The sequence below is a fragment of the Pinus tabuliformis genome, chromosome J, assembly GCF_031772625.1.
Source record: "Pinus tabuliformis cultivar Carrire ecotype Pingquan chromosome J, CPIR1, whole genome shotgun sequence".
Classification (NCBI taxonomy): Eukaryota; Viridiplantae; Streptophyta; class Pinopsida; order Pinales; family Pinaceae; genus Pinus; species Pinus tabuliformis.
This window is the reverse complement of record NC_142295.1, coordinates 869944901-870016989: the sequence shown is the minus strand read 5'-3', so window position 1 is coordinate 870016989 and position 72089 is coordinate 869944901.

The window sequence follows — 72089 nt, the reverse complement described above, 5'->3', positions numbered from 1 at the left end:
TAAGCTTTAGTTTCAGTGGTTATTTTGAGTTGCCTACAGGTTCATCGTTTCGCCTGCTCGAGATAAGCGAGAGCAGAAATTTGGTATGTAGCCATCTGCTGGATTGGTTAGATTGGAAAGCTCATTATACATGATTGTACATATTTCATTAGTATGCAGGTGGTTGTCATCATGATTCCAAATCTTGATGGATTGCTGCCGTTTTTCCAAAAGCTTTGTAAAGTTTTGTTTTAAGTCGGTCATGAGTCATTTGTGTTTGGTCTGTTGAGTGAGTTTTTTCAAGTTATTTCAGTTTGCCATCGAGTCGGTTTGAGTCAAGTTTCAGTCAGTTTTCAGTCAAGTTTTCATTCAATAAATGAGTCAAAGTCTTGTGTCGTTTGCCGAAATAATGACTCCATTGCCCAATGACTGAAAGGCACTGGTCTGCTCTCCCAGAGGTCTAAGGTTCTTGGCACCTCCAAGGAGCTACCATCCCCATTGGAGCCAATGTTAGTATCGGTCATGATGCCCTCCATCGGTGATCAAAAGCTCTTTGCATTATGCATAGGTAGGTGTCTCATCAATGTCAGTTTTGCATTTCGTTAGGCATGCCATAAAACTGATGGAGGAGCTGGTCCTTGTTCCCTTCTTGGCTTTGCTGGATCAGGTCATATCAGTTAATGAGCTTGTGTCACATTTGTTTTGCTTTGTCTTGAAGTCCAAAGTCTTAGGTCTAGGGTTTCGGTCAAAAGTCTTTGCAATGTCATGAGTCAAAAGTCCATGAGTCCCCAGCAAGCCAGAAGGAGGTATGTAAATATGTTTCATTGATATTTTCATCAGGTACAGCTCATTTATACCTTGGATTTAAAAACCATGTTTTTAAAGCCAAGGTCATGTCAATTTTGTAAAAAATAAGGAAATTTCAAAAGTTCTTCACAATGCCGGCAATAACCCTGGTCTCCTCGCCAGAGTCCATCAGATGGTCTACCTGCAAAAAGAACGGAGTTAAAGCACTCAAAAAGTCAAATTCAGGACAAAAGTAAACTCAAAACAGTGTTAAAAGAAAGTGCCAAAACAAAACATTAGAAAGTGGGTTTGGTAAGTAAATTTTTTCAAATTGGGCTTATAAAGAGTCAAATTCCCTCTAAAACACCCTCATTGTGCATCTAAGAGCTTGCAAAGAAGAGTGAGAGGGCGAAGAAGGCGAAAGGGGGCAAAGGGCAGCAAATTTGAACCATTTTCAGGTGCGCGACCTGTCAGAGGGCGTGCGCGACCTGTTGGGCAGTGCGCGACCTATCAGGCGCCCCTCCACAGTGAAAAAACTCAACGGGCGCGACCAGTCAGGCTGTGCGCGACCTGTCAAAGCCTGTGCGCGACCAGTCAGCCTGTCACTCACAGAACCACTTCAAATTTTCTCAAATCGCCCTCTTGCTTGCTAAATTGATCGAGGTAGGGTCTATTAACCTGTTGGATGCTTGAAATATGAATGATGGGCTTGTGTTCATATATATTGGCTACCAAGGATGTAAAGAGAAATGGATTTTAGTTATTGCTTGTCAATGTAGGCATAGTGCTAGGGTTGGTGTTTTTTCAAGGTTTTAAACTCCCATTTATTCCCTCCATTGTTTCCCATTAAATTCACAATTGTTATGATATGTCTCTATCTTATCTCATTTGCAAAGAGTATTAAATTTCCTATCTCCCAATTTCTAACCCTATCCCCCTCTCAAATACATTCCCAAAACCCTAATGCCCTCCACACAGCAAGAACAAAAAAATAAACACAGCAAGGATTAAAAAATGTTGTGTAAAAAGAAAAGAGCAATATAATGGTAAAATAATAAAACAAAAAAAAAACAGGGCAAAGATTGTTGTGCATGTTCCTTACAAAAACAGAGGTAATATGGCTGTGTATAGCTATTACAAAACAGAGAAAAGATGGCTGTGTATATTCAAAACAAAAACAAAGAAATGCAGCTGTATATATTTATAAAAAGACATACTGCTCTGAATATTGTTTACAAAGGAATGTTGTTGTGTCTCCCAAAAGACAAAGTCCTGTTTTCCCTTTTATCCCTAATATCCTGTTTAAATAAAATTCCTTTTCCCTTATGACCAAATGTAAAAGAAGCCTTTTTCCTCTATGACTAAATGTACATGAATCCCTTTGAAAACAAAGTTTACCTTATGATGTACATTAGAAGACAAAAAATCAAATGAACAATGCTGTCCCATACCCCTGTTGAAATGCATGTCCTTTCCCTTTGTTATTCTCATACATGTTTTCCCTAATAAAAATATTTCTTTGCAAATGATTTCCCGATGATGTAGATGAGATTATATGCTTAACATTTTGTGAATTGTCCCTTGAAAATTCCCTGTTTTTACATATTTTCCATTCCCTATTTAAAAAAAAAAAAGTCCCTCCCCTAACATTTCCTTCATGATTTTTCCCCCTTGAAAACAGCATACTTCTCAGCATTTGTGCAGACAGGGCAGCAGTTAACTTTGTCTATTTTCTCCACTTTGATCAAAAGCACCATGTCAACCACTGAAACCTATGAGCAAGGTGATGACCGATCTTCTTCCACAGAGGTTGAGGTACAACAGAGGCCTCGTAGGGGTGGCAAAGGTGGTCATCATAAGAGAGAAGAGCCCACATCTTTAGCAGAATTACAGGCCTGCCCTTTGGCAGTGAATTGTTTCCGATACATGTCATGTTTGTAGTTTTGTGAGAGGCTTGCTCAGATCCAGCATCACAGGGAGTTGGCCCGCTTATTTGTTTTGCACCTTCATGATGGGCAGGTCACTCTTGCAGGGGTGAATTTTGTGCTATCTCCGGAGGTGATTTCAGAGGCTACCGGGATACCAGATGTGGGTGAAGTGTGGCCCAAGCGCAAAATGCTGGATTATGTTTATTTTGAGCCATATGTCAGGCCAGCCTTCATGAGCCACTTGTCGGGGGTCTTTCCTTTCAGATTCCTCCGGGGGGAGTATGCTCCGATCATGCGGCTTATCATGCATTACTTCACATGTGAGGGGAGATTTTCACAGGTCTTCTCTTATCACATTCGCCTGTTGATGCACTTTACCCGAGTGAGGATGATGAACATCCCAGTTTTCTTCTTCCAGGACATTCAGAGGATGGTGTCCGTGTTTCAGAGGCGGTCCCCGGCTCAGCAGTATAGGAGTTTGTGCCATCATGGTCTCATCCAGCTCATTGTTTCCCATCAGTTGAGTCAGCAGGGCATTCCATGGGCAGACTTCATTTCTCATGAGTTCTTTACAGTGCCACCACAGCCACACCCAGAGCCAGAGGTCATTTATGAGGAGGGAGGTCCATCTCACCAGCCCGAGATCATTGTTCCGAGACAGGTTGCTTCCTCACCTCAGGTCACCTACCAGAGAGGTCACAGGACCTTGTTTGCAGCAGCTCGACGAGTACTTTCTCCACAGCAGGTGGAAGGGGTCTCGCCATCATCATCTACAGGTCAGCGAGTGTTATCTCCACACCAGGTGGAAGGGGCCTCGCGTTCTCCATCAGCAGTACGGGAGGGCAAACAGCCCATGACAGAGGAGGAGAGAGCCGGTGACACACAGGTTGACATCATTGATCTTGATGCTCGCTCCCCCACTTCAGATTTGCATGAGATCATCCGACAGAGAGAGGCGGAAAACCGCTTGTTACAGCAGAAGCTCGACATGGCCCAATGGACAATAAACTATCTTGAGCAGCGCAACAAGCAACTTGAGGATGAGAAAGAGTTGGATGAGCTGTGGAGGATTCGAAGTGACCGAGTCATCAACCGTAGGAGGCCCGGTGACTTGCTGCCCAAGGAGAGGGAATCCATGCTTATCCGTGTGAATGCACACTTGCAGAGGCTGTTAGAGAAGGCAAACGAGGACAAGAGGTTGCTACGGAACATGAAGAATCACTATTGGGCGAGGATGCATGTTTGCAAGGCGAAAATGAAGATGTTCCAAAGGAGGTTGTCCGAGGCCCGTAAGAGGAAGAAGAAGACCAACCCACTCCGTATCTTGGCTGAGGCCTCTCTCACTCACCATGATACTCATTAGCATCCTCCTAGCAGCAAACTCAAGAAATTTTGAGAGTTTTGAAGCATTTTTGGCATTTTTGGGAATTTTACAGGTTTTGGCCATTTGACTGGTCTCACCCCGCGCGCGACCATACATGGGGGCAACTCAGAACGGGGAAAACTTTGCATTTTTGGAATTTTCATGCAAAAATACACTTGCCTATGGATGGGTTTCAGATTTTATGGAGATTTGGGCTTCCAAAAGCTCAAAATACATGCAATTTTTGACTTTCTGCCCCTATTTTGAGTTGCAGAAAGATGTCTTGTGAGAAATGACTTTTGAGGGGTCAAATCAACTCCAAATTCAGAAATTCTAGTGGGGTTGGAAAGTAGACTCGTAGACCTTTCCAACGAGCTATCTTGCACCTAATTTGGACACCGGGAAGGCCCTCAAACAGAGATGTGAATGTGCGCGACCAGTCAGAGTGATGTGTGCGACCTGTCACGGAAATTTGCCTGTTTTGACCAGTTCGGCCAGCAAAACACTGTTTTCATCTTGGTTGACTTTTGAGGCATGTAAATGATGGATTTTTGTGTAATTTTCATGGAACTTAGATACTTTTACTCTCCTTGAACACTTCTAGAAGATTCTTTGATGTAAATGGTAAATATTTATTGCATGGATAGGTTTCCTAAGTTTTAGAGGCAAGTTGTTTTGACTGCCTATTATCTAGTGCTCAGTTTAGAATTAGTTGAAACAGCTCCTAGGAAGCTGAGCTCGACCCCTAGAGGTGGGGAAAGGAGTTAGATCATCTATATTATGCCTTCTCTTGCTCATTTTCATGGTTGGACTCTTGAGGGAGAAGCTCCTATTGTATATTTTACTTGTATCTCTGCAATTTGAGGAAAAGGAAGACCAGGGTTTTGCAGACATCATTGGGATTCTTGTGGATTCTTGTGTTTATGGTGTGTTTCTCTTATTCTAATTGTAAGTGTGTTTATGTGTTCCATCTCTTTCTTTACTGCAGCTTATTAAACAAATGAAGTGATAAAGTTTGAATTCATGCTTGCCATGCTCAGCTTTCAAATTTGTTTAATGTTTATGTTTTCCATTGTCTAGAGAGGATTCAAAGTCATTGTTTGCCCTCTTAGCTTCTCTTTTTCTTCCTTGATCATCCATCTCAGCTAAAGGCATCAGCACAAACTCCTACCTTGCCCCAAAGACCCACCTGCAGAAACTGTGTCAAATCCCCGCACCCTAAAATTGCAGATCCTCAATTTGCCACCAAAAAACCCCAAAAACCCCCAAATCAACCTTTTAATCAGTTTACTAGCCTAATATCAGTGTTACCTTTGATTGGTCATCTCACCCCATTGAAAAATTGCCGAGATAGACCGGAGAGAGCCTTCTCATACCCCGTAGGGATAGCTACGAGGTGAAATGGTTTGATGTTGCCTTGAAGGTTTACCTTCCTCAGCCTAGGGTGAAATCTCAAGCGCTAACAACTAACAAGCTTCTTTTCAAGACAAAATGAAGACAATGACGACACTTTGCGATTTGGAATTAAAAACTTGCTTTTGACACTTGAAAAACTACTAATTCAAATCAAATACAAGAGTAACAGTGTAATCGACTATCAAGAACAATCGGATTCTCTTCTATGACTGAAAACGACACTTGTGACACTTCTAAATAAAGCAACGACAATTCAATTACGCTACTTCTTTGTAAAAGAGAACTGAAAATGGCTCACAATACATAAAAACATTTACAGTTCTTTGCGTAATGGAGGCGGAATAATGGCAAGGAAGGGGGTTTCCAACAGAGGTATATTGACTACAAACAGCAAAACTCCTGAACAGAGCTGAAAAGAGTGAAGAAAAATCAAAGTCTGGAGGCAAAATTAGCCTTTTCTGATCAGCGCACCTAATACACAGGGATTCCAGTATGCATCCCACCTACAGCACATGGGAAGTGTGATGCATACTGATATCCTTGAAGAGAGGGTGCGATGGTACAGTGCGAGACTTTTGATCCATTTCTTGATCACAGTTTGCAGCACAGTTCAGGGATTTAGGCCAAGCAAGTGATAATCAGTAAATAAATCACAGGGGTAGATCTAAGGAGGTTACTAGAGCCACCACAAGGGCAATTAGAGAGTTTGTAAATCACTTGTTCATTTCATAAACAAAACCCGGAGATAGACTGAAGCAACATTGATCTACTTTGCACTTGCATAGCAAATGCAGTTCGAAGGCTAGCTGGCTTGACTTCAGGCTCCATCTGTAAGTTTATAAAGCAAACAAATATAGACCAACAAACAATCTATTCGCTCCCCAGTGGAGTCGCCATTTTGTTATCAGAAATCTAGTGTCTATGCAGTGCTGCTAGTCCCAGTAAGACTGGTAGCTATCTTAGAAACAAACAAACTAAAACTACTTTCGTTTTCCTTTATGAGAAGTCGATAAGAGGGGAACAAAGGAGACCAACCTCTATCTTGCGCTTGGTTCCTTGCTTGATTCCTCTCCCTTTTGATAGATATTTGCTACTCGCTTCCTCATCTACTCAGCTTCAAAGAGCACCTATGGAATCAAAGCACCATAACACTATCCAAGAACATAGATCTACTAACATAAACAATATAGGACCAGATATATATTGACCACACAAATGCATATATCATCAATCATACAGGAATGTGGAGGAAAACTTGAATAGCTTTATTAATATCAAGAATAGCAAAGAAGATTACAACCAATTGTTCTGACCCAGCATCATCCTCTCAACAAGAAAGCCCTTCTTCACCTCATTAAAAGCTTAGATCACCCAACACTATGATGTTACACCAAGAAACCAACAGCACTTCCTTACAAGATACAAAATTCCAGCCTCTGGATCTCTGGGATGAGGGATCCATATATAGATGTTTGCAAGGGGGGTGAGTCAGCTTCTGAGATTTGATTAGTGTCCTCTCTCTGATAGTTCTTGATTCCACTTGGAGATTGATGATCTCTTACTCATCCCTGGGCGAATGCAGAGAGGCAAGTGTCACAGGAGAAGTTTCTGGAAGATTCCATGATCCTCCACCTCGCAAATTGACTCTGCCATTTGTCCACTCTCGCCCATCGCACCCCATAGAAGGGATTTTCAGTATGCATCGCACCTCCTGTGTGCATTTAGGTGGGATGCAGCGCACTTTGACCATGGAGCAGGTGAGATGGTCCAATTTTGACCAGTTCTGAGTAGTTTTTCATGGAGAACTTTTGGGAGATGATGTAATCAGATGACCTTGTTCTTTTAGGGGATGGAACAAGACTTTTAGGGACTTAGGAGCCCTTGGTTTATGGACATATTTGATTGGGGTTGCAGTGCCCAAAAATGTCTATAACAATAAGGGATGCTTTAACATTGGAATCTAGAGTTGAAGGACTCTATAGAGTCAATGGAATACCTATGCAAGCATTGGTTCATGATAGTGATCATCAAAGTGAGCTATGGCACCAAATACTGGTACGCCTACATTATGAAGCCCTTCCTAAGGGTAGAAGATTGGTTTTTGGGATTCCTAATGTTCAATCTAGTCATGATCATGTATGTACGAGATGTGCTAGTGAAAACAAGACAAGGGGACCATTCCCCTCTAGCAAAAAAAATACTAATGAGTTTCTACAATGCATCCATTTTGACCTATGTGGATCCACACTTGTGCACTCCCTTGGTGGCTACCTCTATTACATACTCCTTTTTGATGATTTATCTAGGAAAACATGGATATTTAATTTGAAGCATAAGGGTGGGGCATTTTACATGTTGAAGGACTTCAAGGCATTAATTGAAAATAAAACACGGAAGATAATCAAAGTTTTCAAGTTTGAAAATGGCAAATAATATACCTCAAATGAGTTCGTTGACTTTTGCAAGGAGGTTGGAATCAACAAAGATACTATTGTACCATATAATCTTGAGTATAATGGAGTGGCTGAAAGAAAGAATAGGTATTCATGGAAGTTGTTAATTTTTAGTAGCTCGATGACAAATTCCAACCATGGGATGAGATTCCTCTTTTTGAGAGGACCAATTTTGACTATTGAAGCGCTCAATTTGGACAAGGGAAAGTGTACTTATAAAGAAAAGCTCACATATTCACATTTGGACAGGTCGTCCCTAACAGGAAATTGGTCACCCTTGGAAGCCTATAAATTCAAGTGATCTCAAGCTCATTTGGATGTCATCAAGCATCATCTTCTTTTCTTCTTCATTTATTCATTCAAATAGGTCTGAGGCTAGGTTGAGGAAAGTGGTTCATATAGGTCCAAAAATATAGGGTTTGAAGCTCACACATGTTCTAGGGTTTTTGTGTCACAACTCCAGGCTCATTAAACAACAATTTTAAGCTATAACCACATGATTGTGGGTTCAAGGGTGCGGTTGGAAGCTATTATTCAAGCACATCCTTCTTCCTCCATGCGGTTTGGATCTAGGGCTAAAATTTGACATTTAACTGCAGTTCACTGCAAACAAGAAAAGTTGTCTCGAATCTATATTGATGGTGGGAACATATTTCTGAATATTGTTGGGATAATTTTGTTAGATGATTTTGTATTGGGCTTATTGTACTCTCTGCTAAACATTTTATGAAAATCTATTAGAATACGAATTTTCAAGGGGTTTTCCTCGTTGTGGGGGTTTTCCCTAGTCTTTGACCAAATCTGGTGTCTCCTCTTGATGTTTTGATTGTCTCCTTTGTCATTGCATTTACTATTCTATATTCAATTACTTTTGATGATTGGAAATATTAATTTTTATTGAAAATATTTCTAATTGAAGAATTGAATTGGGCTAAATTAATTGAAACAACATAAAGCAGTCTGGAAATTAACATGGTATCAGAGCTAAGCTAAAGACAAACCCATAAGGAGACAAGAGTTGAAGCAATCATCTTTGTAAAGTTGAAGGAGCCTATCTAATCAAGTCAAGATATCTTCCTCTTTCGTCAAGGAACATGAGAAGTTGGGTGACTCATATAACTTTGCTGCATGGAAGATCAAGTTGGAAATCATAGCTAATAACAATAATGTTTTGGAATTCATTGAAGGAAAAGTACCTGAGCCTATGGAGAATTCTTTTGTTGTTTCCAAGAACAATCACAAGAAAGGTGAGTTAAAAGAAAAACAAATTATTGCTAATGTTTTACAAGATCATTTACTTGATTATGTTGGGAATTTGAATAAGTCTAAGGATATGTATGATAAGTTGGTCGGCATGTATGAAGTTAACAATTTGAATGAAATCATTGTTGGGAATACTAAGAGGGGGGTGGGGGGGCGAGGGGGTGAATCAATATTTATTATCAATTAGCACTTTTTAATCATTTTCATAACATTAGTTAATCTTTAGTTATAATTATAGTTCTTCTTCAGATAATCATAAACAATAATCAACAGTAGACAACACCATACAACAATGCAGAAAGATAAAATAGAGGACACAAATATTTTTAGGTAGAAAACCCCCTCCAATTCAAAAACCATTGAACATTTCTTAGTAATTGTGTTCTCCTCATTAGATCAAGATTTTAGCTACAACTAAGGGAGACGTCAACCCCCTAATTTACAGGCTACAACCTGTAGGACACTAGCAAACCCTAATACCTTGTTGAAACTAGAAGGACGCTCCAACGCCCTCTAGGTCAGGCCACAACCTGACGAGTGCCCCAACACTCTATTTACCATATCTTGTCAGAAGGATGCTTCATCACCCTGTAGTTTATCAACCCCAACGTAAAGGACTCCACAACACCCTGTACGGGCTACAACCTGCCCTAGCACCACCCTGTTGCATTGAAGTGTTCTCAAGCCACAACCTGAAGGTGACTCCAATCACCTCCCTTGCACCACCCTGCTACTCTGAAGAGTCAACGATCCATGTTTCACAATTTTCATAATGGATCCCCCTGTGCCCTGAATTAATATATGATGATAGTTAATTAGATAATGTTTCTCTGCTCAAAATGAATATCCTGTCAAGTCCTGCAACTGCACTGTTGATCACACTGTATAATCATGTTCAACCTGCATAACCATGCTCAATTTGACCACTACACAATCAAACTAATCAATTCATAACGTTGCTCATCAAAACTCATTTCTCACTTGTACATCGTTGTCACTTCTCAACTGCACATCTGTCAATTGCACATCACTAAGAACTTTACATCATTGTTGTTTCTCAAAGTGATGTTGTCACTACACTACTCATGAATGAGTAATCATCATAGGCTCATAAGTAGACTGCCACATCACTAAACAAATCAGACTGTACTATTTCAAGTTTCGAATGCAAATGTCTGAGAATGGCACAATCCCATATGCCACAGGTCATCCCTATGACCTGCTACCACTTCTCCCAAGATTTTCCCACAGAGTTCATGGGTTTTGGGCAGAGTTCATGGGTTTTACCTATTACTCACCTCCTATTGCCCGTGGCCCAACTGAAAAAACTTATTTGGAGAAGTATATAAAAACCTCCATGGGAAGGCCTTAAGGGAGAAGATATGAGATATTGATACTATAGTGAGATTATCCCTGATCGAGTCTGACGAAATCCATATGCCTCTTGCACTCCCCAAATTTTCATGAAACCCTTGTTTCCTTGTTGGAGATATCCTTCATCTTTCTTGAGATATCCTTGTATTGGGGATGGAGGAAGATTGTTGAGGCCAGGAAAGGACGAATCTGGAGGACGGTTCCGCTTAGAGCCAGAGAAAGACTCAGGTCGTATTTCTCCACCTTACTTGTAGCTTACTTCAATAAAGAAATGTTTTTCAGTTCCCGATATTAAACATGTTTATGCATTGATTTATGTTGTAATTCGTTTATGAATCTTATACTGATGTGTAATTATTCATTCATTTATATGATCTAAAGTTAATATCATGAACATGCTTTATGTTTCTACTATTGTATATGTTTCATTAGAATAATTTTCAGGTTTCAAAGACATCAATAGAAGCTGAGGATTTGCACCCTGTGGGATCTACTCAAACGTACCACCTCCGAGTAAGGACACTCTTGCACAGTTCAGTGGAATAAGCATTTAGGTTGATTGCTTGAACATTTCTTGTTGTTGTTTTCCATCCGCTCTGTTGGGGTTTCAACCCAAGACCCTAGGGTGATCTCACCCAAAACAGAATTTGTGACTCCGCTGGGGATAACATTCTTGTTATTCCTAGTTTGGGTTGTTTATTCTCAATTAGGGTTCATTTTCTTCATTGCTTTCTTTTACAGTGTTGTTTGATTCAATAGTGTCTTAGCCATCAAGTTTGATCCTTTTGATCAGACCTTGATTTTTGTTTTTCCTAATTGAGCTTTGTATACACTGTTTTCTTGGATTACAGTCATGTATATATGTAGGTTTCCTCAAGCAGACTCATGTATACGCGAGTTTCTTGTATTAGAAATGTGTGTGCACGCTTCTGTGTCTGTACACAGTCGCGTATACAATTTTTTGAATTATTTTTTCAAATCTTTTTTTCTAGTTAGGTCTATTGCCTAGTGATTTATGTTGTTGTATGGTCATCTACTGTCTGGAGAACTCAGTTTTCTTGCAAGTTTTCGTTTTCAAAATCTCCTTCTCACTGAAAAGCCTAGTTGGCCTAGGATTGCTTCTTAAGAAAGTTTGTGATTTTTGTCTTGGGTTCAAGACTTCGATTTGAAGTTCTTGGATGTTCTTGTTTTCCATAACAAGGAATTGGTTTCGATTTCATTTGTAGCCCAGATTTCAAGTTGCCTTGTTTTTCTTTTCCTTGTTTGATTGGCCTAGTTTCTTTTTGTGCTTTTTGAGATTCATTTTTGGAAATTTTGAAAGTTTTTCTTTCTAGATATTTTATTGGTTTGCCGAAGTCTTTTTCTACTGTTCAGGATCAGTTTGTGCAAGTTTGTAGTCTCTATTGTTTCAAGTTTCATTTATTAATGATTTTTATAACTTGCAAGATTTAGAGACTCCTTGTGCTTATTTCTTGATCTTTCGAATTTTAGTAGTGCTTTTGAGACCTCAAAAAGTTGTTTTTGTTTCCTTACAAAAAAATCACAAAAGTATTGCTTTTGTTTTTGTTTTTCCAAGCTTTTGGTTTACGGTTTCTTTTGTTTTGTTGTTTTGAAGCAATTGGTTTCTTTTGCAATTTGTTCTGCTTGCTTTGGATAGAGATTTGTTTCTAATTTTTTTCCCTCTTCATTACCAAGTTCGACTTAATTGACTCTATAAAGAACCACATTTTCTTACAAGTGTTGTTTAGGATCTTGTATCGTCATTTTAACGTGCATTAGGTTAGTTTTCATCTTAAGCATTCTTAGTATTTTTAGATTTTGGGTGTGTGTGGATTATTTTAGAAAAGAAAATAAAAATATTTTGCTTACATATAGGTTTTCGTAGAACCCAAGTAGAAATCACTCTTCATCGAAGAAAATAACTGCATGCATATAGTTAGTTTTCTATTGGTTTCTTTTGCATCATAAAACATCATCAGTTTCACTCTCGTAATTCCACCTAACTTAAAGAACAACTATATAAAATCAAGAAATCTAATTAAAGTAACTAGAAATTTTATTGTTGTCATTATCAAACACCAACAAGTTTAGGTTCATTAGGGCCTTGGAATAGGTGAGTGGAGAGTTAACTCTCCAGGACCTTATAAAACTTAGAAGTTGAATAAAGAGAAAAATCCAATATTGTTAGAAAGACTGGGAAAGCTCCATGACTGGGAGTTAAGCACGAGGGAGAGTGAAGACAAGGAAGAGAGATACCCCCTCTCCTACTTGTTGGATCCCACCTCACAACTGTTCTGCCCGACTTTTGATATGAGTTGGTATCCATAGTTTCCTTTCCTAGGGATCGCATAGGTGGCTGCGGAGGGGAATCCCATGGCACCTGAGGCTGACGTTGCATCACGTTCAACAGTACTTCTAGAGGGTACCCTTGCGAAGCTTGGGTGCTTGCACTGGCAAAGGCTATTGTCTAGAGGTCAGCGTAACTACTTCTGATACCTTCGCTAGTAGGCCTGGGGCATAATTACCCCAGACTATTTTCGGAAGGCCCTTGATTTTGGCTTTCTTGTATTTTGGTGTCTGGTCCTAATCACCCGGAGTGGAAATACTTGAAAGTAGTTTGAGTTTCTGTATCTTTAGGGACTTTTAGAGAGTGCTCTTTGCTCCTAGTTAGCCTAGCTTTACAATTTTTTTGAGTCTTTAAGTAGATTTCTTAAAAATAATTCAAAGTGGCTGATTGACCGGCTCATCGGTCTAGGAGACTCTATGGGCTTTCACCTACGAGTCCTGAGCCTTCTCCTCGAAAGCATAGGAGCAATTCTGCCAGTGGTTTTCAATCAATGGAAACACGTGCATCGAAGATTAATCCTTCAGCTGGAGTTATTAATTCATAGGATAGTCTTGGTACAAGTAGAGAGTTGGAGAGAAACACTCCTGTTCTTTCTCGAGTCCTCTTCCAGTCTGAAGACGTTATTGAAGTCGAGGAGCTCCATGAGTCTATTTTGACTCATAATTCTCATCTTCCTCTCAATCATCTAGATGTTTTATTATACGTCGAGACTTCAACCAACAGGCCTTCGAGCCTAGGTTTATATCGATATTTTCCTTCGATGACCACTGCTGGAAGCATGGCATCCACAACAAGTGTTATGAGTATGCAAACTCCGGTATCCATACAAGGAGGACGAACAATTTCTATACCTTCCATTACTCTTAGCACTGCTATATTTGGTTCTACTTCCATTCCATCTTCGAGTGTAAGTTCTCAAGTTGTTACCTCTACCATTGGCTTTTTCCCTTTTGGAATGCCGATCAACGCGATTCCTTCAGTTCTGTTAAGTATTCCATCAGTTGCCTCCACATCCATGGAAAGTGGATCAACTTATTTTCAGGGTTTCCCATTCAGGGGTGGTCATATACCACATTCCAACCCATCTTTGGGATCAATACATTTTTCCGCTTTAGGTCAAAGTTATAATCTGTTTCAAGGTTGGACAAACCCTGCGGTTAGCAGGTTAGGAGCCGAGAATCAATCTTATTTCAGCCAACAAGGGAATATGCCATATTATTCTTTCAGTTCTTTCCAGAACTTTTCTCCCTATGTTAATGCATGGAACCCTTACCAAGGGCACTCTACTTCATTTAACACTTCTCTAGGGGGAAACTTTACTAGTTATGGAAGTTTTTCAGCAGGAGTTGGTCAAACTCCAATTTTTTTATGGACCACAAGGAAAACCTTATGGTTTAGTTGGGTCTATGAGTTACTATAGGCAACCCATTGCCTTTACAAATCCAGGCCATTATTTTCAGAATGTTGGGAGTTTCGCCCACACCGGGTGGAATCCTCAGGGTCCTCCGCGACTACATGTTCTGGCAATGTTAAACTTGCTAGATCATTCTAAATTGACTAATGATCTGATTAGGTATAACCGGCTTGGCCTCCGGTCCCAACCAAACTTCCCTCAAATATACCTAAATTTGAAGGGAAAACTAGTGAAGATCCAGGTGACCACGTAACCACTTTCTATTTATGGTTTTCTTCAAACTCCCTGATAGACGATTCAATCAGGTTGAGATTATTTCAACGTACCCTAATTGGGAATGCGGCTAAGTGGTACATAGAACTTTTGGGGGCACCTTCACTTCTTTCAGTGATTTGGCTACTATTTTTTTGAACCAATTTCAATTTCCTGTCTGATATGATGCTGGAACTGAGCTTCTGGCTAATTTCCAATAGGATCAAGCAACTCACATTTCAGATCATATCCAGGAATGGAGGAGAAGGAAGAGGCTCACTAAAGCCAATATTTTGCAAGAATTCCTTCTTGAATGGTTTCTTAAATTGTTACAGCCTGAGATCTCTAAGGACGTGTCTCTCTCCAGTGTTTTCACCGAAGAGCAAGCTATTTTCAGAGCCCAACAGTTGGAACTGATATATTATCAATCTGGGGTTCTTCAAAAAATTCTACTTGACGCTCCTAGATCCAAGGTGGATATAGCCAAGCCAAACCCAGGTCCCCATGCCGATGGGTTATTTGTGTCAATTGATGTCAACACGGCTAATCTGTTGAATCAATTGCAGTAGTTGTCTTTACAAACTGCTTCTTCTATGCAGGCATCATCGTCTGTATCTACACCTTCCCAACTGACATCTATAAACGTCGTCCAAACTTCTAACTCCAAAGGAAACCAATAATACGATGGGAAGAAGAAAGGACGAGGTAGGAAAAAGAGCCAGGATGGGAAGGGAAATGCAAATAAACCTGGCAATGATGCCGGAAGGGGTAGGAAAGAGTCCAAGAAAAAAGTAAAATTTCCATGCAAGTTATGCAATGGAGATCATTTGACTCACCTCTGCCCTAATATCCAAGACGTTTAATGCTTATTAGTGCAGCAGGGGTCCTCTAGCTCCCAGGTTGTCCTCACTAATCCTTTTCCCAAAGGGCAGCAATTACTTGCTAGCGCGAACTCTAATACTGGTAACCCCGCAGGGGGAAACTAGGAAGGGGATCATTCGTCAAATTTATACATGATGAGTTCACATATCGATGTCTCTACGCGATTGCTTGATTACGGTGAATCAGAATCATCTAAGGCTAAGTCTGCTTCTGATGCTTTAGAATCGCTCCATATTGAGAGGCCCTCTATTGAGTCTATACCTCGGATGCCGAAATGCTCTGCAAAGTGCTCGACCATTAGCTCTAATGCTAGGGTAGCCCAGAACTACTCCATTATAGAAGAGCTGGCTCAGATTCCTTATGTTATGTTAGTGTTAGAGGTACTCCAGTCTGCCCTACTCAGAGGAGTGCATTACTCTCGGCAATCAGAGCAGTAGATCCAAAAAATTCTCTTGTGCTTGCTTTTGATATGGCAAACATCAAAAAGAGACTCCCGCATCATATGGCTTTCCAGATAAAGTCCACATATCGAAAGACCAACATATTTTGAATTGTTATAGATGAGGGATCTTCCACATGTGTGATGTCCATGTCAATGATGTTGGAAGGCCATTGGATTGCCTCAAGTTGTTCCTTCACGTACTCTATTAACAAAATTTGATGGACATTCTCATAGGCCCCACGGGACTATTCCAACCTTTCCCATCCATGTTGGAGGAAAGGGGTTAAATATTGAGGTAGAAATAGTCGATGTGAATCTGGATTACAACCTCCTTTTAGGAAGGAATTGGATTTATGAGATGGATGCCATAGTATCATCATTATTTCTCATCCTTTGATTTCCTCATGAAGGGAGGATCATAAAAGTTGAGTAGATGGATTATTCTCCGGGTGACTCCCATGCATCTTCTAAGTCTACTGTTCCATTAGTGGACAATCTCAGGCAACCTAGTGATAATTTAGGAGTTGGAATGTACTCTTCCTTAATGGGTACTTTTGATATTCTTGCTCCTACAGCTAGAATCAATGCTATTTCATCCTCCAAGGGACCTTCTCGAAGAGAGTTCTTTCGAACTCATTATTTTTCAGACCCTTGGCCTTTACTCTCATCTACCACCACATTAGATGGAGGGCGGGTAGGTGGAATGGCATGTCCTATGTCTGCAGCAGAAATTTCTTATCAGTCTATTGTTAACTCTACAAACTCCCATCCTACTCCTTTCTCACTAGAAGAGTTAGATGGAGATGTGGCTCCGGCCTGGACCCTCGATTCAACTTCGACTCAGGATTTCTTAGATATTGTCTTACCATCTGAGGAAGCAATTCTAGAAGCAACGATGGGTGTTGATAGACCATGGGATAACCTACATCATGATTCGTATTTCCTCCCTCATTTGCAAGAAATTGAGTGGAGTTTGTCCAGTCCTTCTACTAGTGATGTTCATATAGTTTTAAATCCTTTGGCCCCAACACAGTTTTCCGCCGAAGGTAACATGTATTTTATCTCACAAACTGTACCAGCGAACATCTCTAGGAATCTTAACATAATTGAAAATGTCTTCATTGGAGCTGATTGTTCCCTTGAATAAATTAAAACTTATACCAATCTCTTCAAAGAGGTTCATGATGTGTTCACCTGGTCTTATGAGGAAATCCCTGGAATAGATCCATCTATAGTCCAGCATGAGATCAAGACATTCGAAAATGCTAAACCGATTCGTCAAAAACTTCAATCGGTTAATCCTAGAAAAGCAGCAGCTATCAAAGCTGAAGTCAAGAGGCTGCTAAAGGCGGGTTTCATATACCCCATTCCTTTAACTAAGTGGGTCTCTAACCCAGTCCCCATCGACAAAAAGCAAGGAACGATTCGAGTATGCATTGAATTTAGGGACCTAAATAAGGCTTGTCCGAAAGACAATTACCCCACGCCTTTTATTGATCAAATTATTGATGAATGTGCGAGTAATGCAATTTTTTCGTTCATGGACGGCTTCTTTGGTTATAATCAAATTACTATCCATCCAGAAGATCAGCACAAGACGACCTTTATTTGTCCCTGGGGTACGTTTGGATACAAAAAGATGCCTTTTAGCCTAAAAAATGATGGAGCCACTTTTTAGTGGGCCATGTCTTATGCTTTTCATGACATCAAGCACATTATCGAAGCATATCTGGATGATTTAGCTACTCGTTCTTGAAAGAGAATTGATCATCCTAAGCATCTTCAGTTGATCTTTGAGCGGTGTCGTTTTTATAAAATCTGGTTGAATCTGAATAAGTGCATTTTCGCAATCACATCCAGTCGGTTGTTAGGATTCATTGTGTCAATGGAGGGGATTCGTGTAGATCCCTTAAAGGTTGAGAATATACTTCAGTTGCCTCCCCCATCTTCCATACGTCAACTTCAAAGTCTCCAAGGAAAAGAAAATTTCTTGAGGAGATTTATAGCCAATTATGCTGAGATCACAAAAGGATTTATGTGTTTGCTTAAGAAAGGGGTCCCATTTGTATGGGATGATTTCGCACAATGATATTTTGATGCTTTGAAAAAAGCATTAACCTCTGCCCCATTGTTGAGTCCACCTAATTATAGTAGAGATTTCCTCTTGTATCTCGCTACAACAAAATCAACCATAGGTATGGTTCTGGTTTAGGAAGATGATGCCTTATGTGAGCATGTAATCTACTATCTAAGCCAAGGCTTGGTAGCTCATGAACTGCGCTATTCTCCCATCGATAAATTAGCTTTGGTAGCCATCCATGCTATTTAGCAGCGTTGACATTACATTCTGGTTCGAAAAATGTTCATCTTAGCAGCCGTCAATCCATTTCAGTTTGTTCTCAGTAGACAAGTGATTGGGGGAAAATATAATAGATGGATTGTCACTTTGCAAAAATTCAATCTTGAATTCATGTTGACCAAATCTAAGAAATCTTTAGTGTTTGCAGAGTTGATATTAGAGCTGCCTTGTGGGGAAGAAATTATACATGAGGAAAGTTTTCCTAATGAACATTTATTTCTTATTTCCTCACAAGATCCTTGGTATGGGGATATCATTATATATCTCAAAAATTTGAAGTTTTCAACCGCTTTTTCCAAGGATGAGCATAGAAAGTTGTGTCACCTCACTAAGAATTATGTTATTATAGGTGACACATTGTATCGTCACGGGATTGATTCAATCCTTAGGCATTGTTTAACCTTGGAAGAAGCTGATTCAGTTCTTAATGATTTCCATAGTGGAGCTTGTGGTGGTCATCTATCTGGGCTTGAAACAACCCAAAAAATTTTGCGAGTAGGCTACTTTTGGCCTTCGATCTTCAAAGATTGTATTGAGTTGGTCAAAATATGCCACCCTTGTCAGTTCTATACTCAGAAAATACGCGCACATTTAGCACCACTTTTCCCTGTTATCACCGTCGATCCTTTCACGAAGTGGGGCATTGATTTTACTACTTGTAATCTGCCTTCAGCAGGAAATCACAAGTATATCATTGTGGTTGTAGACTACTTTACGAAGTGGGCTGAGGCCATGCCTACTTTTAAGAATGACATTAAAACATCGGCCTTGTTTCTCTTCAATCAAGTTATTTCCCTGTTTGGTATCCCTAAAGAGATTGTCACTGATCATGGCAGTAATTTCCAAAATCAACTGATGTCTGAATTGGCTCTCAAGTTGGGTTTCTGGCAGGAGCATTCATCTCCGTATTATCCTCAGGCCAATGGGTAGGTTGAAGTCATGAAAAAATCCCTTAAAATCATCCTGCAAAGGAAAATTAACAAAGTTAGATCCAATTGGCACATCATGTTGTATCCGGAACTTTGGACATATCAGACGTCAGTTAAGACTACCACTGGCTTTACTCCTTTTCAACTGGTTTACGGGTTGGAATCTATCTTTCTTGTTGAATGTGAAATTCCTTCTCTTAAACTAGTTGTTGAACTTCTTCCAGAGACTTCTAGTCTCGAAGAGCGCCTCGTTCATTTGGAGCATCTTGATGAGCAACGTCGAGATGCTACCACAATAAACGAAGCCCATAAAAAGAGGGTAAAAACTCAATACGATAAAGTTGTCCATCCTAGAAATTTTTCTGAAGGTGACCTTGTCCTAGTCTACGATCAAGACAAAGATGCCTTGGGGGCAGGCAAGTTTAAGTCTATGTGGTATGGTCCCTTTATTGTCAAGCGAGTTTTAAAAAGGGGAGCATATGAATTGATTGACTTTGAAGGAAACAAGTTGGTGGAGCCCAGAAATGGGCTCTACCTTAAGAAGTACTTTTCTTAGGTTTCATCCGAGCAGTTACTTGTTTGTATATACTATATGTTTGTACATATATATCTATCGATTTTAGTGATGTCGATGTTTTTGATCTACTTTGGCAGGTATTGATGGATGATTTAATATATTTATGGTTTGACGATGGTGCGAGTAGGCATACTCGGAACCTTGCTTCCGCGGCATGGGTGATTTATTATCCATCAGGCCTGTTGATGGTTTCGAGAGGAGTACGTATCGGTCCTGCTTCTAATAATATTGTCGAATATACTGTTGTTATTAATTTTATATCCGAAGCAATATCTCTTGATATTGATTCATTAATGGTTTATTTAGATTCACAATTGGTGGTATCTCAGCTGAATAACATCTATCGGATACGAGATCCCTATTTGTATTGCCAATTTTTGAGAGTACGATTGTTGCAATGATCATTTGGTTATATCACATTTGTTCACATTCCACGATCAGAAAATTCCTTAGCAAATTCTATTGCTAATCAAGCATTGGATTGGCATATAAATCATTCATCAAATTAAAAAACATAAAAATAATCGAATTATCATCTGTATATATGATCATCAAGAAATCGTCTATATATAGATAGAGTGTTTGTGTCCAAAATAACATACAAAAATTTAGGACAAAATGCCCTACAAAATTTGGGATTATGCCCATCATCATGTCTAATCATGAAAAGATTTGATCATCTATCTATCTGGCTCAGGATGAGCAGCTAGAAAATAAACAACGACATTGACCACATGCCGAAATAGTTGCACCCAGTCCCGTGGTACTCCTACCATGCGAAGCTGCATCTCCTATGGTAATTCCTCTATAGCTATCATGCGTACTTAGTGCATCAATCTAACCAAGTTCCTCTGAACTGTATGGATGTCTCATCTACAGCCCCTTCGGCATCTCTTCACGATGCCTATGTCAGGGAAATTCGTCATGTCTCAATGGTCCCACATCTGAAACATGATCAATATATTTTGTAAGTGTCTTATCTCATAAAAAAGATTTTTAATTCATTTATATTGAAAATCCATAAAATCTCAAAAAATAAAAAATAAAAAATTCATTTATACATATGGCACCCCATGCTACATCTAGTGGCAATACTAGATCTGGATCTCCCTAAAAATCCATTCCGACATAGGGGTAGTCGTCAACTGCAATGACCTATTGATCCCACCAAAGGAAAAAATTGTCATCAAAAGTCGTCCTGGGGACCTCACCACCCCTAGGAATTTCATCAAGTCAGCCCATCTGCCCATCCACGGATTCCTCGGGCTATTGATGGTCAATAATACCTTGGGACAGTATATGTGGACGTAGTCTTCTACACTAAGACTACCTCTCGAGAAAGACTGGTAATGAAGTAAATATCTTCTATCTCGATCCTTAGGGGCATCTAATCAATCATGAATGCATCATCCTCTGCACTCCAGTAATGAATCAACACCGCAAGCAATCGCGTATTCACATTCATGTTTGGCATTTTAAAGATTTTTAACAAACCATAACCTCTCAAAGCATCTAAGGTATTTTGATCTTCCATCACTTGGTTATCAATGGAATTGTGCTCCCTTTCACGCCAAGTAATTGTCATCCTGCCCAAAAATATGTTTCAAATCATTAAATTCATGTTTAAAATTTTTTACTCACACACACGTGGGTTCCCTTTTTACACAGTCGCATGTAGGGCCCTCGTATACGCAAGTTAACTATATTCAACCCGCGTGTACGCAGAACTGAAATTTTTAACATATTTTCTACGATCAAAACTATGAAAAAACATCTAAAAAGTATCAAAAATGATTAAAAGCATGATTAAAAGGTTACCTGGAAGTTTTGGAGCGATTTGAATGGTTGAATTTGATAGAGGAAGTTTTTTTGAGTTTTTCTCCACAACTCCTTGCTCAAAACATAAATGACAAAAATGTGAGTCCAAAAGTCCTTATATAGGTTGAAAAATGAAAATTATTTTTTCAAAAGTTGATTTTTATCTTATGGATTTTTTGACCTTTTGGCTTGGAGTGTCGGGAATGGTTTATTTTTACAGGAAATGTTGGAGACTTCTTAGAGAAATCGCTTCGGTCCCATGATCACAAACCCGTCATGGCAGGTATCACTTTCTTACTGGCATATAAATTAGGGAATACCACTCTCTACTGCATTATGCATCTTAGCCTCAATATTGTGATATTTTTTCCATAGGGTCCACCCCATCGTATCTTGATTCGTAAACCATTTTCACTCACCGACTTTAAAATCATGACATGATGGTAGAGCCAACCTTTACATGGGCATCTTAGTTAGATCCTCGCTGGAATTTGTTGCCCATGCTGCTACATTGAGTAGGCTTGGGATTCCTCTTTAGTCTCGCCATGACTTGTGCATTGAAGACTCATTCTCATTCTTCTGCGCTATTTTCTGGCCTTATACCCTAGAGGCTCCTTTGTGTTGAGTTGTACTGTTGCATTGCATATTGACTATTTGCACCTTTTGGCCTTGAGTCGGCTTCACTTGGACTCATGTTTAAGCCACTTTTTGACCATGTCTTCTGCAAAATCAACCTTGCAATCACTTAGCCTCTGCAACTTGATGCACCCTTTTACCTGTGGAAATAGCATTCCTTTGAGTGTCATTGAACAGTTTCGCCACTTTGCATTGAGCATAGGAAGGTTCCTGTAAGGACCTGTGGTCTGAGACATAACCGTCGGGGCGAAGTGCGAGCTCTACGACTGAAATGTGCGAAGTGACATATGTGAAATGTGCATTAGGAGGTTGAGCGAAGGTTGTTTATAGCATGGGAGTGTTTGAACATAACCCACAGGCCGACCATGTATGCATAGCAGCTTGGGCGAGAATTTTTTTCCGACCAACAATGAAAGTGAAGTTTGCAAAGTTATGAGGGCGTTTGGCACACGGTGGTCGAGTCGGCTTGGGTAGCTCGACTCGCCCAACCATTCGTATAAGTAAGTGGATGAGTTGGAGCATTTGGGGATCACTCGACAAGCATTTGAATGCAAGTCTTCGATCATTAAGAGGAAGTGCGAAGAAGGGTGAGGCCGCAGCAAGAAGGCGCAGCACATATGCGCCCGCTCTTGGGTAGCCTTACATGGTGAAGCACGGTTTGGTGTATCGGGTGAAGGTGCGGGTAGGAAGGCACCCGCCGTTCGGTGAAGACACGGGTGACTCAGGTGACTCAGGTAGGTCGCCCGCCCATCATGCAAGAGGAAACGCGGTGATATCTCGGGTGACTGGAGTAGGTCACCTGCCCGTCGTGCAAGAGGAAACGCGGTGGTGACTTGGGTGACTCGGGTAGTTCGCCTGCCCATCGTGCAAGAGGAAACACAGTGGTGACTCGGGTGACTCGGGTGAGGTCGCCCGCTCGTCATGCAAGGTGAACAAATTTCGGTTGAGGAGTGCGGTTGGCAGTCCATGTGAGGGCGTACCCACCCAACTCAGACAAGGAACTCGGTTGGCACACAAAGATGTGACATGTTGTAAAATTGGCTAAGTATGAAACTTGGTGTTTCCCAAGTATAATTGTAAATATTTGAAAGTTGAATAATATATTGAATATGGGCAGACTCATTGTTCAGGGAGTTGCCCCTCCCTTTATACTGTTGCAATTGTCTTGTTATTTATAATTGTTGTGGATAATGAATGTGTATGGGTGTTCATTGGTATAAAGGAATAATAATAATACTTGGTTGAGAAAAACAAACTAAGTAGGACAAGTGGTTAGGCGTAGTCCATGAACATAAGTATTGGTGAAAAGAAAGTGTTTGGTGGTGCCGCACCTCGCTGTAAGCGGTTGAAAGACTACCACAGGTGTAGGGGCATGACAGTTCCCCTCCCAGGAACTAGAGCATCTGCTTTTTCAACACTTGTTCTTTCCACTATACTATAACATTCTTTTATTCTTTTTCAAGCTTCATTTAAAAGAAAAAGACAAAAAAAATTATATATCCCAAAAAAAGAGCGAGAACAGGACATTATTTCCATATTTGATGGCAACTAGAGTCAGTTGTGTCGCCCTTGAACAAAGCACTCAAAAGTAAGTCTTTCCTCCGTTGGGATGGGCTTTAGTTTGACTTAGGAGAGCCTTAACCTTGTCATTGAGTTAGTACTCCTCTGATTGGCTATCTCTTCCAATCATATGGAAAGTTTGCTTATGCCTCCTGCATGACAAACTTATACAAAGTTATCATATGTTGCCATGTAGTCACAGTTGAGTCGTGCTTTTGTTCAAGGGAAGTAAACCGGAGTTCGCCGCTTTGCGGTGTCCCTTGACCTATTTTTTAGTCGTCCATCCCTAATTGTCAGTGTCATGTTCATTATCACATCAACTATATTGGTCTTTTGCTCATGCTGGTTTGAGAAGGTCTCCATTGGCTTCTTGTTGGTGGGTCTTGCTCTTATCAACTACGACAAATTGCTCTGAGGGCAGATCTAGAGCCGCACCCTGGCCCTATTTTCATTATTGATAGGTTACCTTGTGCTCAACATCGATCAGTATCATGGGTCTTTGACTCAGTGGTTTCTCTTGTGTTTGACATCAGTTTTCATTATCACACATTGGGATTCGTGCAGTACCTTGGTTTCCATTTGACCCTATTGGTGGATTCCTCGCCTCTATGTTAGATTTCATTAATGGTTGGTTCAGAGAGTTTCTATCATGCGCTAATTACATCTTGTGCACGCCAGAAATGTGCTTCGTTTGGGTTACTACATCTTTGTTCGTTCGATTCCTTCCACATTATTGACGTGCGGGTTACACTCGTGCTAGATTGATGAAGGATGCCTTAATGCCTTCCTTCTAGCAGATCTTTTCCCATTGAATTTAGCTCATTTCTCTGGGAAAGAGATCTAGAGTCCATTTGGCAGTACCTTAGGGTTTGCAGTCATCAGTGGCAGATTCCTTCACTATCGACAGTGGGAAAACATCATTATCTCTTGATTGATAGATTCTTCCAAGTGTTCGACTACAACTCATTTATTCACACTTCTTAAATTGTATTGGGTACCTTGACTCTCATCATCATTATCAAAGAGTAGCCTTGCATTTGTTAATGGTATACATAAATGAACGGTAATCAAACGATTTATCACATGGTTGACTTCAGATTATTTATTCCTATTGTGTAGAAATGTACCATGGCGGTGGGTGAAGACCTCGGGTTTGAATCAGCATGTCTTGGTTCACTTGTCAGTTTCTCCTGTTGCTTCTAGTTGACACCATCCACCTTATATGTTGCAGTTCCTTACAACGACATCCTATATGTTTGCACCCGAGTTGCGGTGTAGTACCATTTATTCCACCATGTTGACTTGGTACTATTTTGATCAATTTCTTGATTTCAGTGATCAACTTCATATTTCAGCATCATTAATCAGCTCTTTATGTGTGATATTCATACATGTACTTTCTTGATTATGATAAGATGATCCATTATGTATTTTCAGTTCCATTATACTTGTATGCATATTGGATCCGCTTTTGTACTTGACATGCAGACATGATTTACTATTTCTGAGCATGGGTATGCCCGCCTCAGACAACATTTTTTTTCTGATCACTTTCGCTGGCTTGGCAGGATGAATTCTGGTGAACTCCTCATCAGTCTTGACATGATTCCTTCTTTACAATTAATACATTTAGGCCATCATGTACCCCTTCTGACCCATATATTAAGGGGCATTTGTAATAGCACCATTTACCACTCTTGGTAGATCTGATGCTTTGATTATGGCCTAGGGCAACCCTTCCTTCCAGACTTGGTCCAAAATCTAAAAAACAATGTTTTATTCCCTATATGTTACTTTGCCCTGTGATAAAAGTGTGTACATGTGGGTCAACATATACCCAACCCGCGTACATATGTTAAAACACTTAAAAAAAATAAATTTCCTTAATTTCGAGTGGAGTTCATGGGTTTTACCTGTTACTCACGTCTTATTTCCTGTGGCCCAGCTGTTTCCCAACTTAAAAAACTAATTTGGAGAAGTATAAATAAACATCCATTGGAAAGCCTTAAGGGAGAAGATATGAGATATTGATACTATAGTGAGATTATCCCTAATCGATTCTGACGAAATCCCTGTGCCTCTTGCACTCCCCAAAGTTTCAGGAAACCCTTGTTTCCTTGTTGGAGATATCCTTCATATTTCTTGAGATATCCTTGTATTGGTGATGGAGGAAGATTGCTGAGGTCGGGAAAGGACGGATCTGGAGGACGGTTCCACTTGGATCTGGAGAAGGAATTAGGTTGTATTTCTCCACCTTACTTGTAGCTTACTTCAATAAAGAAATGTTGTTCAGTTCCCAATATTAAACATGTTTATGCATTGATTTATGTTGTAATTCGTTTATGAATCTTATATTGATGCGTAATTGTTCATTCATTTATATGATCTAAAGTTAATATCATGAACATGCTTTATGTTTCTACTGTTGTATATGTTTCATTTGAATAATTTTCAGGTTTCAAAGACATCAAGAGAAGTTGAGGGTTTGCACCGTGCGGGATCTTCTCAAATGTACGACCTCTGGGTAAGGACACTCTTGCATAGATCAATAGAATAAGCATTTAGGTTGATTGCTTGAGCATTCTTGTTGTTGTTTTCCATCTGCCCTATTGGGGTTCCAACCTAAGACCCTAGGGTGATCTCACCTACAACATCTAGTCAAAGTCAAAATGGAAACATACATGTTATTTCTATAAGGTCTACTCTTACAAAGTCAAAGTCAAGTAAAAATGCCATCTGCTATCAATGAGTTAGAGTCAATAGTAAAATTTCATGTTAAGCATTCTAATAGCATAATGTTATGTCAAGAAAATTGTTACGTCATTAGGTCAAACAACATGTTATGTCATTAGGTTAAGTCAAATCAAGTCATTTCAAATCAATGATAAGTTATTAGAGCCTTTCATGTACCAAGCCAATTGACAAACACAAGGTTATTGTCTAACTGTCATGTTGCATAACACTCAATGTGTCCAGGTCACAATAATTGTCATCACACTTGTCATGTCAAGCAATTGTCATCAAGGTATGTCAAATTATTTAGGTTAAATAGGTTAAGTAAATTAATTAGGTTTTGTATTCAAGCCAATAGATAGTTTCCTTCCCTTCTCAAATATTGTAGGCACACACTAACATAGTCAACACTTGTCACTATCTCATTAACAATATTAGTATTATTTGTGCCACTTTTTAGTACATTGTCACATTAACAATGTCACGATTACTTCACTCTTAAGTCAGTGAGACAACCAACAAGGAGAGTCACTACAACACTATTGTTTTACAAGAATATATAAAATCATGTCAAGAGATACTTCAATAATACAAGGGTGTACCACTCATCAAGTCAATTCATCATTGTGTATAATCATTTGACAGTCAACAGGAGATGCGACAACAGAATTGATATGTCACAAGTTAGCATTAAGTCACAAGGTCAAAGATCTTAGAGAGACCTTGCTACCATGAACACATCTAAATACTTGATTCGTTTCCCTATCATTTACAGGAAATAGTCCAAAATTAACTTAATTATGCGCCTTAGCAGTGATGCCCTAATGTAGGGCCAACCACACCAAAACATCCCATCAAATACCTTGACAAGCACCAAATCCCATGAAAACACTTGTCCTAGACCCTCGCTGCCCTTGGATTTGCCTTGGAGAGGAGACCACACACCAATGGAGGCTTCTTAGTTTGATGCCCTAGGAAAAACAGAAGAGCCCTAACTGCAGAGATAATAGGGCCAAAATATTATTCCAAAAACATCTTGCAACCAGCACCAAATCACATGAAACACTTACCTTTAGAGACTGAGTTAGAGGAGGAAAATCACAAACATTTGAGAGTAGTTTACCAAAAATAAACTTGCTGCCCTAGCTTCCTGAGGTAGGCCAAAAATCACAAAATAAGTCAACAAAAATTTTAGAGCTAAATCATTTTCTTGGTTGGTGTGATTTGAAGGCTTAAAGATCTTCCTTTTATAGTTTTTGGTAGGCTAATTAGGGGCTTCATTAGGTAGGATTTTAGGATGTTTTAAAAATAATTTTATTTTTAATAAGATTAATTTAATTTAGTAGTTATTATTGAATTGTTTGTTTAATCCTTAAGGAATTGGTTGACTTACCCTTAAGAACCCTATTTAAAATTTGAAATCAATGATTGGCTTAGTGCAGATGGTCCTACAGTCAATGATTGGTTTATTGCCTTTGGTTCTTGTAGTTATTCAACTTATACACAATGTGATTGTGGTGATAATCATTGTCATATATTGACAAACATAGGTGAATAAGGTATCATGTTACTAGACCCTGGGGTTTTAACCCACAAAATTGGGTTTTCAACTTCAAACTCAATTTTCTCTCAAACCAGGAGGAACCACAGGGTGTACCACATATCAACAAAAACATTTGTTCAAAGAGAATCTAATGACCTAGATTTCTAACCTAAACTCAATGGTTTGACATTTCAAAAACCCTGGACAAAGTCAGGGTACATCCTCATTCTAGGGAACCCAAACCCTAGGACTTGGGTTTCCAACCATCCAACATTGGAGCTTCCAACTTAATGTAATCCAACAAATACTAGGAAGTGTTCATTAACCATTTGACATTAATGACTAGTGTTTTTAGTCGAAGTCCAACCTAGACAAATCCATGGGTTAACATCAATGACAACACCATCCAACAATCATCACCTTGAAATATCAACTGAAAGACATGAAGATGAATAAAGGAGAGATTGTGCAATCCTATATCATGAGGATCTCTCATCTTCAATATCAATTGCAAAGAGTTGGATAAATTGTACCTGACAGGGAATTGGTAATGTTGGCATTATGATACAAGTGTTGTCCTTGATGACAACTCACACAGATAACATATCATAGCGCAGCAGGTCAGTAGCAAAGAATTGATGATCAGACTACAAAGAATGAAGAAAGAAAAGTATATGCGCAGTTTCACTATATACCAAGTCGTGTACACACGCAGGTTCACTATATGCCAAGTCGTGTATATACGCAGGTTTGCTATATACCAAGTAGTGTATAAAAGTAGGTTCACTATATACAAAGGTGCATATACACGTGGGATTGCTGATCAAAAGTCGCATATGCGTATGCACGCACTTTCATGCTCGGAAAAGCACGCACATGTGGGAAAGCTTATTTTTGGGTCCGTGGTATTTAGACCTATGGTTTTGGACCTTGTTATTGCGTCCGAAGTGTTGAACCCAGGTATTGGGTTCCTAGTATTGATTATTTATGGTTTTGGACCATGGTATTGAGTAAGGCCTAAGAATATAAAAGGAGGAGAAGATCATTAGGCAAATGTACTGAAAAAGTCTGAATATCTGATGAAGTATGAGATCCAGTATGCAGGTTATGGGTTCATGATGCTTTGCTTGATCTGAGCTAAGGAGGAATCTCACCGGTTGATGGAGAACAACATCTAAGGATAGATCGGGACCAAATGGTTTGAAATGAATCATCTCTATGGTTTGATTATGCTTATCTGTATACTGACGCATGTAATGTTCTGATCTGGGTATAACTTAAGTTTGCAATAGTTGCAACTCATGAATGAATATTTACAGATGTATACGCTGGTTGACTTTGATAAAAGCGCGTGCATATGCAGGTTATATACATCTAAGTAGCGTATACCATATACACTATGATATTTGAAGTTACAGGTGGTTCTGGTAGTTGATGCAAAGTCCGAGTTCTGGTGACTGTTTACTAGTTGTTCAGATTGGTTGATTATGTTTAGCTTCAGTTTTGATGGATGAGATCTATAATGGATCAGGATCATAATGATTTATCTTTATGTGATCTGATGGACTAGATCTGGTTGCTAACATGCTTATTATCCTTGTACATGTAATGATCTGGTTATGTGTGAAGTCAGGAAGTGCAGTGAAGACATAAGTAATTAATGACATATACCCTGGTTGGCTTTGGTGAAGTTGCGTATACACACTGGTTTCGTTCTTCCAAGTAGCGTATGCAATCTGATGCATGATTTTTGATGATACAGTTAGATCTGAACATTGTTGCAGAGTTCTGTGTTCTGCTCTGTGTTCGGGTGATTGCAGTTTGTTGACAGGGTTTCAGTGTTTCAGTATTGAGTGATTCAGAGATTGATGATGCTAGTGTTGATTGATTGTGTGCTTCAATGATATTGATGGGTCCAATATGAAAATTGGATGAAACGTGGCCTTCATATTATGATGATGTGTTCCATGAGTATCCAGTCTGAAAATTTATGAAACGTGGTACCTAGAGGAAGAAAGAGAAGGTTGTAGCCTTCTGTAGGTCGGCACCTATGTACTAGTACATCAGCTAGTACAAGAGCTAAGGGGGTGGTAGCTCCCTTCCAGTAGCAGCTGGAAAACGAGTGAAGGTTGGAGCATTCAGTAGGCCGGCACCTACGTACTAGTAAAAGGATCGACTAGTACAAGAGCTAAGGGGGTTGCAGCTCCCTTCCAGGAGAAGCTGGAGAATGAGAGAAGCTTGTAGCCTTCTGCCGGTAGAAGCCTGTGTACTGGTATAATACTGCACCAGTACAGAAATATTGTAAAAATAATTTTCTTATTAAAAGAAGATAGAGACGACTTGCAGCAGGTGGTTTTCACCCACATTGGGTTTCCACCTTATATCATGGTGTTCATGTGTGCTTCTTGTGTGTGATGATCTGTTCTATTTTACTGCTCTTGTTCACTGTTCATATGGTTAATAATGTTCTGATGCACTCATTAAGGATCAACTAACTAAATCATAAGTTTACTGGATATACGCTTGTTGCTTTAAACACAGTTGCGTATACACGTGGTTTGCCTTAACTAAAGTAGCGTATATGAATCTAAATATGGAAATGAAAAAGTTATATTTATTTGATAATACTAATTCAACCCCCCCCCCCCCTCTCAGTATTATTTCCAACAATTGGTATCAGAGCAAGTCCTTTGGTAGAAGTTTGATCGCTTGAAGGAGATCCATAGAACAATGGGAAAGAAGCTTAAGAAGAAAGCTCCTAAGAAGAAGAAGACATCTCAGGAGAACTATGACAGTGGGAGAATCGATTAGGGAATATGTGGAAGAAGCACTTCAGATTCAGAATCACTTCAGAATGAAGATGAACAAGAAAAAGAACTATCAGGTATGAATTTGTTATCCTCTGGTTATACATTTATCCATCCATTTGAAGATGATGAAAGTGATAGTGAAACAACTGAATTTGCTCTTATGGGTGAGAAAGAATTATATCAAATAGAGGCAGAATTTAGAAGACTTACAGACAAAATTAGAGATCAAAAAGATCTATTGCACAAAAGGGAATGTATCTCCAAAGAAGAAATTACTAAACTAAAAGCTCAACTAGAGGAAGAAAACAAGGTAAGGAAGCTATTCAAGGAAAAGGAATATCAATGTCAAAAGTTGCAGGATGAAGTGACATCATTAGGAAATGAAGTAAATGAAAGGAGCACAACAATCAAGAAACTCAGAGAAAGATCTAGTTACTATGAAATTCTTGAAGCTACAATCCTCTCGCTAAAAGAAGATCTTGAAGAATCAAATAAGCAGAATAAATAACTACTCCAAGCTCTTGAAAAACAAGAAAACGAAGTTCTTGAATTAAGACATCAATTGGAAGAAGGAAGAAAAGTTGAAGAAAACATGAAAAACCAGTATCATGAAAAGGAAGAGCAACATCAGGTTGAGGTAAATATTCTAAAAGACAACTTAGAAGAAAAGGATAAGCTCTTACGATTTCAAGATAGTACTAAGATCTTGGATGATATTCTTAGTAGTCAAAGGTCTCCTGCTATCAAAACTGGTCTTGGTTTTCATGAATCTATTGAAGGTGAATCTAGTTCACAAAATAAGACAAGGAACTCTAATGCACAATCTGAAATACTTCACAAGGAAATGAGAGGTCAATCCCATCAACAACCAAGGAAAGAAATTCTGCAAAGAAAATCTTTTACTCCTTCGATGAATAATGTTGAATGTTATGTATGTCATAATCTTGGACATGTTGCAGCCAGATGCAGAAGTAGAATAATTCAAGACCATCACACAGAAAGATCATCACATTCCAGGTACTTTAAGGGATATTGTTTTTCTTGAAATATGTTTGGTCACAAAGCTGTTGATTTCTACAGAAGGAATATGAAACATGTAAGATGTTATGCTTGTAACAAGCTGGGACATATAGAAAAGGAATGCAGGAACAAATTACGGGCACCATACCAAAAGGAGAAAACATCAACACACTTGAAGATATGGAAGAAGAAGGAAGTACAGTGAGAAAGATGTGGCACAACACAATGTACAGACATAACAGACTCAGAGGAAGCTGAAAGTGTAAAACTTCAGTGTTCTCAATCTCATACGCAAGTTTCATAAAGAGAAGTCACATATATATGCGAGTTAGACTGTGAATAGTCACGTATATGTCAGTTTGAGAAAAGCAGTGGGACAGGCTCAGGAAAAGGGTCTGATATGATTTAGTCCATTATTTGCTCTGTCTGATAATGGTTACAATCTACTAATGATGTGTGGAAATGTCTTGATACTTGTAAGATGTTTAGAAGTGTTTTGATCCTAACTTGATGATGATGATGCCTTGATACTTCTTGCTGATATATGCATGATCAGAACTGATAGTAAACAAGATGGCACAGGTTCAGGGGGAGCATATACTTTTAATAATGCATTGTTGGAATTATGTTTAGTAGTCCTTGGTGATGATATGGCTAAATGATACATCTTGCTATGATATGGTTATGAGTTGTCCATGATAAATTCTCATATGATTCTTGGGGTTACATAGTTGGTGTCCAGATCAGATTTTTGGTTGATTCTTTGATGATGCATATATGGTGCTCACATGGTGATCTACATAAGGATGAGGAGAAGTAAAAAGCTTGAATACACAACTCCATTACTTGATGATGAGTCACTCATATGCTACTATCAACATATAACATAGTTATGATGCAGGATTCCTATAGTTCTTGGCGCTCATGTGGATGAGGATTGTTGTTGTTGATGATATCAAGAAATCTTAACAAATGATCTCGAGCTCAAGATACATAGTGCTGGATACATGGATGATTACTCAAAGTTGCATTGTTGGAGACATGATGATGATGATTTCTTACCTATATGATGATAGGTTGATACTTACATATGTTGATTGATGCAGATGTTCCCAAGTGATGGTACTTGGATCATGCAGATCTTGATGTTGATGAGATGGCTATGGTGTCTTTCACATATGATATAATGTGAATGATTCTGTATGTCATATGCAGAATTCTATTCAAAAGGATGAGTTGATGCAGACATACCTTGTTATAGGTTGATGACTTATACACTAATGAACATATACAGGTTGCTGGTCTAGATGTTGTTGACAGATGCTTATGGAGCAGATCATATAGTGTGTATGATAGTTGCTGATGACTATCATGATCTTATTTAGATGATTGGTCTCTGTTATAAATGTCATGTAAAGGTTAGATCAAGACTCATGATGTAATAGTTTGTCTCTATCTATTGTAGTCATTTGATGAATCCCTTTTGGTCATATGATGTAATTTGTACCCCCACTATGCATGGGAAGGATGATGTAATATTTCAGTCATGTACAAACATTTGGTATCTTGCGTATCCCCACTTGGTTTGGTGGATGAGTCAATATTGGTATATCCCCATTGGGTCGGGAGATGGATGTATGTATGAGTCTTTGGTGATAGGAAGGTCATTTGTGATAGAGTCATGTTCTTCTTGTAGAACATATTTTTGCAGATCTTGCTTACAGTCATGGGGAGCATGAACAACACACTTCAACAGAGCAGAGATTTCAACATTTACTTAGAGGGAGCATGGACAGATTGGTACACCTTGGCATATACAATGAGGGAGCTCATTCAGAGATTTCAGCAGGTACTCAGGGGGAGTATGGATAGCAAAATGTTTATCAAGGAAAGATAATATCTTGGTCCGCCCTTTGCCCTTGATGTCAAAGGGGGAGAGTGATTTGGTGTTGTTTCCATCAAGTCCAAAGGGGGAGATTGTTGGCATTATGATGCATGTGTTGTACTTGATGGAAACCCACTCGTAGAAGAACAACTCACTTATATATAACTAGATGAATCTACAGAAGAGATATCAGATGTGACAGAATACATGGGATGTAGGATAGCTCAAAGGAATCAGTTCAGATGTAATGTACAATGACAACTCATTAAGTTGACAGTTCTTAGTATGGCAAGTTAGCTTTGCCATCAAGTCCAAAGGGGGAGATTGTTGGCATTATGATACAAGTGTTGTCCTTGATGGCAACTCACACAGATGACAGATCATAGTGCAGCAGGTCAGTAGCAAAGAATTTATGATCAGACTACAAAGAATGAAGAAAGAAAAGTATATACGCAGGTTCACTATATACCAAGTTGTGTACACACGCAGGTTCACTATATACCAAGTCGCGTATATACACAGGTTCGCTATATACCAAGTAGTGTATACATGCAGGTTCACTATATACAAAGGCGCGTATACACATGGGATTACTGATCAAAAGTCGCGTATGCGTATGCATGCACTTTCATGCACGGAAAAGCATGTACATGTGGGAAAGCTTATTTTTGGGTCCGTGGTATTTAGACCTATGGTTTTGGACCTTGGTATTGCGTCCGAAGTGTTGAACCCAGGTATTGGGTTCCTAGTATTGAATATTTTTGGTTTTGGACCATGGTATTGAGTGAGGCCTAAGACTATAAAAGGAGGAGAAGATCATTAGGAAAATGTACTGAAAAAGTCTGAATATCTGATGAAGTATGAGATCCAGTATGCAAGTTATGGGTTCATGATTCTTTGCTTGATCTGAGCTAAGGAGGACTCTCACCGGTTGATGGAGAACAAGATCTAAGGATAGATTGGGATCAAATGGTTTGAAATGAATCATCTCTATGGTTTGATTATGCTTATCTGTATACTGACACGTGTAATGTTGTGATCTGGGTATAACTTAAGTTTGAAATAGCTGCAACTCATGAATGAATATTTACAGGTGTATACGCTGGCTGACTTTGATAAAAGCGCGTACATACGCAGGTTATATACATCTAAGTAGCGTATACCATATACACTATGATATTTGAAGTTACAAGTGGTTCTGGTAGTTGATGCAAAGTCTGAGTTCTGGTGACTGTTTACTAGTTGTTCAGATTGGTTGATTATGTTTAGCTTCAGTTTTGATGGATGAGATCTATAATGGATCAGGATCATAATGATATATCTTTATGTGATCTGATGGACTAGATCTGGTTGCTAACATGCTTATTATCCTTGTACATGTAATGATCTGGTTATGTGTGAAGTCAGGAAGTGTAGTGAAGACATAAGTAAGTAATTAATGACATATACGTTGGTTGGCTTTGGTGAAGTTGCGTATACACGTTGGTTCCATTCTTCCATGTAGCGTATGCAATCTGATGCATGATTTTTGATGATACAGTTAGATCTGAACATTGTTGCAGAGTTCTGTGTTCTGCTCTGTGTTCGGGTGATTGCAGTTTGTTGACAGGGTTTCAGTGTTTCAGTATTGAGTGATTCAGAGATTGATGATGCTAGTGTTGATTGATTGTGTGCTTCAATGATATTGATGGGTCCAGTATGAAAATTGGATGAAACGTGGCCTTCATATTATGATGATGTGTTCCAGGAGTATCTAGTCTGAAAATTTATGAAACGTGGTACCTGGAGGAAGAAAGAGAAGGTTGTAGACTTCTGTAGGTCGGCACCTACGTACTAGTACATCATCTAGTGCAAGAGCTAAGGGGGTGGTAGCTCCCTTCCAGTAGCAGTTGGAAAACGAATGAAGGTTGGAGCATTCAGTAGGCTGACACCTACGTACTAGTAAAAGGATCGGCTAGTACAAGAGCTAAGGGGGTTGCAGCTCCCTTCCAGGAGAAGCTGGAGAATGAGAGAAGCTTGTAGCCTTCTGCCGGTAGAAGCCTGTGTACTGGTATAATACTGCACCGGTACAAAAATATTGTAAAAAGAAGTTTCTTATTAAAAGAAGATAGAGACGACTTGCAACAGGTGGTTTTCACCCACATTGGGTTTCCACCTTATATCATGGTGTTCATGTGTGCTTCTTGTGTGTGATGATCTGTTCTATTTTATTGCTCCTGTTTACTGTTCATATGGTTAATAATGTTCTGATGCACTCATTAAGGATCAACTAACTGAATCATAAGTTTATTGGATATACGCTTGTTGCTTTAAACATAGTTGCGTATACATGCGGTTTGCCTTAACTGAAGTAGCGTATATGAATCTAAATATGGAAATGAAAAAGTTATATTTATTTGATAATACTGATTCACCCCCCCCCCCCCCCCCTCTCAGTATTGTTTCCAACAGGTACTAGTGACTCTTAGAGGTCTCCCTCATGTTTAAAAAACCCTCATTATCACCATAAGCAATAACAACAGTTTTCCTTCATTTGATGAACTTGTTGCAAATCTCACTCAAGAAGACTCCAGGATGATTTCAAGAGGGAGAATTCATAAGCATGGAGAAGAACAACCCGCTGCATTTGCTACTCAAGATAAGAAGAAAAGGGGAAAAGGAAGAGCATCTGGTTCAAAAATGTCCTCTCTCGATTCAAGGGACACTTCTCGATTCAAGGAACACTTATAGAATATTAAGGGATGTTGAATGTTTCAATTGTCACAAGCATGGTCACTATGCTCGAGATGTCTAAAAAGGAGAGATTCTACAAGATCTGATCGAAGCTACAACAACAATAGGTATGATGATAGAAGTAGAATCCATGATCAAAGAAGAAGTGATGATAAAAGAAGGTGAGATGATAGAAGAGAGAGAGTTGAACAAATAAGAAGAGATACTTTGGATGATCATGAAGAAAGTCCTTGTCCTCAAAAGAAGTTAAGAAATTCCATAAATGAAAGTAACATAACTACTAGCCAATTTGAATATATTCTTATTTCAGCCCTCTCTAGTTCTTCTCCTCTGGATTCATACATTGATAGCTAGTTGGTTTATAGTGGGGCTTCTAGAAACCTCACTGGGTATAAGAAAGTTCTCTCAAATTTGTTTGAGAGGGAGACAAGTTTGAAGATTATTCTTGGGGGCAACTCTACATATTCAGCGATGGGCTTTGGTACTGTCATATTTGATTTGTACTATGGAAAATCTATTATTCTTCATGATGTAATGTATGTTGTGGAATTATCTAAGAAACTAATACCTATTTCTTCCTTGGAAGATAAAGGAATGAGAATAGCCTTCATTAACGGAAAGGTCTGCTCTTGGCCGTAGGGATCCCATATGAAATATGCCTTTACTTTGGGATCTAGAGTGAGAGGACTATATAGAGTCATTGGAAAACCTCTTCTAGCAAATATCCATGACACCAATCATCAAAGTGAGATATGGCATCAATAAAAGGAAATCTTGGGGACCATTCCCCTCTAAGAGGATCAAGATTGATGATAATTCCGAGCATGATACAGGAGTAGTGAGAGAACATGTTTGGAAGGATATTATGGCCGAAGAATCAATTTTGAAGAAAAATGTTTGGGATATTTTTCTGAGATTCCAAGGTGCAACTTCAAGATGGATGAAGAAGCACAAAGTAAATGAAATATTTGAAAGGTACAAGAAGGAAGTGTGTGTCAAACAATCTGAAAGGTTTGATGTACGGGACAAGAAGTCTCTCATTAGTAGTTTGAAGCAAGCATCTCGAGTCTATACCCATATTAATAGTTACCTGGTGAGGTTTGATATCGTAAGAAGCAAATTGGTCCAAGGTATGACTTTGATTTTGATTTTATATATTGACGATTTATTCCTGACAAGTAGTGGGCCTCTGATGATCAAGCGTAAGAAGGATTGTCATCTAAGATATACTTACAGAGATATGGGTCTATATGGATTCACTATATTTCATCATATTTTGATTGATGAGAAGAATACAACATGGATTGATGTGACCCTTCTGAGCAAGGGTCTAGGTTGATCAAGAACACTAAGCCAAATCTTCCCCCACTATTTGAGCTCCCAGGGTGAGGAATTGAGATGTAGGTGTTAATTTTTCATATTATTCTATGTTGTATCAATTACTTTAGCCCAATTCCACACTTTAATTAGAAATGTTTCCAATTACAATTAGTCTTTCCATTCATCAACAATAATTGAAGATAGAACAATAAATGCAATGACAAAGGAGACAATCAACACATCAACAAGAGGCACCAGATTTGGTCATAGACCAGGGAAAAACCCCACTAGGGGGGAAACCCTTTAAAATTATTCTTCTATTAGATTTTCATAAAATATTTATCAGAGAGTCTAATGAGCCCAATACAATATCATCAACAATACAATCCAATAACTTTCAGAAATAAGTTTTCGGTGCAAGAATATATTAGAGAAAACTTCTCCAGTCTTCAGTCAGCAGTAGATTACTTCGGTCAATGGCAAACTTCAATCAAACCCCTAGTCACATGCATAAAGGGTTGTGACAGAGACTATAGGATCCCTGTCTCTCCCTTTATGCTTATGTGCCAGCGATTATAGCTGAAATTTCTCAGTGACAAACCTGGAATTATAGCCCAGAAACCCTAGATCAATTGTGAGCCTCGGACCCTGGAATATCAGACCTTAGAAAACTTCCTTTGTTGACCTTGGCTCAGACCTATGTGAACCAATCAATGAGAAGAGAAGAATATGCTTGGTTGGTGATGTCCAAATGAGCTCTAGGTCTCTTGTATTTATAGGCTTCCATGGGTGTCCAACAATGTCCATTTGATGTTGAGGCCGACCTGTCCAAATGTGCATGTGTGGGTACATAAATTCAAAATCCAACTTTTGCTTGTCCAAACGAGGTGATATTTAGGTTGATTTTGGTCCTCTCAAAAATAGGATTTCAGATCCATCATCATCTCCATCATATGAGTTGTCCAAGGTGGAATTTGACCGCAGTTGCATATTTTAACACTCCCTCTCAACTAGGGAAGATTCCACCTGTCAAAATATGTCTATATATCGATATGTCATCCTCTAGTTGTATTTCCCATATCTTCTCATCCCTATTTGTTGAAACATTCTTGAATCTAAAGATGAAGAATCATTTGGGAGCAAAATCTACCACCCTCTATCCATCGCGCTACTACCTGGAATCTCATAGAGGAGCTACTACTACGACCCCATATAGAGAAATAGGTGATGTAGGGGAGGTAATACTCAACCCATCCTATTGCCTATCGATATTACGAACAACGACCCTTAAGAGTCATGTGGTAGAATGTCTGCATCATAATCCTAGCTTGGACGAGATACCCGACCTACCAAGAGTTAAGGATCACACGCCTCCAAGCCTCCTCAACCCATTGGCCAGACAGGGAGGGACAATAGCAACAAGCCTAGATTGTGGGTATGATTCCAACTGACGTATACTATGCAAAGACCAAGATAGGGTGAGCTAATACTCCAACCCTATGGGTAAAAGATAGGGGTGAAACCCTATTGTCCAAAGTTCACTCAACCCCGGGAGCCCTCTACCTCAATTCCTCACCCTGGGATTTCAAATAGGGGGAAGAGTTGGCTCAGTTTCCTCAATCAAAGATTCCCCTTATCAGGAAGGGGCACATCCATGAGTCCAAACTACTCTCTGAAGACCAAGAACTTCCCTTTTGGTAAATCCTTGGTGAGAATGTCTGCAATCTGCTCATTTGTCGATATGTGATGGAGTCGAACGACTCCTCTTTGCACCATGTTTTGAAATAAGTGTTATTGAATCTCTATGTGCTTGGACTTGTGAAATACATGATTCTCTACCAGACAGGTCCCACTCTTATTACCACAATATATCAATGTAGTGTCTAGGACCTACTTGAATATCTCTCCAAATATCTTCCTCAACGAAACTGCTTCACAGTTAGACATGCTAGCGGCGATATATTCTGCCTTGGCAATACTAAATGCTACAAAATTCTGCTTCCTGCTCATCCAAGATATCATGACAGGTCCAAGAATAAAACAACATTCAACCGTACTTTTCCTATCGATAACATTTCTCGCCCAGTCAGCATCGATGTATCCATGAAGTCAAACATATCCAGTAGAATATCTTAGACCAAGTGTGATCATCCCTTGAAAATAGCTTATAATGTGTTTGGTAGTAGTCCAATGTGCATGGAGAGGCTCGGTCATGAATTGAATCAACGTATTCACTGCATAGCATATGTATGGATAGGTGTTCACAAGGAACATTAGAGCCCCAATCAACTATCTATACTCGGATGGGTTCACCAAATCGGGTCTTGGAGCTTCTCCACATAACTTCTTGAAGTTCATTTTCATCGGTGTGGTCATGGACTTATATTTTGTCATTCCAAATCTCTATAATAGTTTCACAACATATTTTCCTTGTGAAAGGAAAATCTCTTCGATCCTTTACCACACCTCAAGGCCCAGAAAGTAGTGCATGAGTCCAAGGTCCTTCATCTTGAATTCAAAGGCTCACTACCTGTCAAGAATAGATCATCAACATATAAAACCAAAATTAGTGGCATATCTTGGACTGCCTTGAAGTAGAGGTTGGGATCGACATTCCTTCTTGTGAATCCCAACTTCATCAAATAACTGTCTATGTAGGTGTACCATGCTCTTGGGGCTTGCTTCAAGCCATAAAATGGCTTCTTCAATCTACAAACATGTTTCTTTCGATCCTCTACGTCAAATCCCTGTGGTTTCTCAACCTATAATTCTCCTTGTAACATGACATGGAAGAATTCAGTCTTTATGTCCATCTGATGAAGGGTCCAAATTTGAATTACATAAAGGGAAACTATTGAATGAATGGTTGTATATCGAGCCACAAGTGCAAATATATCATCATAATTTTCTCCCTCTTTATGTGAAAATCCTCAAGCCACGAACCCTGCCTTGTATTTTTCTATGCTACCATAAACTCCATGCTTGATCTTGACTAGCCACTTTGAAGTTACCATGAATTTCTCCTTCGATCTCAGCACAACATCCCATATGTCATTATTCATAATTAATTCATATTATTCGTCCATAACATCTTTCCAAACTTTTTATTTTATGTATTCTTTGAACGTGGAAGGTTCGGCTTGAATCATAGTTCTCATGGTTGCAACATATCATTGGTACCTACATGGTTGCTTCCTTTCTCTAAATGATCTTTGAATGGGAACTTGTTTCTCAAAATCCTGTAGAGTGTCACAAAGCCAAAGTGGTCTCTTCCTAGAAAGAGGATCACTTGGAGGAGGATCTAAGGGATCCATAGGCTCCATGGGATCATCAATAATATCTGTCTTAGATAGGGGCACAGAAGGACCATCCAAAATATCCATATCATCGTTCTTCTTGGGAGGAGTCAGAGGAAGGTCCCTTACTTTTCCAAGGGCGACATCTTCATTGAATGTAAGATCCTTGCTAATTTCAACCTTCCTTTGACCAAGAATATATATTCTAAATGCTTTAGAATTTTCACAATATCCAACAAACGTACTTTTCTTCCTGTAAAATCCATTTTGTTCCTTTTGTCATTTGGCACATGGAAATATACGGGACATATAAATATGAGGAGATGTCAGGCTTTACACTTGTAAATACTTCTTCAGGGATCTTGTTTTCCAAAGATTGATGAGGCACCCTATTTTGAACATATATGTTAGCATTTGAAGCTTCGGCCCAAAGGAACTTAGGAAATTTTTTATCATGGACCATTGCTCAGGTAGCTTCTACTATAGACCTATTTTTCCTTTCAGCTAGACCACTTTATCTTGATGGAAGCGAAATAATTCTCCGGAGGCTCAGACACTTTTCCTTGAATGTAGTCCAAAACATCATTGTTATCATATATGATCTCCAACCTGACTTTCCATGCAACAAAATTGGATGAGTCACCCAACTTCTCATCACTTTTGAAGAAGGAAATCATCTTCACTTTGACTACATCAGCTCTTTCAACTTTCCAAAGATGATTGCTTCAAAGCTTGTCTCCTTTTGGGCTTGTCCTTCACCTTAGCTCTGATACCATGTTAATGTTTCAGATTGTTTTGTGTTGTATCCATTACTTTAACCCAATTCCACACTTCAATTAGAAATGTTTCCAATTATAATTAGTCTTTCCATTCATCAACATAGAAAAATATATGCAATGACAAAGGAGACAATAAACACATCAACAAGAGACACCATATTTGGTCAAAGACTAGTAGAAAACCCCACTAGGGAGAAACACCTTTGAAATTATTTTGTATTAGATTGTCATAAAATGTTCAGCAGAGAGTACAATGATCCCAATACAATATCATCAACAATACAAACCAATAAAATTTAGAAATAGGTTTTCGGTGCAAGATTATATCATAGACAGCTTCTCTAGACTTCATTCAGCTATAAATTGCTTCGGTCAATGGTCAACTTCAATAAAACCCCCAGTCGCATGCATGGGGGGTTGTGAGAGCGACTATAGGATCCCAGTCGCTCCCTTGATACATGTGTGTCAGTGAATATACCTGAAATTTCGCAGTGACAAGCTTGCGACTATAGCCTAGAAACCATAGATCTGTTGCAAGCCTCAGACCTTGAAATCTCGGACCTTTGCAAACTTCCTTTTTCGACCTTGCCTCATAGCTGTGAGACCTAATTAATGAGAAGAGAAAAATATTCTTGGTTGGTGTTATCCACATGAGCCCTAGGTATATTGTATTTATAGGCTTCCATGGCTGTCCAACACTGTCCATTTGATGTTGAAGCTGACCTGTCCATGTACATGTGTAGGTACATAAATTCAAAATCCAACTTCTTTTCCAAATGAAGTGATATTTAGGTCAATTTTGGTCCTCTCAAAAAGAGGAATTCAATGCCATCATCATCTCCATCATATGAGCTATCTAAGGTGGAATTTGACCGGAGTTGCATATTTTAATAGTAGGGCTCCTAGGGTTGAGGGATCTCTAGACAACAGGGTATCACCCCAATATGTTACCCTTAGGGTGGAAGATATAACTCCCTTATCTTGGCCTATGCAGGGTATAACCCAGTTAGCATCTGTCTTTCCCACCCATCTGACCAATGGGTGTTGGATGCTTGATTTAGGCGATCCTTACTATTTATGGTAAGTGGAATTCCGCTCAAGCTAGAGATGCAAGTGTTCTACCACTTGACTCTTCAGGGTCATATTGGGAAGGTTGGAAGAGTTTCCCAGGTTGTAGCATTGTCTCCCTATTGGAAGATGTTTCCCAGGTTATAGCATTGGCTCCCCTCTGGCAAAGTTTCTCGAGTTGTAGCATTGGGCTCCCCGCTAGCAGAGTTTCTCGAGTTGTAGCATTGGGCTCCTCATTGGAAAAGCTTCCCAGATTGTAGCATTGGGCTCCCCATTGGGAGAGCTTCTCAAGTTATAGCATTGGGCTCACTACTAGCATAGTTTCCCAGGTTATAGCATTAGGCTCCCCACTAGAAGAGTTTCTCGGGTCGTAGCATTAGCTCCCCTTTGGAAGAGGTTTCCTGAGTCATAGCATTGGTTCCCTACTGGAAGAGGTTTCCCAGGTCATAGCATTGGCTCCACAGTGGAAAAGGTTTCCTAGGTCGTAGAATTGGCTCCCCGTTGGTAGAGGTTTCCTAGGTCATAGCATTTTCTCCCCATTGGTAATGATTCTGGGTGATAGCAGTGGTTCCTCGATGGATAGAGGGTGATAGCTGAAACTTCCCTATGATTCTTCTTCTTTATATTTTCGAATGCTTCAGTAGATAGAGTCAAGAAGAGATGGGACATGATATGATGATAGGCTACTTACGATGATTACATGATGCAGCTGGAATTTCTCCCTAACTGAGAGGGAGTGTTAATTTTTGGTAGCTCATTGACAAATTCCAACCATGGGATGAGATTCCTCTTTTCAATAGGACCAATTTTGACTATTGAAGCACTCAATTTGGACAAGGGAAAGTGTACTTATGAATAAAAGCCCACAAATGCACATTTGGATAGGTCAACCCTAACAGGAAATTGGTCACCCTTGGAAGCCTATAATTTCAAGTGACCTCAACCTCATTTGGACATCACCAAGTATCATCTTATTCTCTTCTTCGTTGATTGGTCTAAGGCTAGGTCGGGAGAAGTGGTTTGTATAGGTCTGAAAATACAGGGTTCGCAGCTCGCACGTGTTCTAGGGATTTTGGGTCCCAACCACAGGTTCGTCAGAAGAAATTTTTGGTTATAATTGCAGGCTTGCAAACTCAAGGGTGTGGTTGGAAGCTCTCAACCACATGCATCCTTCTTCCTCTGTGCAGTTGGGCTCTAGGGATAAAATTTGAAATTTGACCGCAGTTGACCACAGACAGGAAAATTTGTCTCTAATCTATATTGATGTTGGGAACATATCTTTGAATATTGTTGGGATAATTTTGCTGGATTATTTTGTATTGATCTCATTGTACTCTTTGCTAAACATTTTATGAAAATCTAATAGAAGAAGAATTTTCAAAGGGTTTTATCCCTTGTGGGGTTTTTCCCTAGTCTTTGACCAAATCTTGTGTCTCTTGTTAATGTCTTGATTTTATCCTTTTTCATTGCATTCACTCTTCTATCTTCAATTATTGTTGATGATTGAAAATATTAATTGTTATTGAAAATATTGCTAATTGAATAATTGAATTGGGCTAAAGTAATTGAAATATCATAGAGCAGTTTGAAACTTAACAGAAGGTTCTTGAGCCATGTTGTATGATCAAACTCTGCTAAATTTCATTTGGGAGAAGCTACAAATACAATTGTGTATGCTCAAAATAAGGTTCCTCATCAAGCCCTAGATAAAAAAACTCCCGAAGAAGTATTTACAAGTGTGAAGCTCGGTGTTTTACATCTAAGGATATTGGGTCTCCACATCTATTTTCATGTGACAAAGGACAAGAGAAACAAGTTGGAAGCCACCAGAAAGAAAGGTATGTTTGTTGGATATTGTGAAAATTTTAAAGCCTTTAAAATATATACATTTGGTCAAAGGAAAATCTAGTTTAGCAAGGATGTAACCTTTGAAGAAGATGTTTCCCTTGGAAAAGCAAGGGACCTTCCTCTGTCTCCCCCACTTGAGAAGAAGGATGATGACATGGACCTACTAGGAGGTCCTTCTATGCCGAAATTTGAGAAGGATATTGTTGATGATCCCATGGATCCTATGGACCCCTTGGATCCTCCTCCATTTGGTTCCCCTACCAAGAAGAGATCCATTTGACTTCTTGATACACAGGATGTTGAGAGACATGTTGTTGCCAGAGGAACCTTTAGAGAATGCAAGAATCCATGATGGTACTAGGGATACATTGTAGCTATGAGTAACATCATTCAATTTGAACCTCCCACCTTTGAAGAAGTTGTGAAAGAGAATTTTTGGAATGATTCCATGGTCGAATAGTATGAGTACATTATAGAGAATCATGTACGGGAAGTTGTACCGAGACCTAAAGGAAAATATATTGTGACCTCGAAATGGCTATATAAGATCAAGCATGGAGTTGATGGAATCATTAAGAAGTATAAAGCAAGGTTCGTCACTTGAGGTTTCTCCTAGAAAGAGGGAGAAAAATATGATGACATATTTGTACCAGTTGCTTAACACAATATTATTCGTTTTATTATTTCCCTTACTACTAGTCAAGGATGGACACTTTACCATATGGATGTAAAGACTGCACTTATTCATGGCATACTACAATAAAAAGTATATGTTGAGAAACCTCAGGGATTTGAAGTGAAGTACAAGAATACTCATGTTTGCAGGATGAAGAAATCTTTATATGGCTTGAAGAAATCCCCCAGCGTCTAGTATGCTCTCATTGATAGATACCTTGTGAATCTTGGATTCATGAGAAGCAATGCTAACCCGAACCTATACTTCAAAGTGGTCCAAGGTATGAATTTTATTTTGGCTTTATATGTTGACGATTTATTCTTGATGAGTAGTGAGCCCCTGATGCTCGAGTGTAAGAGGGAGTTTTCCTATGAGTTTGAAATGAAATATATTGATCTAATCCATTACTTCTTGGGATTAGAAGTGTTGCAAAGACTCGGTGAGATTTTCCTTTCTCAAGGAAAATATGTCATCAAACTATTGGAAATACTTTTAATGGTAGAATGCAGGTCTCTAACCACACCAATGGATATGATTTTCAAGAAGTAATGTGCATATTCTACAGACCTGACTTGGCAAACCCCTCTAAATATCGACAGTTGATTGGGGCATTGATGTTCCTTTTGAACACCCATCCAGAAATATGTTTTGCAATTAACACTTTGAGTCAATTTGTGAATGATCCTCTTCATGCACACTAGGTTGTTTCTGAGCATGTGTTGAGATATTTGCATGGGACGATCAATCTTGGTTTGAGATATATTGTCGGAGATGTAAGACTTCATGGGTACATTGATGTTGTCTGCCATGATATCCTAGATGAGCAGGAAGCAAAAGTCTATAGCTTTGAGCAAGATCGAGGAAGAATATATTTCTGCTAGCATGGCTAGCTATGAGGTAGTATGGTGGAGGAATCTCTTTGGAGAGTTGTTTGAGTAGGTCCTAGATACGATAGTGATATATTGTGACAATAAGGGTGGAATATGATTAGCATAAAATATTGTGTTTCATTACAAGTCCAAGCATATTGAGATCAAGTATCACTATGTTCGAGATATGGTGCAGAGAGGAGCAGTGATACGTGATCACATTTCGACTAATGAGCATATAATGGATATACTCACCAAGGCTTTGTCGAAAGGGAAGTTCTTGGTCTCAAGAGAGCACCTTGGGTTGATGGATGTAACCCTCTTGTGTAAGGGTCCCGATTGATTGAGAACACTGAGCTATGTTCTTCCCCCCTGTTTGAACTCACGGGGAGAGGAATTGAGCCTGAGAGCTCCTGGGGTTAAGGGAACTTTGGACAATAGGATAGTTTGTGATTCTAACCTTGCATGGTAAGTCGTATCTTACCTATTGTCGAGCAATACGATAGTTTGTGATCCTTACCCTCCATGTTAAGTCATATCTTTCCTATTGTCTCTCTTTTGTCTTGACAGATTATACCCTAGTTTGCATCCTACCCACAGGTTGGGCTTGTTGGGATTGTTTCCCGCCCATATGGCCAATGGGTGTTGGCTACTTGAGTTAGGTACGATCCTTGCCATTTATGGTAAGCAGTATCTTTCTCAAGTTATGGGATGTAGGTGTTCTACCATCGAATCTTGAGGGTCAATTTGCGAACATCAACAGACAATAGGATAGTATGTGATACTTACCTCATAGTAAGTAGTATCCTACCTATTTTCATAGGTCAATAGGATAGAGTATGATCCTTACCCTTGTGGTAAGTCGTATCCTACCTATTGTCCTTGGATAGAGGGTGGTAGCTTGAGCTCCCTATGATGTCAAATTTTTCTTCTTTTAGATTTGAGAGTGTTCAAAGATGAGGAGAGATGAGCAAATATGATATTGGACTTGATGATGACGAGACATTTCAGAAGGGACATATGCTGCAGTCAAAAAATTCTCCCTAGATAAGACGGAGTGTTAATTTAGCAGCTCATGGACAAATTCCATCCTTTGGACAACTTTCCTCATCCGGAGAATACCCTCTTTGCCCTTGGAAGAATTTAATTTGGTCAAGGAAAAATATATTTTTAATGTGAAAACCCACATGTGCACAAAAGTACAGGCTGACCTAAAGGATAAATTGGGTCTCCAAAACCACTTATAAATACAAGTCAAGTCAACCTCATTTGGACACACATCTTCTTCTTCTCTTGGAGGATTGTACAAGTCTTAAATTGCAAATCTTCTTTCACATGTGCGAGTAGGAGAGAGAAAATTCTAGGGGGGGCCAAAATTTGTCTTTGACCAATCTTTGACCAGCATTGACTTTTTGGTGTTTGGGAATACTTTGACTGGGTTTGACTTCAGTTTTGGATCTGTTTTTGGAGGCCACATTCTTTGGAAAAAAGATCGAGATTTTCTAGGCAGTTTGACTTTTGTTGATCACAAACTTTGACTATAGTTTGACCATGGACCTTTCTCTCTCCTTTGACCAAGTTTAACCAATTTGTTTGGGATTGTTCTAACTATAGTTTGATCAGCAAGGAAGGCCAGATATTTTGATTATTGACCGAGCTCTTTTGGAGGAGTTTGACCATTGACTTCAAGACTAGTTAAGACATCTTTGACTATTGTTGACTATAACAAAATTGTAGAATTTGAATTGTTGACCATATTTGACTTTAAGGCTCATCTATTGGATATTGGTTGGTAGATCTCTTGGATAGTCAAAGAATTGGTTTTGACTCTTTTATTGATGAATTGAATCATTGTATCTCTCTGTTGAACATTTTATCACAATCTATAAGAATAATAATTTGAAAGGGTTTTCCCTATTGTGAGTTTTTCCCTAGTCTTTGACCAAATTTGGTGGCTCTTGTTATTACTCTTGATTGTCTTCTACTATACATTGCATTTATTGTTCTATCTACAATTGTTATTTATTATTGGAAGATTAAATGTGATTGTTAATAGAGGAAAAGATTGGACTAAGTTATGGTAACAACATAGAACAATGGAAAATTAACACGATCAAAGCATTAATACACTATACCAAATGTTTGAAGTTGTTGAGTATTAACAATAGTTGTCCCAATGGACTTTGTTATTACAAATCAAAGAAAGAGGAATCTATATTACTAAGTATACCCTTGTAGAAAGCCTAGTTACAATAGAAAATAGGCAGATTTCCTCTTTAATATTAAAACATGAATTCATCTCAAGAAGTGAATTATGCCTCAGATTTGGTTGCAAGAATCTAAAGTTCAAGAATAATATCTCAGAATGGCCATATTGGAGTTGAAAATATTTTTTAAAAACATGCCTTATGAATATATGTAAAGGAAGGGTTTGAGTTAATGTCTCAGTTGGACCAAAGTAATCTTCTGAATCTAATTCTACGGTTGAAGTGATGAAGAAACAATCTCAACTTACATAAGTCTAGTGAGAGATAATTGTAATCAATTATCTTGATGATATTTATCATCAAATACCAAGCATAGATCTAGTTGGAAGAGTATCTCTTAAAATTATTTTGAATATGTTGACATCGAGTATGCCTTGGAGAATTTAGAAGATTGTGTCAATGTCCCTAAAGAATCCCTTGAGGACAATTATTCATGTAGCATATAAACTATCTAATGTATTCAAGTATGATATGGGGAACCTGTATGAGTAATTAACCAAAGTAAGATGAGTTTGAAACTATAGCTCAATTTGGGTATCTACTGAAGCATGTCACCATAATGAGGAACATATATTAACAAAATGTTTAAAAAGTCAAGGTGACATATACAAGATTCTGCAACATTGATTCAGGAGAATGACTATTGTTTCAAATCATTGTCACCTTGCATTGTTAAACTTTTTGAAAGATGCATTTTCACCTTGATATCGAATACTCCTTCAAGATTGAAAATCCAATGGTTTGCAGAACTCGATGTATGAGCTACTTGGGTTTGAAATTTAATATTTGGCTAAATTACTAAGTATGCTTGGTCAAGGAAATATGAAAGGAAAAAATTTAACATTGCAATGGATTTGTGAAAGTCTAGAATATGGAAGAAATTTTTCGTCAAATATGTCATTTTTATGACCTCAGCTTCTAAAAGGGTTTTAGAAATTTGGGTGTCTAGGGTTTATAAACCCTAGCAAGAAAGAAGGACTTGGATAAGGGAGTCTTAAGGTTTCTGGTCAAAACCCTATGTTTGGATGTTTCCCCTGAAAGAAGAATCCCTAACTGTAACAAATAAGGAATGTCATCACAATGAGGACAAGGGTGATGCAAATATCAAGAGGGAGTTGTCTTTCTTCTCAAAAAATAAGTATTTTGTATCTCTCTTTTAATTATTACTTATGTTATTTATATTATTAGTTAGTCTCTTGTCATTATATCTAGTTCTTGGTTGTAATCATTCTTCAATGGCCTCCTAGTGATGATTGCACGTACATAGTATAAGTTTCCAAGGCTTTGGCAGCAGTTGGAAGAAGTGGAAGAACGAAGCAAAAACGAATGACAAGAAGACTATTCTTAAATCATGAGTTAAGTTGATAGATATTTTATCTGAGCTTAGAGGGAGCTAGTAGATCAACAAGTTTGAAGTATGTGTGTGGTGTAGCAGATAGTCGTGTAGGCAAATACAAAGTAAGAATTGAATAGAAGGTCCTTGAAAAGAAATTTGTTAGATACACTTATTTTATCATTGTTTTGAAGATTGTACTAGGTTGATACAAAGATTATTTTTCTTAATAATTAAGAAGAGGAAGTATACTCAAGAGCTTTGTTCAGGCTCCTCTAATTGGTGGACCAGAATGTTCCAATTAAAAATCCACCACCGAAACCTACAACATGACAACAACAAGTCGAGCCAAAAAGATACATACTTAAGAAGTTTGATGACCCAATAAAGGATGCTCAAAAAAAGGTTGATGATTCTAAGAAGGATGTGAAAGAGATGGAGAAGGCCCACGTATCATTCAATTTAGAAAATGAAATTAGTAAAATAAAAATTCATATTCCTTTTTTTTAACTATTGAAGAATGAGTAGTATAGGAAACAAATTATTACAATGTTAAAGTGTTCAGACATTGATCAAATAAATATTACTGCAAACAATTTTCTCAATATAAATGATGATGCTCTTGAGTTTGTATTCGGTACTCATGTAACTAGTGTGAATGATGATGTCCCTCCTTTTTATGTTAGTTTAAATATCCATGACATGATCCTCCATAATGTCATTCTAGACTCTAGAGCATCACACAACTTGATGCATAAGTCATTCATGGACAATTTGGGACTTGAGGTTTCCAGGCTCTACAAATATTTTTTTTCCTTTGATTCAAGAAAGGTAAAGTGCTCGGGATTAATCAAATATCTTGTGGTGAATCTTAGACAAGTTGTTGCAAAAACTATTGCTATGGACGTGGTAGTAGTGGATATCCCACCCAGGTTTGGCATGTTGCTTTCAAGATCTTGGTCAGCCAGGTTGGGAGGTACCCTGCAGATGGATATGTCTTATGCATCCATCCCAGTGTTTGGAGAATTAAGGAGACTTTATAGGGAAGTCCAAATGAAGTATGTAGTGAGTAGTAAGGTTGAACCAGAGAATCATCCTCTTTATGCAGTTGACACTAACCTTAGTTCTCATATTTTTTATAATAATTTCTTCTTTGAGGAGGAGAAAAAGCAGCAAATTGAAGATGAAGTTCAGGAGGAAAAAGTACAGTCAGCTGAAGATAATGGGATATGAAACATGCACTTTGACGGTTCCACTTGCAAGGATGGTTCAAAGGAAGGTATCTAGATTATTCCAACAGATCTTAGTAGTCAACTACACTCCTTCAAGCTATATTTTGAATGCACCAATAACATTCTAGAGTATGAGGCTCTAATCATCGGACTAAATCTGCTTAGAGAAAAAAAAGAAAAAAGGATTCATCTTTTCATAGATTCGTATTTGGTTGTGAAGCATGTCATGGGCACATATCAAACTAAGCATTTGAGGATGAGAGATTATGTAAATGAGGTATGGGGTATGTTTGACAATTTCTTTTTAGAACATAAAATTTATGTTGTTTCTACAGAAGAAAATGTTATAGAAGATTCCTTAGCTATTGTTTCTAGTGATTTAAAAATTCCCATTCATCTGAATAGAAATATGAAATTAATGTAAGGCATAGGCCCTCTATCCTAGAAAAGATCAAGCATTGGCAGGTTTTTGAGGATGATCAGCAGATCCAAAGATTCTTAGAGATGACTGATGAATTTGAAAATACCCCTATTGATCAGAATGGAGGTGAGGAACCAAATTTGAATGCATAATCAAATGTTTTTATGAATGTTATAGATGTACAAGAAATTATTCATCTTCATCTAAGTAACAATTTTAATCCCAGAGGTTTTGTCCCTCTAGAGAGATTATTTGATAATGATGATGTAGTTGTAAAACATGGGATTTGGCCAAGTTATAATGAGTTGGAGGATTACAATTTGGGAAAAGAAGAAGATCCTAAGGTGGTTAAAGTTTCCAATTCCTTGAAAACAGGGCAGAAATAACAGTATGCAGAATTGTTGAAAGAGTTTTTAGATGTGTTTTCCTGGAGATATGAAGATTTAAATGTTGATGAGAAGAACATGATTCAACACACAATTCCACCTAGGGAGAACAAGAAGCCTTTCAAACAGAAGCTCGGAAGGATTAAACCCAAGTTGTTTCCATTAATAAAAAAGAAGTTAAGAGATTACTTGTTGCTAAGATTATTGTGCCATTAAGATTTTCTAATTGGATTTTCCAATGTGTTTCTGGTTATGAAAAAGAGTGGAGAAATCAGGCTTTGTGTAGATTTCAAAAACATGAATAAGGTTTCTTTGAAAGACAACTATCCACTACCTAAGATGGAATATATATTGTAGAAAGTAGTTGGGGCTTAGAGGATTTCCATGCTTAATGTTTTTTCTGGATATAACCAAATATTGGTGAATCCAAGAGGTCAAGATAAGGCAACATTCATTTTCCATGGGGCACCTTCATGTACTCCAAAATTCCTTTTGGGTTGTGTTGTGGCCACCAACAACCCCCCTCCTTATTTAGTATTAGCAATAACACTAGGTAAGTGGGGACCCTTAGTAAAAATTCAAAAAATTCAATTAAGGCTTATGTATTTTACTCCTTAAGAAAACATCGCATTGCGCAAAGACTGATAGAGCATTTCCTTATGAGTAAAAATGATAAACTGCGAAAGTGCGACGCGAATTCCATCGCATTGCATGCATTAAGAAACACTCACATTGGAAAACCTTAAAAAAATCGCCGATATCCGATATGCGATATCGCATATCGCAATGTCGCATAAAAAAACACAACCATTTAACGATTATAGCAATCCGCGATTTTGCGATCGCGCGATACTGCGATCTGCGATTCTGCGATAAGCGCGATCGAGCGACCCTGCGATAACACATCTTAATGAAAAATGCGATAATGCGACATTGCGATGCTGCGATGCGAATCGCAGAAACTTTCCATCGCAGATTTTCCCCGGCTCAACATTCAAGAAAAGTTGTCCATAAACCAAAAATTGAATACGCGCTTTAATGATAATTAATGAATGATACGCCAGTTGTTAATGAAAGACGGTTTTGTGTTTTTTGAAGAGTCAGTTCACGTCAGGTGGCATGTTTTTGTACATCCGTAGAGTGTAAAGCTTTCTTGTCGATTTTTATTATCATTACTCTCTCCTCATGTGTGAACTGCAGAAATGAAAAACAGAAACAACATGAAGCAATGTGCAGGAAGCAATAAAGGAAAAGGGTAAAGCTCCAATGCTCAGAGACAACGAAAAGATTCCCTCATAAGCGGATACTGCATGTAACAGAGCCACAGATTCGCAGAACGCTGCTGAGCTATCCATTACAGATCTTTTAGTCACAGCCATGGTTGAATGAGTAGTTGAACAATGTTGATATCAATAGGCGGTTTAACGCTCAAGGTCATAAGCTCACGAAAGTGGTACGTTTACAAAATTTTGAAGCTTATACCCGGTGAAGGAAAAGGCGCTAAAGGCGAAAAACGCGTCAGAAAGTTCCGGATCAAAGAACGGAGGCAGTTTCTGATGCGCGATTAGCGCATCGCTGAGAAAATCGATCAAAAAGCAAAGTCTCTAACTGCTCAGTCACTCGTAAGCCCGGAAAACGCAAGAAAGCAAAGGCAGAAGCAATTCGAGGATTAACCAAGTGGAACCTGGATTATTACTGGGCATACACAGTAAATTCACATAGCCAGAGGATGACTCTCGAGTATATCATCTATTTTGCTGAAAAGATGGTGCCAACTCTTACCATTTCTGTTTGCTTAGCTCAACCAAAAGCGGAAGACAGCCAGCCGACTCTACCCAGGAAAATATTGAATGCTCGCAACATTAAGGAGCAAATGCAGAAATAGTTTTGCTTAGAAAAAGGGCGGTCATTTAAACCATATCCTGAATCTGTGTAATAAGTTATTTAGTTAGTAGTATTTAAACCCTTCTCATGCATTTAGAGAAGGGTCCAGAAATTTATCAAAAACTTGTCCTCAGAACATGCACTTTTGCATCCTCAGAGGAGGTTTTGGCGAATGAATGGATCAAGATTTGTTGATGTTTGCATTTGATATCTGCTACTGATGTTGCACTTCTATACTCTTAGTAGACGTTAGAGCAAGGAGAGATAAATCATTGTTGCTTGAAGCTTATGAGTAGGACTAGTCATAAATGGTACTTTTATCTCATGACCATTTTTGCTTATATGTTAAAGTGATATACAGTTTTTAGTTGTTTATGTAGTTTTGCATGAATGCTTGAGTTATCATTTGGCACTTTTATACGGTGGTAGCTATTTATTTATGTTTAATGTATGAATAGCTCATTATGCGATATGCTGTTCACAACTGTTTTGTCTAACTTTTTATGCGAAGTGGTTCATCTTAATTGATTTCCTTTCTTATAATCGCTGAATGATCTTTATTACCAGTTGTTATTTGAAATCTCTTTAGATCGCATAATAGAAGAACTACATCCCGGGTTAGTATAGATTTAGATGAGTTGTTTATTAGATTACAATAGCATAGAATTAGATTAAATTTTGAATTAGAATAGCTTAGATAGGAACTCTTAGATCAGCAACATCCAATTCTACACACACACACTCATAGATTGGGAAACTGGTCCCATTATCCCCAGTCGGACCCGCTATACCAAACGGATAAGGAGCTGCCAACCAAGGTCCGGACCAAGCAGGTATCCCCCTTGTTGTCGACCCGATTTTCGGGGCTTCAACATATTTGGCGCTATAAGGAGGGCCTGAACTATGAATGGCAAGTAAATCCAAATCTGAATACCATTCTGAGAGTAAATTGCCCTCATCATCTCCCCCGACTTCCCCATTACATTTAAATCCAGAGTCAGAAGTTGCTCGAGTATCAACCGCTGCTACACACCCTGATATTTCAGAACAATCTACCGTTGAACTTCCTGAAGTCGAATCCATGATTCACAAACTTCAGCGATTTTCCATTTCTCCTCAGAGGTCTGATAAATCTCAAGGCAGCGTGACTTCGCAGTACAACCCTGCTCATCCCCTGACCAGGCTAAAGAGTGAAAAGTTTGGTGTCCAGCCAATCGAATTACCTCTTCCCACCAGGAAAAGAGTGAGGAAATCACCGCAAGAGTCTGACAGTGAGACTCTTTCGTTAGCATCGTCTATCTCAACTACTTCACCGTGAAGTCAACCATCCACACCTCCACTCCAGATCATCGTCCATCCTTCCACTGGAACCCCCACAACCCCTCTTCAATCATCTACAATCATAGTATCCTCATCCTCCCAGCCGCAGGGATCATCTTCTGCACTTTCCTCTGTTAGCAGTTTAACAATGGCCCAGTCTCCATGGAATAACCCTGGGGCAGTCTTAATGCCTGCACCCTTGAGTCAAATACCAACCCATCCTGAGAAATGGCTGCCTAAATTCAATCCTGAGGCAGGCATGCTAGCAGAAGAGCACATAAACAACTTCATGCTTTCCATTAATCTCAATGGAGTTACTAATGAAGATGCTGTTGTTCGGCTTTTTCCCTATACATTGCAAGGAACAGCTGGGTCATGGTACTTTTCATTACCCTCCGGATCCATCACAAGTTGGGACATCTTCCAGGACCAATTCCTAACCAAGTTTGGTGATGACAGGTCTACGGCAACGTTAATCAATAATCTATCCAATCTTAAAGCCGAAGCTAGAGAGCCTATCAAGGATTTCAATTTACGGTTCAACAAAATTTTCAACAAAATTCCTACTGCTTCCCAGCCTAGTGAAGAAGTACGATGTGAATGGTATATCACCGCTCTACCATCAAACATAGCAATCTTCGTGGACAGGGAAACTAAAATAACCTTAGTTGATAACATGAAAGAGGTGATAGCAGTAGATAAATGAATAATAGCCCTGGAAAAGAGATTCGCGATAGAGGAACGTAAGTCCAAAAAAGTCACCTTCAAGGAAGACTCCAAGAAGAAACAAGCAAAAGATCCTTTTGATTTGGAAGGATTGCAGAAAGTTCTAAAGACCATGTCCAATGACATGGTCGACATAAAAAAGCAAGTAGTAGAAACTTCTTCAAAAGAGCCCTACAGAGCTTTTAAAAGAGGTCCTTCAACGGACGCAAAGCCACCCAACGCCATTTCAAATGCTGAATCCAAGGAAGAGGAAGAGGAAATTGCCACTGAAGGGCAGACTAATGATGAAGAAGTTGTGGAATTACAAGGAATGTGGGATTTCATCCTCCCACAAGAAGAAGATCAAGAAGTATTTCCAGTTAGCACACGAAGCAAAAATCAGCTTGATCCTCCCCAAACTACCCCTAAGCCGAAGAGCGCAAGCTCTGCAACAAAGGATAAAGTCGCAACAAAGAAAACGACATCTAAAGCGACTCAAACTAGCCCAGTCCAAGCAGATGAAATGACTCCATCTAAAACACTGATAGTGTCGGATGAAATGGAGTACAATATTATTGATGATATGAAGAAGACTAGGGCTAATATCACCCTTACGAATTGAGCAAGTTGAAACATCAACAGAAGATAATGATGAAAGAATTACATGCCGTGTCAGTTGCACCTTTGCCTGCCACTATACTTTCTCAAGCTTTCCATAACATGGGAAGACCTCCAACTAACGCGATCAATAAGATTGATCCAAATGACATCGCCCTAATTGGAGGAAGATCAAGATCTCACACTCCCCCGTTTCTCCTTACTTATGAAATCTTCAATAAAAATGTGCACAATTGTTTGGTAGATTCCGGTGCTTCATCGAATATTTTACCCAAATCTATATGTGCCAAGTTAAATGTTCAACCACAGAAATCCGCAGTGCGCATAGTTCAGCTAGATCGATCTCAATTCGAAGTGATTGGCGAACTAAATCAAGTAACCATAAGATTGTCATCCAACCCGAAGGTATGTCAGGTTATTGACATTCTAGTTTCCGATATCCCAGAATTCTATGGCTTAATTCTTAGCAGGGATTGGTCAGAAAAACTCCATGGATACTTCACAACCGACTGGTCGCACATGTGGCTGCCCTACAACGGTAAACCGAATCAAATAAAAGTTGAACGAGAGCTACACCAGAAGTACATAGTAACGGAGTTAGAGGGAGAAAATGAACTAGTAGCGTATAACAGCAGCATTATTGGAAATTACTCGGTAGATTCTTTCCTTGGCAATTTCAATGCTCATGCGTCACCCTATTTAGAACAATCTGTTTTGTCCCAAGTCGAAAAATTTTCTCGAACTGATAGTTCGAAATGTATCAATTTTTTAGATAAAACTGTAAATAAATCTTTGCTTTGGAAATTATTTTTTGATGGTTCTAGATCTAACGAAGGAGCAGGAGCAGGATGCGTTCTGATTAGTCCAGAAGGAGATAAGATCATGCTCACTTGCAGACTCGAATTCGATTGCACAAACAATACAGCAGAATACGAGGCTTTGGTTCAAGGCATGTACAAAGCAATCGGGTTAAACGTCAAGCATCTTCAAGTTTTTGGAGACTCTAAGATTGTGGTTAAACAGGTACATAACACTATACATTGCTTATCAGGTCATTTAAAACACTATCAATCCTTAGTACAAGATCTGACTGAGCATTTCATAGCGTTTAATATTTCTTCAATCCCCAGGCTCCAAAACGCAAGTGCAAACCTTTTGGCTAACGTAGCTTCTAAGCTTATTCCATCTGAAGATTTTAGTCCAGATAGATTCTCAATAGAATTAATCTTTAGACCGTCCATTTCTGACAACATCACAAATTGGAGAGTATTCAATGATGATCCTGATATCGTAAATTTCCTCACGTCTGAAGGATCCTACTCCAATCAAATAATTGACGAAGACCAGCACGATCAACAGTTGCAACAAAATAGCACTAATAATGCTATACCTAAGTCGGTGGTCAAGTTAGAAGACTTGTACGATTTGAAAGATCGGTTTAAGAGGTCTACCAATTCAAAACTCCAAAGTTCAACCTTGAACTACGAATTAGTAAACCTAGGGACCTATGCTAAACCACAAAACATTAATCTAGGCCTCGGCCTAGCCCCTGAAGAGAAACTAGCATATATTCGTCTGTTGAGACAATATAAAAATGTTTTTGCCTGGAATTATGATGAGCTGAAAACATACGACACTTCCATCATCCAGCATACTATTCCCATGATCGATAATGAAAAACCTGTCCAACAAAAGCTGAGAAAGATCCACCCCAATTTAGAAAATCAGATAAAAACTGAGCTCAATAAGTTATTGAAAGCCAGGATAATCTTTCCCGTCAGACATTCCAAATGGGTCTCCAATATGGTACATGTTAGAAAGAAAAACGGAGATATTAGGATTTGCATTGACTTTTGGAACCTTAACAAAGCCTGTCAAAAAGATAATTTTCCTCTACCACCTATGGAACAGATATTGCAGGCAGTGGCAGGCTCAGAATTAATGTCTTTCTTGGATGGATTTTCAGGATACAATCAAGTGTTGGTACATCCTGATGATCAGTTGAAAACCACATTCAGAACTAAATGGGGCACATACGCATATCGGAAGATGCCATTTGGTTTGATTAATGCTGGTGCCACATTTCAGAGAGCCATGGATATCGCATTCAAAGGTTTAGTCAATAAATCTGTAGTAATTTATTTGGATGATATAACAGTGTACTCGAAGAAGCGAAACGACCATCTCAAAGACTTGAAACAAATCTTTCAACGGTGTTTAAGGTATGGAATTTCACTTAACCCAAAGAAATCTTTTTTCGCACTAAGTGAAGGGAAACCTCTAGGATTCATAGTGTCAAAATCTGGTATTCACATTGATCCCGACAGAATCAAAGAAATTTCTGAAATATCCCTACCTCATAACAAAAAAGCCATGCAATCTTTCCTTGGTCAAATCAATTTTGTAAAGAGATTCGTTCCAGATTTTTCAAGAATCGTGTCTCCTTTGCAAACCATGATTAAAAAGAATTCAAGTTTTAAATGGGGTCAAGATGAACATGAAGCATTCAACCTGATCAAGCAAGCTATTATTAATGCTCCATCTTTAGCGACTTCGAATTTTTCAAAAAAAAAAAATTAATACACATTTGCCTCAGATAAGTCATATGCTGCGATTCTAACTCAAGAAAATCAAGAAAAAGCGGAAGCTCCAATTGCGTTTTTTAGCTCAAATTTACAGGGTGTTGAACTAAATTATTCAGACGTGGAGAAACAGGCTTATGCTGTTTTCAAAGCGGTCAAATACTTCAGACCTTTCTTACTTAAAACCCATACTAAGATCATAGTACTGTTTCCAGCGGTAAGGAATCTTCTAGTACAGAAAGATGTGGGTGAGAAAAGGGCCAATTAGGTTACTGCCTTACAGGAATATGACATTGAGATCAAACCAACAAACATTGTAAGAGGTCAAGGCTTCTGCAAAATGTTGGCCGGAGCATCGCAAATTTCTGAAATTCCATCTGAAGAGGTACAAATGTGTGAGGTAAGCCTAAACGATGCAGAATCATTATATGCTGATGTCATTTATTATCTTAAGAACGGGTATGCTCCTTCACACCTTGACCATACTAAGAAAAGAGCTCTAAGGTTGAAAGCCAAACAATATCAGCTCATAAATGATATTCTTTTTAGAAAAAATTATGATTCTGTTCTTCTTAGGTGTCTTGAGAAAGCTGAAGCTGAAAAAGTTTTGCAGGAACTCCACGATGGGCCAGCAGGCGGACACTATGTTGGAGATGCTACTGCACATAAAATCTTACGCGCAGGATATTACTGGCCCACGCTGTTCAAAGACTCGCACAGTTACGTGAGAAGATGTCAAGTCTGCCAAACTATTGCTGGAAGACAAAAGAAGCCGTCCCTGCCACTACAGCCGGTAAACATCGAGCAACCTTTCAGTCAGTGGGGCTTGGACATAATAGGTGAGATCGTTCCTCACTCTTCTAAGCAGCATAGATACATCCTCATAGCAACAGATTATTTTACTAAATGGGTAGAAGTAGTTCCGCTCAAGACAGCTAATTCTGAAAATATCATTGAGTTCATAGATCAATTTATAATCACTAGGTTTGGATTGCCATCCGCTTTAATGTTTGATAATGCATCATACTTTTCTGGAAATGCAATGACTGAATTTGCACTTAAAAGAGGATTCAAACTTAAATATTCGGCCAATTACTACCCACAAGGTAATGGGTTAGCTGAGTCAACAAATAAAAACCTAATCAGGATTATTAAAAGAATAGTTGACCAAAATCAAAAGCCGGCTTATCATTATCACAGATATTATAACTTGCTGACTTTGCCAATACTGTACACCACAACAGGGCAATGGCTCAAGATTGTTGCAATCAAAAGACAAGGGGTCTCATCACGAGCCAGCTTGTTCAGCAAAGTTATAAATCAAGTGAATGATTGTGTCATAATTTGGCTACCAAAACAAGACATTGTTCTTTAAGAATAAAAAGAAAATCAAAGCAATAAGTGTGGATATGGATTTTTTCTTTGAAAGTTGTAGGTCACCTTAAGCAGGATACAAGATCATTGCTGGGTAACAGGTAACCCTGTCAAGGCTATAAACACCTGCTGGCAGTAGAGGCTCTACCTACGACAAATGAGCATATTTAAAAACTGGTTTACAGAGGAGACTTTGTTTAATCTTTACAAGACCAAGTAATGGCTGATGTAAATACAAGGACTAGCCTGAGGAAGCAAATAATTAGAGTAGAAAGTGGTTGAAACAAAATATCATTGACAATTTAGAACATAATGTACTCTATCTTTCCATAACGAAGTTTAATTTTCTGAAAAATTTTCTGTTTTGGAAGTTTTAAAAATTCAATAGAAAAACAGAGATAATTGGTTCTTCCAAGTGAATCACCAATTGTTGTGGCCACCAACAACCCCCCTCCTTATTTAGTATTAGCAATAACACTAGGTAAGTGGGGACCCTTAGTAAACATTCAAAAAATTCAATTAAGGCTTATGTATTTTACTCCTTAAGAAAACATCGCATCGTGCAAAGACTGATAAGGCATTTCCTTATGAGTAAAAATGATAAACTGCAAAAGTGCGACGCGAATTCCATCGCATCGCATGCATTAAGAAACACTCACATTGGAAAACCTTAAAAAAATTGCCGATATCCGATATGCGATATCGCATATCGCAATGTCGCATAAAAAAACACATAACCATTTAACGATTATAGCAATCCGCGATCTTGCGATAGCGCGATACTGCGATCTGCGATCTTGCGATCGCGCGATACTGCGATCTGCGATTCTGCGATAAGCGCGATCGAGCGACCCTGCGATAACACATCTTAATGAAAAATGCGATAATGCGACATTGCGATGCTGCGATGCGAATCGCAGAAACTTTCCATCGCAGATTTTCCCCAGCTCAACATTCAAGAAAAGCTGTCCATAAACCAAAAATTGAATACGTGCTTTAATGATAATTAATGAATGATACGCCAGTTGTTAATGAAAGACGGTTTTGTGTTTTTCGAAGAGTCAGTTCACGTCAGGTGGCATGTTTTTGTACATCCGTAGAGTGTAAAGCTTTCTTGTCGATTTTTATTATCATTACTCTCTCCTCATGTGTGAACTGCAGAAACGAAAAACAGAAACAACATGAAGCAATGTGCAGGAAGCAATAAAGGAAAAGGGTAAAGCTCCAATGCTCAGAGACAGAGAAAAGATGCCCTCATAAGCGGATACCGCATGTAACGGAGCCACAGATTCGCAGACGTTGCTGAGCTATCCATTACAGATCTTTCAGTCACAGCCATGGTTGAATGAGTAGTTGAACAATGCTGATATCAATAGGTGGTTTAACGCTCAACGTCAGAAGCTCACGAAAGCAGTATGTTTACAAAATTTTGAAGCTTATACCCGATGAAGGAAAAGGCGCTAAAGGCGAAAAATGCATCAGAAAGGCCCGGATCAAAGAACGGAGGCAGTTTCCGATGCGCGATTAGCGCCTAGCGCTAATCGTGCATCGCTGAGAAAATTGCTCAAAAAGCAAATTCTCTAACTGCTCAGTCACTTGTAAGCCCGGAAAACACAAGAAAGCAAAGGCAGAAGCAATTCGAGGATTAACCAAGTGGAACTTGGATTATTACTGGGCATACACAGTAAATCCACATAGCCAAAGGATGACTCTCGAGTATATCATCTATTTTGCTGAAAAGATGGTGCCAGCTCTTACCATTTCTGTTTGCTTAGCTCAACCAAAAGCGGAAGACAATCAGCACTCTACCCAGGCAAATATTGAATGCTTGCAACATTAAGGAGAAAATGCAGAAATAGTTAGATATTAGATTTAATTTTTAGAAATAGTTTTGCTTAGAAAAAGGGCAGTCATTTAAACCGTATCCTAAATCTTTGTAATTAAGTTATTTAGTTAGTAGTATTTAAACCCTTCTCATGCATTTAGAGAAGGGTCCAGAAATTTATCAAAAACTTGTCCTCAGAACATGCACTTTTGCACCCTCAGGGGAGGTTTTGGTGAATGAATGGATCAAGATTTGTTGATGTTTACATTTGATATCTGCTATTGATGTTGCACTTCTGTACTCTTAGTAGACATTAGAGCAAGGAGAGATAAATCATTGTTGCTTGAAGCTTATGAGTAGGACCAGTCATAAATGGTACTTTTATCTCATGACCATTTCTACTTATATGTTAAAGTGATATACAGTTTTTAGTTGTTTATGTATTATTGAATGAATGCTTGAGTTATCATTTGGCACTTTTGTACGGTGGTAGCTATTTATTTATGTTTAATGTATGAATAGCTCATTATGCGATATGATGTTCACAACTGTTTCGTCTAACTTTTTATGCAAAGTGGTTCATCTTAATTGATTTCCTTTCTTATAATCGTTGAATGATCTTTATTACCAGTTGTTATTTGAAATCTCTTTAGATCGCATAATAGAAGAATTACATCCCGGGTTAGTATAGATTTAGATGTGCTGTTTATTAGATTACAATAGCATAGAATTAGATTAAAGTTTGAATTGGAATAGCTTAGATAGGAACTGTTAGATCAGCAACATCCAATTCTACACACACACACTCATATATTGGGAAACTGGTCCCATTATCCCCAGTCGGACCCGCTATACCAAACGGATAAGGAGCTGCCAACCAAGGTCCGGACTGGGTGGGTATCCCCCTTGTTGTCGACCTGATTTTCGGGGCTTCAATAGGTTGATGAATGCTAGAGCAACATTCCAATGGGTGCTGGACATAACATTCACGAAAGAAAAAGATAAGTTTGTACTAGTTTATCTAGATGACATAACAATTTTCTTGCCATCATATTTGGATCACTTGAAACATCTAAGATAATGTTTTCTAAAGTGCAGAAAATTTGGCATTCTCTCAATCCAAATAAGTCACACTTTGCTATGAAGGAGGGTAGATTATTGGGTCACATAGCTTCCAAAGAGGGAATTAAGATTAATCCAGATAGAGTTGCAACAATCAAAAAGTTAGAACTGCCCAAAAGTAAAAATGAAATACAATCTTTCCTTGGTAAGGTAAATTTTCTAGGGAGATTTGTTTCGAATTTTGAAGAAATTGTAAAGGAAATTACCAATATGCTGAAAAAGGGCAGCGAGATTAAGTGGAAAACTTCAGCTAGAGAATCATTGGATGGAATTAAACACGCATTAACACAGATGCCTGTTCTTATAAGTTTTGATTTCTCAAAGGAATTTTTGGTTTTTTCCTTTGCATCTAAACATACCATTTCTGGAGTACTACTACAGAAAGACGGGGATAATAAAAAACAACCTATTTATTTTTTCATTAGATCATTAAGAGATGTAGAATTGAAGTAAAATATCATGGAGAAGTAGGTATTCACACTTGTTAAGACATTGAAGGATTTTAGAGTATATATTTTGCATTCTCATGTTAAAGCTTTTGTCCCTAACAATGTAGTTAAAGATATTTTAAGTCAGCCTGATAGTGATGGAAGAAGAGGTAAGTGGATTACTAAGCTACTGGAATATGACTTGGAGATCAAGCCAAGAAATTTTATTAAAGGTCGGAGCTTAGCAAAGCCGACGACAAAGAGACAAATGCTAATTATGCTAATTCCTTTTGTATATATTTGTTATCAATATGTTTGAATGAAACAAATGACAGGATGAGTTTAAAGGTGTCTAATGAACTAAAATAGTGCACATGGTACAATAATATAATCTACATTCTGTAGAATTTGGAAGCTCTACCAATGACATCTAAAATCGGAGCAAGATCGTTGAAAATGAAAGAAAATAAATATTGTTGTCTTGATGGATATTTGTACTGGAAGGATCCATCAGGAATTCTCCTAAATTGTTTGATTGAAGGTGAAGCAAAGAAGGTTGTAAAGGAATTCCATCAGGGTGTTTGTGGAGGACACCATTATTGGAAGGCTATAGCATATAAGATCCTTATGGTAGGATTTTATTGGCCAAATTTATTTTCATATGTTCATAAGGAAGTGACAGCTTGTTTCAAATGTCAGATCTTTGAAGGAAAAGCTAAGCTATTGTCATTACCTCTCAAGCCTATCTCAATGGAAACCCCCTTTCAGCAATGGGGATTGGACTTCATTGGAGAAATTCACCCAACTTCTTCAGGTCAACATAAGTGGATTTTGATTGCCATAGATTACTTCACAAAGTGGATTGAGGCAATTCCAACCAGGAAAGCTACAAATAGTGTAGTAATTCAGTTTTTAGAAGACATTTTCTCTAGATTTGGCTGCCCAAGAAATATTATAACAGACAATGCTCAAGCCTTCAAATCCCATAAGATGATCAAGTTTTGTGAGGAGTATAATGTCAAATTCGACCATTCTACAACTTACTATCCCCAGGGAAATGGATTGGCAAAGTCATTTAGCCTAATCATAATTATTAAGAAGTTTTTGGGGAACAACAAAATATCTTGGCATTTTGCTTTATGGGTAGATAGAACTAGTACCAAAATATCAATCAACAATCACCATTTCAAATAGTTTATGGTACTGAAGCATTTTTTCTAGTTTCTTTGAGTATACTGGTAATGAGGATTTTGTAGGAGCATGATGAAAAACCTAATGAATTTTAGAGAATAATCAATAAGCTTATTGAAGTTGAGGAATTGAGGCAAGATGTCTACAATCAAGTAGAGTTGTTTCAGGACAAATTAAAGAAGGTTTTTGATAAAAAGGTGAAATAAGATCATTTTAAAATTCAGGATATGGTATTGAGATGGGATGTTAGGATTGAAGATAAAGGGAAGCATGGGAAATTTGAACATCTTTGGAAAGTCCCTTATAAAATAACTTCATTTCGTAGTAAGAATGCATTCATTCTAGAGGATTTAGAGGGTGAACTCATCATTGGAGGATCAGTAAATGGGTTTTTTCTGAAACCTTACATGTCTTGAAAGAGTAATGTTCATTTTCCATTTGTACATATCCATTTTATTTTCAAAGTAGTTGCAAGTGTGGATAGTACTTGAAAGGATTTGAAGCCTAGAATGAAGGCCCTAAGTTCCTGACAAGTGTTTGTCAAAGTTTGATTTGAAGTGTTCAATTTTATTTTCATGTCAATAAATTCGTTACTTGAAGTAATGATGTGGAATAAAGGGTTGGCCCAATGGATCATGCACTGGAGCTGCAAGTTCTTTCTTACCTCGCAGGAACAACATCATCCCCACTGGAGTCAGTTGTTATCTCAGCTTTGCTTCATGGTTTTAAGTCCAATAGTGTGAATTTTTACTATTCAAAAATTTTTAAGGTGTTGGTAGTGGGATTGTCAATGAAAATTGTAAAATGTTGAATAAAGGCGCTGACAGATGGATTATCAACACCTATTGTAAATTTGTTTAATGAAAGAGTTGAAAATTGGAGTATTAGCACCAGTTTTCTAAAATTGTAAAATAAAACGTTAACAATTGTAGTATCAACGCTAAATGTAATGTCAAAAACTAAGCGTTGAGAAACTACACATTAGCAAATGAGTGGGCACATGATCAAGCAACCACTTACTAAGAAAATGGTGACATGTCATTTCATGATTTCACATGGGATTTTTCCACCATCTGAGGGTAATCGTCACGGTAAACGAGTGATGTAATCATTTTATTGTGTGATTGTGTTATGCAACCAACTCAAAAAATGATAGAAAAGATAGATCTACGACTTCAAAATCAGCCTCTTCGAGGGGGAAACCTCCTTTACATTACACGAATGAACAATTATTGGATGCTTCAAATGACAAAACCTCCTTTCTATATATAGGAGTCTAAGGGGTCACAATATAATCAAAGTCGACATAAAAATAATAATGTAAGGGCACAACAATAAAAATATTGGGATTTGTCTGTGGGGCACAATAATAAAAATATGGGGAAAACATGGGCACAACAATAACAATAAGGGCTACAATGACAATAATAATGATGGAATACACTACTATTATAGGGACCTAACATGCCCCTCTCCTTCAAAAAAGTGTTGTCCTTATGCTTGAGTAGTTATGGATGCTTCTATATATAATTCTCATCCTCCCATATGGAATCTTCAGTGGGTAAGTTCTTCCACTTGATTAGATACTCTGAAATTGATCGATTTCGTAGCTTTCGAGTTCTCATTTTTGTGACTTCTTCAGGTTCCAATATTATTTTTCCTTCCTCATCAAGTTTTGGAAATATTGTTTGAACTAGGAGATTGTCACCTATAACCTTCTTTAAGCATGAAATATGGAAAACTAGGTGCACTCAAGAAGATGCAAGAAGATCCAATTTGTATGCCATAGTACCAATCTTTTGCAACACCTTGTACATACCATAATACTTTGGTGATAATTTATTATCCTTCTTAGCTTGCTTGAGGGACATTTGTTTGTATGGTTGTAGTCGTAGAAATGCCCAGTCACCTACATCAAAACTTCTTTCACTGGGATGTTGATTTGCCTGTTGTTTCATTCTATTTTGCACCAAAGTGAGATTTTCCTTTAAGAGTTGAAGAACTTATTGTTGATGCTCGATGTGATCTTCCACTGCTTGAACATTAGAATTTTCTGTTAAAGATGATGTGATGGACGATGGATGATATCCATAAATTGCCATAAATGGGGTCATTTTTGTTGTAGTATGGAAGGAAATATTATACCACTATTCAACCAGAGGCAACCACTTGACCCATTGTGTCTGTTTATCAGTTACAAAGAAACGAAGATATTCTTCCAAACATTTTTTCACTATCTCAGTTTTCCCATCAGATTGAGGATGATAAGATGAGCTATGAGCTAACTGAGTACCCAAATAAGAAAATAATTACGTCCAAAAATTTCCAGTGAAAATGGGATCTATGTTGCTTACAATAATCTTTGGGTTTCCATGTAGCTTTTGTATTGTTTCCATAAATGCAGTAGAAAATGTATTGGCTTTAAATGGATGAGATAATGCATAAAAGTGTGCATACTTGGTAAGTCTATCAACTGCCACCATGATGACACTCTTTCCTTCAGACTTGGATAGACCTGTGATAAAATCCATTGAAACCTCCTCCCAATGTTGACTTGGAATGGATAACGGTTGTAACAGACCCGGGGTCTTAAATGTTTCAACTTTATTTTATTGGCAAACCAAACATTCCACCACATACTTTTGAATATCAGATTTAAGGCCATCCCAAAAAAAATCCATCTTAACCCTGTGGTAAGTTTTTAAAAATCTTGAGTGCCCTCCTAACGGAGAGGTGTGAAATTCAAGAAGAATCTTTTGTTTGAGTTGGGAATTCTTATAAAGGTATAAGCGATCTTTGTACCATAACGAATCAATTTTCCAGCTAAATGTATCAAATATACTGGGATATTGTTTCAACTTTTAAATGAGTGCCCACACTTCTTCGTCATTCTTCCCTTCATCTCTTGCTTCATTGATCCAATCTGGGTGGATAATTGAAATGGAACAAAACAATGCTTCCACATCCTCATCCTTTCTTGAAAGTGAATCTGCAACAACATTTTGATTCCCTTTTTTGTATATGATTTCAAAGTCATAACCCAACATCTTTGTGACCCATTTTTGTTGCTCTTCTGAACACAATCTTTGTTCTAAAAAGTATTTAAGACTATCATGATCCATTTTCACCTTGAAGTGTCTTCCCATTAGGTAAGGTCGCCATTTCTTAAGTGCATGTAGTATTGCCAACATTTCCTTCTCATAAATATCTTTCTGTAAATACTTTCCTTTGATTGGACAACTTTCAAAAGCAATGGTCTTCCTTCTTGCATTAAAACAACACCAATTCCATTTCTTGAGGCATCACATTCCACAATAATTTTTTTTTGAAAGTCTGGCATAGCTAATACTGGTGTTTTGTACATTGCCCTTTTAAGATGTTCAAAGGCCATCGTTGCTTCTGGAATATAAGAAAATGCATCTTTCTTTAGTAATTTTGTTAGAGGTTCTACTATTCTCCCATAGTTCTTAACAAATTTGTGATAATACCCTGTCAACCCAAGAAATCCTCGCAGATTCTTTATGGATGTGGGAATTTTCCATACCTTAATGGCTTTAATTTTGCTAGGGTCTACCTTAACACCTTCATGAGATACACTATGACCCAGATATTCCACCTTTGTACTCCAAAGAAACATTTGGAGGATTTTTCATATAATTGTTTCTCCTCCAGTAGTTTGAGCACCCTATCAACATGTTGAACATGATCCTTCCAAGACTTGTTATAGATTAGTATATCATCAAAAATTACTAGCACAAATTTTCTAAGGAATGGTTTGAAAATGGAATTCATCAAACCTTGAAATGTAGAAGGTGCATTGGTAAGGCCAAAAGGCATGACCAAGAATTCATAATGACCCTCATGAGTTCTAAATGTTTTTTTTAGAATGTCTTTAGTCTTCATTCTGATTTGATGATATCCTGAACAAAGATCTAACTTGGTGAAGTAAATTGCTCCATGTAATTCATCCATTAATTCATCAATGACTGGAATGGGAAATTTATCTTTAATACTAAGCTTCTTGAACTCCCTATAATCCAGACACATGCACCATGATCCATCCTTCTTATGCACCAATACTACTGGAGTAGAGAAATAACTTTGACTAGGTTGAATTATACTAGCCTCTAGCATTTGTACAACCATATGTGCAATTTCACTCTTTCGGGCATAGGGATATTTGTAAGGCCTGATGTTTGGAGGAACACTTCCTAGAATCAAATGAATAGCATGGTCATGATCATGAATAGGTGGGAGGCCTTTGGGAGTCTCAAATACCTTGGAATGATTGTCCGAGAATTTTTGGAGATTTGGAGAAATAGATGATTTCGATGAGGGAACCTCTAGTGAACATAATTGTGCAATTATGCCCCATTGTTCTTTCTTTAGAATCCTTTTCGTCTCATTAGATCTGATTATCTTTCTCGGTTTCCCTGTGATACCCCTTAATTCAACTTCCTTTCCTTCCCAACAAAATTTCAAGAGAAGTTCTTGAAAATTAAAAGCTATTGTACCCAAATATTATATCCATTGGACTCCTAGTACAAAATCAACACCACCCATTGTAATGGAAAGAATTGTACTATTCAATACATATTCTCCCATGGATAACTTGATATTATGGCACTTTCCAGAGTAATTTATGGTTCTTCCATTTGCAAAGATCACTTGACACTTTGGTGCTAGATATAGGAAGCAATTCAATTCCTTGCCTATCTTACAATGAATAAAATTATGGGTACTACCTGAATCAATCAACACTATTACCTTTTTCTTCTTGATATGTCCTTCTATCTTGAGAGTTTGAGGAGTGGTAATTCCTGCCAATGCATTACAAGATATGGTCAGATTCATTTATTCTTTCTCTAGGGTTTGGTTCTTGTGTATATCCTCTTCTTTTGATGTTTCTTGTTCCTTTTCTTCCTTCTCTTCACAATCTATGTAAAATAATTCCTTCTCAGCACACTTATGACCTTTAGTGTATTTGCTATCACAACTATAAAAAAGAAATTTTTCTCTTTTTTCTTCCAATTGTTGTGGTTTTAGCCTTGTAGGTTGTGGAAGGCTAGGGGCGTCAACACTTCCATATTTATAGTTGTGAGTGGTAGGCTTCCTTGTTGCCATAATTTTTCTTTCAATTTTTCTTGCCAACCTGAATGCCTTTTCCAATGAATCAGGTTCCCAAAGGTGAACCTCATGTTGGATGTTATTCTTTAAGGTCCCTATGAACACATCAATCCTATGCTCCTTTGGAATATAATTTACCCTTATATTCAATTTTTGGAAGTCCTCAATGTGCTCCACTATTGAACCCTTTTGTTTGAGATTTATTAATTGATTAAAGAAGGTGTTTCTCTTTGTATCCTCATAATGTACCATCATTTCCTCCATAAAAATTGACCAAGTGACAATTTTTTTATGAGATAAAATCCATCGATACTATACAAATTGATTAGGTTTCAAATATAAAGTTGCAATGCATACTTGTTGTGTGTTTTTCACATTATGGAGATCAAAATATTGCTCCATCTATAGTATCCATGTTACGGGATCCTTGCCATCAAACTTCCTCATATCAATATTTGAAACATGGTGGGTCTTAGATCCAATGATAGAGTCTATGAAATCATGATTAACATTTCTTTTATTCTCATCATGAGTTTCATCTAATACCTTTTCTCCATTAGGAAGTGTTTCTTGTAGCAACCTTGTCAAACCTTCCTTGAAACCTTCCATGTCTGCTTTTAAACCATTCTTAAAATCTTCCATATTATCTTTCATGTCAACCATATTAGCACTCATGTCATCCATATTATCTTTCATTTCATTCTTCAATCCTTCCATGTCTGATTTTAAGATATTCTTTAAACCATCCATCTTAGCTTCCATTTCATGTTTGGTTACTCTTTGTGAGAGCGAAAATTGTTGCATTTGGTCTCGTAATTTTGATATATGATGTTGCATTTCTTCTTCTTCTTCATGTGTCATAGTAGAAATTTCGGGTTTCTTACTAGGTGTTTCCATTTTCTTTCTTCGAAGCATCAACTAATGAGTATTATGCTTCACTATGCACTTTGAATCCATTTAAATTATTTTTTCAAACAAAACTTATGCAAATTTAAAAAAAAAATAAACACCTTTTTTTTTCTTTGTAGGAGCTCGATATTGAATCTGTGGTATCTCTGTAATGGTGTATATAAAGGTCTGAAATTTTGTCCTATGGTATCCCTCTGAGTCCTCCTTCTCACCCCACAAGTCTGATTGATATTGGATTCTCCAAGAAATCTTTATGCCCAATCTCCCACAATGACCTTATTATAGACAGGTTCAGTAGAGCGAAATGGTACGAAGTTCCACATGTCATTGTTTCATCCTTTGGACCTGAAAATGATACCCAACAAACTAAAATTTGTCCTCTTTCTGTCATTTTTTATGAAATTCAAATCTGATTCTCAGAGAGAAAGTTAGGATGATTTTCCCAATATCACCTGTTTGAGATGGAATTTGGGAACCTGTAAAACCCTAACTTCCTTGGATCATATCTCCAAAAATATAATGAGACAAGGTCTGAAATTGAGACACGATGTTTGTTGGGAAGGGGTCCCTGGGGTTAATTGAGTCAATTTTGGATAAATTTTGTAGTTTCTTTTTGTAACAAACGTAAAGTCTCCACGAAATGTGGAAATCAGAGCACGAATCTCGTAGAAGTCAAAGGGGCTATAGTCCCTTATTTGGGTAGGTGATAGAGTTTTTTTGAGACCCGTCCATGGTCCGTGGACCATGGTATTGTAAATCAGATGCTATAAATATATGAGTCATAGCGAGTCTAAGAATCAATCAATTAGTGAAGAATCATTGTAAGGGCGGGGTGTTAAGGCAAGAAAGGTTTGTTTCCTATACTTAGGAAAAAGGGGAAGGTTCCTACAGCTGAGTGCACAGAGACCTTGGTAAGACCGTAGGCTAAGTGCATGGGCCCCTGTAGCTGAGTGCGCAGGAATAATAAGTATATAATTGAATGTTTATACTTAATAAAGACTGTTTTG